This window comes from Oncorhynchus tshawytscha, linkage group LG16, assembly GCF_018296145.1.
Source record: "Oncorhynchus tshawytscha isolate Ot180627B linkage group LG16, Otsh_v2.0, whole genome shotgun sequence".
Taxonomy (NCBI): domain Eukaryota; kingdom Metazoa; phylum Chordata; class Actinopteri; order Salmoniformes; family Salmonidae; genus Oncorhynchus; species Oncorhynchus tshawytscha.
This window is the reverse complement of record NC_056444.1, coordinates 44,826,043-44,898,131: the sequence shown is the minus strand read 5'-3', so window position 1 is coordinate 44,898,131 and position 72,089 is coordinate 44,826,043. Positions and strand designations below refer to the sequence as shown.

General features: G+C 41.7%; 1 protein-coding gene across 1 annotated transcript; it reads right to left on the bottom strand.

Annotated features, from left to right (window-relative positions):
- Window positions 1–20,417: 20,417 nt before the first annotated feature.
- On the bottom strand, window positions 20,418–63,957 carry LOC112215728 (MAP kinase-activated protein kinase 2-like). The gene is made up of 10 exons (XM_042299205.1): window positions 63,296–63,957; window positions 40,523–40,662; window positions 40,380–40,444; window positions 27,657–27,736; window positions 27,427–27,553; window positions 27,193–27,268; window positions 26,956–27,080; window positions 25,147–25,232; window positions 22,090–22,170; window positions 20,418–21,880 (listed from the first exon to the last, which is right to left on the bottom strand). Exons 1-10 carry the CDS (start codon window positions 63,536–63,538, stop codon window positions 21,737–21,739), a joined length of 1,167 nt encoding a protein of 388 aa, XP_042155139.1. The 5' UTR covers window positions 63,539–63,957; the 3' UTR covers window positions 20,418–21,736.
- Window positions 63,958–72,089: the final 8,132 nt, after the last annotated feature.

Sequence of the window (72,089 nt, the reverse complement as noted above, 5' to 3'; positions counted from 1 at the left end):
TGACAAGTTTGTAACCGAACTGAGACTGAGTGCAGCTCTGAGTTCAGACACTGAGGATCTAATGCTAATGGGCAAAATTGTGTTTAGCGTCATAAATTTAGCCGGCAGCATACCACCCTGCAAACCACTGCTGGCTTGCTTCTGATGCTAACCAGGGTTGGGTCTGGATGGGAGACCAGATGCTGCTGGAAGTGGTGTTGGAGGGCCAGTAGGAGGCACTCTTTCCTCTGGTCTAAAAACTATCCCAATGCCCCAGAGCAGTGATTGGGGACACTGACCTGTGTAGGGTGCCATCTTTCAGATGGGACGTTAAACGGGTGTCCTGACTCTCTGAGGTCATTAAAGATCCCATGGCACTTATCGTAAGAGTAGGGGTGTTAACCCCGGTGTCCTGGCTGAATTCCCAACCTGGCCCTCAAACCATCACGGTCACCTAATAATCCCCAGTTTACAATTGGCTCATTCATCCCCCTCCTCTCCACTGTAACTATTCCCCAGGTCGTTGCTGTAAATGAGAACCTGTTCTCAGTCAACTTACCTGGTAAAATAACGGATAAATAAAGATAGTGGACTAAGAGAGAAACTACTATCCATTTCAGATTTAACCCTACCTAAGGCCATAGATCTTTGTTGTGCAAAATAAGTTACATCAGCTCAGGCTAAAGCCAAGTCAGCTATCAATAGCACAGAGCAGTTTCTGCATGCTATGGAAAAAAAGTTCAGCCATTTTTAGCAGTCACGGGCACAGTCAGAACAAAAGCAGGCCGGGCGGCAGACACAGACTCAACCAGCGAGCAGCAGACAAAGACTTGAGTCCTGCATTCAATGTTGAGTGTAAAAAATGTGTGAAGAGAAATCACTTTGCAGCTGTGTGTAGGTCAGGGACAGAGGTTGCTCCCGTTGAAAGATGTCAAGGAAGTGGACATGTTGTTCATAGGTGCAGTAAAACAAGCACACAAATGAGATGCTGGCTGGCACACAAACTTGTGTATAAGGGATACAGACGGTCAACTTTAAGTTAGACAGGAACTGAAGCTAATGTGTTCCCAACAAGCAATAGCAGACAATAGCACCCAAATTAAATCAAAGGGCATCATGACATTGCAAGTGAACACACGGCACAAACAAGCCCATCTTTAGTTCTGTTACAGATGCAACTGACACCACTACTAGGCAGAAAGGCCTGTGTGCAGCTTGACCTCATCAGAAAAGTTGCAACAGTTGCATGCCATGCTCCGCCATGCTTCAAGGAAGAGCTACTCAAGTGCTATGCAACTGTGTATAAAGGACTCAGTGAGTTTCCAGGTCAGTACCACATCTACAGTACCAGTCAAATTTTTGGACTCTTAACAAGAAATTTGTGGAGTGGTTGAAAAACGATTTTTAATGACTCCAATCTAAGTGTATGTAAACTTCCGACTTCAACTGTATATATAGTTTGGATACACCTACTCATTCAAGGGTTTTTCTTTATTTTGATGTTTTTCAACATTGTAGAATAGTAGTGAAGACATCAACACTATGAAATAACACATATGGAATAATCAAAAAGTGTCAAACAAATCAAAATATTTGTTATATTTGAGATTCTTCAAAGTAGCCACCCATTGCCTTGATTACAGCTTTGCACACTCTTGGCATTCTCTCAATCAGATTCATGAGGAATGCTTTTCCAGCATTCTTGAAGGAGTTCCCACATTTGCTGAGCACTTGTTGGCTGCTTTTTCCTTCACTATGCATTCCAACTCATCCCAAACCATCTCAATTGGGTTGAGGTCGGGTGATTATGGAGGCCAGATCATCTGATGCAGCACTCCATCACTCTCCTTCTTGTTCAAATAGCCCTTACACAGCCTGTGTGTTTTCGGTCATTGTCCTGTTGAAATTCAAATGATAGTCCCACTAAGTGCAAACCAGATGGGATTGCATGTAGCTGCAGAATGCTGTTGTAGCAGTGCTGGTTAAGTGTGTCTTGAATTCTAAATAAATAACCAGCAAAGCACCTACACACCTCCTCCTCCATGCTTCACGGTGGGAACCACACATTGAGAGATCATCTGTTCACCTACTCTGCGTTTCACAAAGACACGGTGGTTGGAACTAAAAATCTCAAATCTCAACAGACCCAAGGACAGATTTCCACCGGTCTAATGTCCATTGCTCATGTTTCTTGAGACTAACAAGTCTCTTCTTATTATTGGTGTCCTTTGGTAGTGGTTTCTTTGCAGCAATTCAACCATGAAGGCCTGATTCACTCAGTCTCCTCTGAACAGTTGATGTTGAGATGTGTCTGTTACTTGAACTCTGTAAACCATTTATTTGAGCTGCAATTTCTGATGCTGGGAACTCTAATGAACTTATCCTCTGCAGCAGAGGTAACTAAGGGTCTTCCTTTCTTGTGGTGGTCCTCATGAGAGCCAGTTTCATCATAGCACTTGAAGAAACTTTCAAAGTTCTTCAAATTTTCCACTTTGACTGACCTTAATGTCTTAAAGTAATGATGGACTGTCGTTTCTCTTTGCTTAAAAGCTGTTCTTGCCATAATATGGACTTGGTCTTTTAACAAATAGAGCTATCTTCTGTATAACACCCCTTACCCTTTCACAACATAACTAATTGGCTCAATTGCATTAAGAAGGAAAGAAATTCCACAAATTAACTTAACAAGGCACACCTGTAAATGTAAATGCATGAAGCTAGTTGAGAGAATGCCAAGAATGTACAAAGCTGTCACCAAGGCAACTTTGAAGTATCTCAAATATTAAATATATTTTGATTTGTTTAACACTGTTTTTTGGTTACTACATGATTTCCTATGTGGTATTTAATAGTTTTGATGTCTTCACTATTATTCTACAACCCTTGAATGAGTAGGTGTGTCCAAACCTTTGACTGGTACTGTACATTGATCCAGAAGTCCCTCCTGTTGTTCATGGATGGAGGAAAATCCCATAGGCTGTGCTTGACAGGCTGAAAGAGATATTGGACAATCAAGAGCAGAGGGGTGTGGTCAGCAAAGTAACAAAACCAGCAGCGTGGGTGAGCAGCCTAGCCATAAGAGGGAAATAAAGTATCTCGTAGGGTGTGTTTGGATATTTACGGCCCGATCAAGGTTATACAGCACCAGCACCTGTCCATTCCCACCACAGAGGATGTGCAATGCAATCTAGCAGGCAAGAACATCTTCACTCTCCTAGATGAGGAGGGGTATTGGCAAATCAAGCTGGATGAAGAATCAGCTGATCTCTGCACATTCAATACCCCAGAAGACAGAAAAGGTCTACAGAGGTTACTGGGTATGACACGTTTCCTATCCCAGTATATCCAAGATGAAGTCACACTCACTGCACCACTCAGAATGCTCCTCAGGAAGGACATGGCATGGAGGTGGCACCCAGAACAACAAGCAGCACTGGAGAAACTGGAAAAAGACTTCCCCACTTTCGCCGCTGCTGAAATTCTTCAAGCCACAGGAAGAGATTGAAATACAAGCTGATGCATCCAAAGATGGACTTTGAGCTAAACTGATGCAAGGTAAAACAGCTTATAACCTTTACATCCAGAGCTCTGTCTGGGGCAGAACAAAATTATGCCCAGATAGAAAAATATCTCCTGGCAATCATTTTCGCACTGAAGAGGTTTCACCAGTATGTCTATGGTATCTCATTCAAAGTTCAATCTGACCACAAACAACTTGAGGCTTTAATCACCAAGTCCATTGGAAAGGCACCTGCCCGTTTCCAAAGGATGCAGCTTCAAATACAGAGACGTGACATTCACATCATCTACACCCCTGGTATAGACATGAATAGCAGACATGCTATCAAGGGCTGTACCCCAGATTGCCACACATGAAGTGTGACCTCAGTGACGAGAAAGCCATTTATGCAGTGTCCACACATCAGCCACTGGAGGGTGGTGTTACGCAACAGATGAGAGCAGTCACTGACACAGACAGTGAGATTCAGCTGCTGAGGAACCTGCTCGAAGATGGATGGCCAGACAAGAAGAAAAGTGCACCACTGAAAACACAACTCTACTGGCACATCAGATACTCTTTACATTGAAGATTGACTACTCATGGTAAACAAACGTATTACCATTCCCAAAGACTAGAGCTGAGGTACTTAAGAGGCTCCACATTGCACATCAGGGCAATCAATGCTCTTTAGCGCATGGCAGAGCTCTCATGTATTGGCCTCACTGATGATGTACGAATGACGGTCGAATCTTCCTGTCAAGAAAAGCTGTCCAACAACAAAAAAGTAACCACGCCTACCACACAAAGTGCATGAAACTTTATGGCTTAAAAACATTGCCGCTGATATCTTTCAGGCCACTATCATTCCTTCTAATAGTGGACTACTACTCCAAATATCCAGAGGTGCTGAGTCTGTCAGACAAGACATCAGGTACTGTCATAGCAAAGTTTAAAGCTGTGTTTGCTAGGCATTGTACTGCAGTTGAACTGATTGCAGACATTGTACACTTTTCAAGTGCTGAGATGGCTCAGTTTGCAAGAGGGGTTTCAAAATCCTTACTTCTAGTCCAAGGCTGAGAGGACCATTCAGTCAGTGAAAAACATCCTCAAGTTGACAGCACAGACAGGTGTTGACCTTCACGCAGCTTTCCTGAACCTGAGAAACAGACCTGTCACGAGTCTGCAGTACTCCCCTGCTCAGCTACTCATGGGACGTGTCCTACGCTCCAACCTAGCTACAAGTAAAGCAGCCCTTCAGCCAGTGACTCCCAAAAATGTCTAGCCTGGCTTGAAACGCAGACAGCTGCCGCAGAAGACAAGCTATCAGAAAACGGCGTCACCGGAGGAAGAGAGAGTGTGCATGGGGACGACAAAAGGATGGCAGCCGGCAACAGTGGTGAGAATCAGAGATGAACTGAGATGGTACGACATCATCACACCCACAGGTGCATGCTACAGAAGAAACAGAAAGCATCTCAGACCTGGCAAAACAGCGAGGTACAGGGACGACGAAGAAGTCACAATCACTGACTGATTCAGGCCAGCAGGTTGAAGAGGCACAAATGAGACACAAATGAACACAGACAGATCCTGACAAATGACAGAGCACCAGAACCGTCTGTCATAGAGACTCGCACCCGTCAATGCACCAGAGTAGGTAGATGTACTAAACTACAAGAGAGGCTACAGGACTATGTGCTAGAGTGAGTCAGAGGTAAAGCCTGGTATATTAAGTGAAACTAGAGCACCAGCTACCTTTGACTCTACAGCAGTAGTAAAAATAATATATTCTTGTAAGCTCTAGTTAAGAAGGGGATGTAATATATGGAGTTTAACAGACAATCAGTATCACTCGAGGTTGAGGGTCAAGGGATATGTAAATGAGCGGTCTTGCAGTTTGAAGTGTGCCTGTGTGCACAGTGTTAATTCATGAAGTTGAGTCTGTGACAGTAGGAGTGAAGCTTTTGGAAAAAGTGGACCCACCCTTGCCTTTTGGCTGATCCATTTGTGGTTTCAGGGACAGTGAAACAGACTTAGGTGCTGTGGAATCTGTGAGTGTAACCAGAAGTGGTCTTGTGATAACTGTTTTTGTTTCTGCTGGTCAAGGCACTCCGCGTTAATCGAATGGGGGCAAGACATGTACATTGTTTTGCTCTCAAGAAAAGGGTGCCATTGAAAGGAGTGATTACTGGGGTAGCAGTAAATGTAAAAGTTGACCAACTGATGGGGAAGATTCCCAGTGTTTGTGATGCTCGTCATTTAGTGCGACGCAGTCAGGGTGGCTTAATTGGGCAAACAGAAGAGTCATTGCCTTTTCTTTTGAGTTTTGATGTTGAGTCTTTGCCCGACAAAGTGATGTTAGGTTATCCTGTATAAGTTATCCTGTATGAGCTTTTGTGCCGAATGCATTACATTGTTACAGGTGTCAAGATTATGGGAATGTGGCAGCAGTGTGTAGGAGGGAGATTACTAGGTGTGAAGGGCATGAGAAGGGCATGAGACAAGGGAGTGTGTAGCATTGAGGAAAGTAGTGGAATGTGTTAATTGAAGGGGTGCCCATGCGAGAGAGGCAGGTTGAGGTTTCCAGGGTTACAGTAGTGCAGACGTTGTCATATCCTGAGGCAGTGAAGAAAGTAGAGGAAGACGGGTCAAAGGGAGGGATCCTGAGAGGAGTGGAGTGAGAAGTAAACTCAGCAAAAAAAGAAACGTCTTCTCACTGTCAACTGCGTTCATTTTCAGCAAACTTAATTAACATGTGTAAATATTTGTATGAGCAAACCAAGAATCATCAAGTAAGACAAACTGAACATGTTCCACAGACATGTGACGAAAAGAAATGGAATAATGTGTCCCTGAACAAAGGGGGGGTGTCAAAATCAAAAGTAACAGTCAGTATCTGATGTGGACACCAGCTGCATTAAGTACTGCAGTGCATCTCCTCCTCATGGACTGCACCAGATTTGCCAGTCCTTGCTGTGAGATGTTACCCCACTCTTCCGCCAAGGCACCTGCAAGTTCCTAGACATTTCTGGGGGGAATGGCCCTAGCCCTCACCCTCCAATCCAACAGGTCCCAGGTGTGCTCAATGGGATTGAGATCCGGGCTCTTTGCTGGCCATGGTGGAACACTGACATTCCTGTCTTGCAAGAAATCACGCACAGAACGAGCAGTATGGCTGGTGGCACTGACATGCTGGAGGGTCATGTCAGGATGAGCCTGCAGGAATTGTACCACATGAGGGAGGAGGACGTCTTCTCTGTAAAGAACAGCGTTGAGATTGCCTTCAATGACAACAAGCTCAGTCCGATGATGCTGTGACACACCGCCCCAGACCATGACGGACGCTCTACCTCCAAATCGATCCCGCTCCAGAGTACAGGCCTCGGTGTAACGCTCATTCCTTCGACGGTAAACGAGAATAAGACCATCACCCCTGGTGAGACAAAACTGTGACTCGTCAGTGAAGAGCACTTTTTGCCGGTCCTGTCTGGTCCAGCGACAGTGGATTTGTGCCCGTAGGTGACGTCGTTGCCGGTGATGTCTGGTGAGGACCTGCCTTACTACAACAGGCCTACAATCTTTTTCCAGCACCAGTCTAGTAGGTAGCAGTAATGCAAAATGTATTGGACGCCAACTGCCATTAAACCTCAGAAGAAGAAGAAGAGTGTCAATTCTTACCATGTTTCAGTTATAAAGCTAAAAGTAATAGTACTTCAGTCTCCATTGTTAATTCCACCGTGCCATCTAGAACACGACAGCTCGATCCTCATCCAGTTCGTTTTCCGCACAACAAGAGACGCAGTTTAGAAAAAAGCAAAGGAAATGAGATTTGTTGAGGATCTGACTGCAGCAGACAATGCTGCAAAGGCAAAGTTGGGGCCTCTTGTCCAACGGGCCCAAAATCAAGTAAAGGGTGGATACTACAGGGGAATCAGAGCCTTTTTCGCCAACGGAAAATAATTTAGACCTGGATGATTTCCTTCGCTGGTAGGCTTACAAGGTAGCCCCTTCACCCACAACAAACTGAGCGCCATAGTTTTGAATTGTGGTGTTATGGTTTACAAGTTAAATCAAATCAAATGTATTTATATAGGCCTTCGTACATCAGCTGATATCTCAAAGTGCTGTACAGAAACCCAGCCTAAAACCCCAAACAGCAAGCAATGCAGGTGTAGAAGCACGGTGGCTAGGAAAAACTCCCTAGAAAGGCCAGAACCTAGGAAGAAACCTAGAGAGGAACCAGGCTATGTGGGGTGGACAGTGCTCTTCTGGCTGTGCCGGGTGGAGATTATAACAGAACATGGCCAAGATGTTCAAATGTTTATAGGTGACCAGCATGGTCCAATAATAATAAGGCAGAACAGTTGAAACTGGAGCAGAAGCACGGCCAGGTGGACTGGGGACAGCAAGGAGTCATCATGTCAGGTAGTCTTGAGGCATGGTCCTAGGGCTCAGGTCCTCCGAGAGAGAGAAAGAAAGAGAGAAAGAGAGAATTAGAGAGAGCACACTTAAATTCACACAGGACACCGAATAGGACAGGAGAAGTACTCCAGATATAACAAACTGACCCTAGCCCCCCGACACATAAACTACTGCAGCATAAATACTGGAGGCTGAGACAGGAGGGGTCAGGAGACACTGTGGCCCCATCCGAGGACACCCCCGGAGAGGGCCAAACAGGAAGGATATAACCCCACCCACTTTGCCAAAGCACAGCCCCCACACCACTAGAGGGATATCTTCAACCACCAACTTACCATCCTGAGACAAGTCTGAGTATAGCCCACAAAGACCTCTGCCACGGCACAACCCAAGGGGGGACGCCAACCCAGACAGGATGATCACATCAGTGACTCAACCCACTCAGGTGACGCACCCCTCCCAGGGATGGTATGAGAGAGCCCCAGTAAGCCAGTGACTCAGCCCCTGTAATAGGGTTAGAGGCAGAGAATCCCAGTGGAAAGAGCGGAACCGGCCAGGCAGAGACAGCAAGGGCGGTTCGTTGCTCCAGAGCCTTTCCGTTCACCTTCCCACTCCTGGGCCAGACTACACTCAATCATATGACCCACTGAAGAGATGAGTCTTCAGTAAAGACTTAAAGGTTGAGACCGAGTTTGCGTCTCTGACATGGGCAGACCGTTCCATAAAAATGGAGCTCTATAGGAGAAAGCTTCCAGCTGCTTGCTTCCAGCTGTTTGCTTAGAAATTCTAGGGACAATTAGGAGGTCTGCGTCTTGTGACCGTAGCGTACGTGTAGGTATGTACGGCAGGACCAAATCAGAGAGATAGGTAGTAACAAGCCCATGTAAATGCTTTGTAGGTTAGCAGTAAAACCTTGAAATCAGCCCTTGCCTTGACAGGAAGCCAGTGTAGGGAGGCTAGCACTGGAGTAATATGATCAAATGTTTTGGTTCTAGTCAGGATTCTAGGAGCCGTATTTAGCACTAACTGAAGTTTATGTAGTGCTTTATCCGGGTAGCCGGAAAGTAGAGCATTGCAGTAGTCTAAACTAGAAGTGACAAAAGCATGGATTAATTTTTCTGCATCATTTTTGGACAGTTTCTGCATATTTTTGCAATATTACGTAGATGGAAAAAAGCTGTCCTTGAAACAGTCTTGATATGTTCTTCAAAAGAGAGATCAGGGTCCAGAGTAACACCGAGGTCCTTCACAGTTTTATTTGAGACGACTGTACAACCATTAAGATTAATTTTCAGATTCAACAGAAGATCTCTTTGTTTCTTGGGACCTAGAACAAGCATCTCTGTTTTGTCCGAGTTTAAAAGTAGAACGTTTGCAGCCATCCACTTCCTTATGTCTGAAACACAAGCTTCTAGCGAGGGCAATTTTGGGGCTTCACCATGTTTCATTGAAATGTACAGCTGTGTGTCATCCGCATAGCAGTGAAAGTTAACATTATGTTTTCGAATGACATCCCCAAGAGGTAAAACATATAGTGAAAACAATAGTGGTCCTAAAACGGAACCTTGAGGAACACTGAGATTTACAGTTGATTTGTCAGAGGACAAACCATTCACAGAGACAAACAGACAGATAAGATCTAAACCAGGCCAGAACTTGTCCGTGTAGACCAATTTGGGTTTCCAATCTCTCCAAAAGAATGTGGTGATCGATGGTATCAAAAGCAGCACTAAGGTCTAGGAGCACGAGGACAGATGCAGAGCCTCGGTCTGATGCCATTAAAAGGTAATTTACCACCTTCACAAGTGCAGTCTCAGTGCTATGATGGGGTCTAAAACCAGACTGAAGCATTTTGTATACATTGTTTGTCTTCAGGAAGGCAGTGAGTTGCTGCGCAATAGCCTTTTCTACAATTTTTGAGAGGAATGGAAGATTCGATATAGGCCGATAGTTTTTTATATTTTCTGGGTCAAGGTTTGGCTTTTTCAAGAGAGGCATTATTACTGCCACTTTTAGTGAGTTTGGTACACATCCGGGGGATAGAGAGCCGTTTATTATGTTCAACATAGGAGGGCCAAGCACAGGAAGCAGCTCTTTCAGTAGTTTAGTTGGAATAGGATCCAGTATGCAGCTTGAAGGTTTAGAGGCCATGATTATTTTCATCATTGTGTCAAGAGATATAGTACTAAAACACTTGAGCGTCTCTCTTGATCCTAGGTCCTGGCAGAGTTGTGCAGACTCAGGACAACTGAGCTTTGAAGGAATACGCAGATTTAAAAAGGAGTCCGTAATTTGCTTTCTAATAATCATGATCTTTTCCTCAAAGAAGTTCATGAATTTATCACTGCTAAAGTGAAAGCCATCCTCCCTTGGGGAATGCTGCATTTTAGTTAGCTTTGCGACAGTATCAAAAAGGAATTTCGGATTGTTCTTATTTTCCTCAATTAAGTTAGAAAAATAGGATGATCGAGCAGCAGTAAGGGCTCTTCAGTACAGCACGGTACTGTCTTTCCAAGCTAGTCAGAAGACTTCCAGTTTGGTGTGGCGTCATTCCAAATTTCTGGAAGCTTGCTTCAGAGCTCGGGTATTTTCTGTGTACCAGGGAGCTAGTTTCTTTTGAGAAATGTTTTAGTTTTTAGGGGTGCAACTGTATCTAGGGTATTGCGCAAGGTTAAATTGAGTTCCTCAGTTAGGTGGTTAACTGATTTTTGTCCTCTGGCGTTCTTGGGTAGACAGAGGGAATCTGGAAGGACATCAAGGAATCTTTGTGTTGTCTGTGAATTTATAGCACGACTTTTGATGTTCCTTGGTTGGGGTCTGAGCAGATTACTTGTTGCAATTGCAAACGTAATACAATGATGGTCCGATAGTCCAGGATTATGAGGAAAAACATTCAGATCCACAACATTTATTCCATGGGACAAAACTAGGTCCAGAGTATGACTGTGACAGTGAGTGGGTCCAGAGACATGTTGGATAAAACCCACTGAGTCGATGATGGCTCCGAAAGCCTTTTGGAGTGGGTCTGTGGACTTTTCCATGTGAATATTAAAGTCACCAAAGATTAGAATATTATCTGCTATGACTACAAGGTCCGATAGGAATTCAGAGAACTCAATGAGGAACGCTGTATATGGCCCAGGAGGCCTGTAAACAGTAGCTATAAAAAGTGATTGAGTAGGCTGCATAGATTTCATGACTAGAAGCTCAAAAGATGAAAACGTCATTTTTCTTTTGTAAATTGAAATTTGCTATCGTAAATGTTAGCAACACCTCCGCCTTTGTGGGATGCACGGGGGATATGGTCACTAGTGTAGCCAGGAGGTGAGGCCTCATTTAACACAGTAAATTCATCAGGCTTTAGCCATGTTTCAGTCAGGCCAATCACATCAAGATTATGATCAGTGATTAGTTAATTGACTATAATTGCCTTTGAAGTAAGGGATCTAACATTAAGTAGCCCTATTTTGAGATGTGAGGTTAAGACTTCTGTTTATACATTTATGAAGCCCCTTTAGGATTTTCCTTTCTATTTTGTATATATGACTTGAAGTTTATATCAATCAATGCCAGGGGGATAAGAAACCTGTTGAAGAGGAAAGCTTTTTTGTTTTGTAAGCACTGCAATGCAGAGCTTGTATCCGTTCAAGAAACGCATCCATGCAAAGACAACTATAATTTTGGGAAAAATCAGTCGGCCAATGACATTTTCTTTGTCCACGGGACAAATCATTCAGCTGGAGGTTAACATTTTAGCACACAATTTCAAAGGGAAATGTTTGTTTACTCGAATGAACACCGATGAACATTGGCTAGTAGCAGTCATCAACCACGTGTAATGTATATGGAGACTGTTCTAGTCCTCCAAATGACTTACTTGGTCCTGGTCAGTCACTGGATAGGAGACCAGATGCTGCTGGAAGTGTTTTTGGAGGGCCAGTAGGAGGCACTCTTTCCTCTGGCCTAAAAAAATATCCCAATTCCCCAGGGCAGTGATTGGGGACATTGCCCTGTGTAGGGTGCCGTCTTTTGGATGGGATGTTAAATGGGTGTCCTGACTCTCTGTGGTCACTAAAGATTCCATGGCACTTATTGTAAGAGTAGGGGTGTTAACCCCGGTGTCCGGGCTAAATTCCCAATCTGGCCTTCATACCATCATGGCCACCTAATCATTCCCAGTTTACAATTGGCTCATTCATCCCCCCTCCTCTCCCCTGTAACTATTCACCAGGTCATTACTGTAAATGAGAATGTGTTCTCAGTCAACTTACCTGGTAAAATAAGGGTTAAATAAATAAATAAAAATCTTCTGGGCAAATATCCATCCACTCAGATTATAGTTGGTGGGGATTTTAATATGGCTTATTATAATAAGACTGATAGATTGCCTCATAGGCCTTACATTGGTGTGAACAAATTGGTGAATTTCTGCCAAAGCCAGGACATAATTGACATAAGGAGTTTTAAAACCCCTGGAGAGAAATAGAGTAATAGAGATCATTCATTACAATCACAAATTTACTTGTGGGTGATAACCTCTAGCCTTAAAATACTGCCTGCAGTCCTGACAGATCATAAAGTCGTATGGCTGACTGTAAGAATTTGAAGTAATGATGATAAGAAATACTCTGGTGGTTATTGGAAATTGAATAACTCATTTTTATTGCATGATGATTTAAAACATGATTAAGAATCTCATTTCTATTTAATGGAATTTAGCTACCTCTAATGCAGAATATGGAAATATTGGGAACTGCTGAAGTTTTTTATCCGCTCAGCCTGTATTACTTATGGGAAACAGCTTGCTTTAAGAAGGAGATGTGAGGTAGCAGAGCTCTCTAAGAAAATTGCTGATATCACAGAGAATGAACACCTTGATGTTAATGAGAAACCTAAATTGAACCATTTACAGAATCAACTAGATACATTTTATGAGGAAAAGGCTAAATGAGCCTTTATAAGGTCCAGAAAACAATGGTTTGAAAAAGGAGAAAAGAACAGTAGATAAAAAAAAATTGGAAAAGAGCATAGGGGAACTCAACACACTAATTAAAGATTATTGGGCTAACCGCTGAGGATAGAGAGTTGTTATCAGACTTTACCACTAACTTTTATGAGAATCTTTACTCCATAGATATCGATTTAGAGTGACTCTAAGGATCTCCTTGATTCTACAGAGAATGTAAACTCGATTAGTGAAGAATTCAATCGGTCTTGCTGTCAAGATTTAAACACTATTGACATCCAATATGGGATTACTGTCATGATTACTCAATTCAAAAATTTAAAATCTCCAGGCTGTGATGAATTAACCTCTGAATCTTACAACATTTTATGGAAATAGCACAATTTTTACTTGAAACCTTTGAGGCTATAAAGAAGAGAGCTGCCTCTCTGAAGCATGGGGCTATTAGTCTTATACCTAACCACACAAGGATGAATTATTGATCACTGGCGTCACACTCCTTAATAACGACTACAAAATGATTGCCTCAATATTCGCGAAAAGGTTAGAGTCAGGCTTGAATGATCTGATTGATGAATGTAAATCAGGGTTTATGAAAGATCTACATCTAGTGGAAGGCATAGGAACTGCAATTTGAGTCCTACGTCAATGGATACTGTAATGGCATTGAATAGAAAACTACAACAACAACAAAAAAATACTACTTTCTGAATGGATTTTTCTCAGGTTTTCACCTGCCAAATCAGTTCTGTTATACTCACAGACACTATTTTTAACAGTTTTGGAAACTTTGGAGTGTTTTCTATCCACATCTATCTTATATGCATATCATATCTTCTGGGCCCGAGTAGCAGGCCGTTTAATTTGGGCATGCTTTTCATCCAAAATTCAGAATGCTGCCCCCTACCCTAGAGAAGATAATGGTGGCAATAGCTGTATCAAACTCTGTCATGGAACATCCTCAAGGTTTAACATTTACAAAGGAATAAAACAAGGTTGTCCAATCTCACCTTTTTTGTCTATCAAATAAGGCTGTGGCAGTCATGAAATTTTGTCAGCCAGTGATTGTCAAGCAAATAATTGTCGAGCTCACAGTAATTGTCTGGTAATTAACATAAACACATTTAGTATCTCCTGGCTTCCACACATATCCTCCAAGCCATTGAGGCTATTTCATCACATTACAAGTGCAGCAATGCACACATGGCAGTACACTATAAGCGCAAATGTTCCATTAGGGGGAAAACACAATTATCAAAAGTGACTGCAAATGCCTTTATGCATGTAATGCTTTGATTATAAAAGTTGCATTTTTATGGTGAAAATGATCTTCCCCAAACTTGTTTATGTACGCCAGTTACACTCTAAACCTATAGTAAAGTGTATTAATGTGCTTAATTTTAAGAAGTTATTTGGCCACTATAGTTGTGATACAAACCTTATCAAAACATATAAGGCTAGGCATCATGAGGTGTGCGACTATGATTAAAAGTCACCCAAAAAAAGTCAGTGTCTTATGCTGGGCTTCATTCACAAGTGACAATATATAATTCACAAGTGATAGGCTAATATTTTCCCCCATCAGACTATTGAATTTATATTGTCTTTACATACACTAAATAATATGTCTAAAATTTGTTTTGAAATTAGAATGGACCATTATCATGCACCTGTCTCGAAACAGGGGCAGCATGAAAAAATACATATCATCTAAGCACTTAAATAGTGAATGGAGGACACTTTTCCCGTGTTTAATTTTCATGCCAACCAGGTAGGCTGTATTCCTGTTGTAAAGATTAGCAATGTGCTTCATATTAGGAAAGGTGAAAAATAAATATACAGTAGTAGGCCTAGCCTATAGAAAGCTGATGGGATCTTCCTCTTTTTAGTAGAGGCCATCACTGTTTTCTTGCACAATTGCATAGACTATAGAAATGTTGCCCAACATGAAATCATGGGCTCTCATGAAGTGTTTGATTAGATTTTCAAACATATTTACAGAGGGACAATAAAGCGCTGAGTACCAGGTAGTTAGCAAGTTTGGTAGGCTACTAATGACCGTCAGCAGCATCAGAGCTTGGACTAAACAGTCACGTGGAATTCGACTTTGATCTCAGGCCCTTCCTATGAACAATTATATTTTCTATGAAAAAGTCTTAAAAATTAATACATTCTTTCTACAGCTTATCAGCGTACACCCAATATGTTCTCCCTATTGATGATGCTTATTATGCATTACGGTTGAACCAAAAGATTACATGTAACGAAAATGTTATGAAATTGGAAACGATTAAATATGTGAAATTATTTAAACAATCATGTATGCTGATGCTAATCTTACGCTAATGCTAACAAGAGCCTATAATTATGAAACACCACTCACTATTTTCATTGGTTTGTCTACATAACCTGGTTCAAGCATTCATGACATTATTCTGAAGAAGGCACAGTGATGCCGAAACGTTGGTGTTTTACCAATAAATTAGAGGAAGTTCATATTTAACCTCAACAAAAAAAGAAACGTCCCATTTTCAGGACCCTGTCTTTCAAAGATAATTCGTAAAAATCCAGATAACTTCACAGATCTTCATTGTAAAAGGTTTAATCACGGTTTCCCATGCTTGTTCAATGAAGCATAAACAATTAATGAACATGCACCTGTGGAACGGTCGTTAAGACACTAACAGCTTACAGATGGTTGGCAATTAAGGTCCCAGTTATGAAAACTTAAGACACTAAAGAGGCCTTTCTACCGACTCTGAAAAAGGGTCCCTGATCATCTGCGTGAACGTGCCTTAGGCATGCTGCAAGGAGGTGTGAGGACTGCAGATGTGGCCAGGGCAATAAATTGCAATGTCCGTACTGTGAGACACCTAAGACAGCACTACAGGGAAACAGGACGGACAGCTGATCGTCCTCGCAGAGGCAGACCACGTGTAACAACACCTGTACAGGATCGGTACATCTGAACATCACACCTGCGGGACAGGCACAACTACTGCCCGAGTTACACCAGGAACGCACAATCCCTCCATCAGTGCTCAGACTGTCCGCAATAGGCTGAGAGAGGCTGGACTGAGGGCTTGTAGGCCTGTTGTAAGGCAGGTCCTTACCAGACATCACCTGCAACAATGTCACCCTTGGGCACAAACCCACCGTCGCTGGACCAGAAAGGACAGGCAAAAAGTGCTCTTCATTGATGAGTTGCGGTTTTGTCTCACCAGGGGTGATGGTCGGATTCGCGTTTATCTTCAAAGGAATGAGCGTTACACCGAGGCCTGTCCTCTGGAGCGGGATCAATTTGGAGGTTGAGGGTCCGTCATGGTCTGGGACGGTGTGTCACAGCATCATCAGGTCGCAATTGTAAATGAGAACTTGTTCTCAACTTGCCTACCTGGTTAAATGAAGGTGAAATTTTAAAAAATTAAATCATCGGACTGAGCTTGTTGTCATTGCAGGCAATCTCAACGCTGTGCGTTACAGGGAAGACATCCTCCTCCCTCATGTGGTCCCTTCCTGCAAGCTCATCCTGACCTGACCCTCCAGCATGACAATGCCACCAGCCATACTGCTCGTTCTGTGCGTGATTTCCTGCAAAACAGGAATGTCAGTTTTCTGCCATGGCCAGCAAAGAGCCCGGATCTCAATCCCATTGAGCACTTATGGGACCTGTTGGATGGAGGGTGAGGGCTAGGGCCATTCCCCCCAGAAATGTCCGGAAACGTGCAGGTGCCTTGGTGGAAGAGTGGGGTAACATCTCACAGCAAGAACTGGCAAATCTGGTGCCTCCATTAGGAGGAGATGCACTTGATTTTGACCCCCCCTTTGTTCAGGGACACATTATTACATTTTTGTTAGTCACATGTCAGTGGAACTTTTTCAGTGTATGTCTCAGTTGATTAATCTTGTTATGTTCATACAAATATTGACACATGTTAATTAAGTTTGATGAAAATAAATGCAGTTGACAGTGATAGGCCGTTCCTTCTTTTGCTGAGTTTATATGTATACAGAGTGTGTGACTCTTTGTTTTCATATCTTACAGTTTATTCGTCATTTGTCAGCAACTCTACATTAAATAAGTTTCTCTGGGTGTGTGCCAGCTCGTGCTCTTTATTAGACAATAATCCAGCTGATTGTAACATCTCTGAAACTTATACTGTAACCTACATCGGTGTAAAGATCACCAAAAATCTCAAAACTGAATTATCTTAATTTCAATCCTGTAACTGACTTGATAAAAAATAATATTTTCCTCATGGTTAGGGAAGGGGCTCGTGCATTCAATCTTTTTTCATCTATTGACATTCCCAAATCCACTTGCTGTACCTTAGACAGGCTATTGTACAACTTCATATGGAAAAACAAGCCACATAAGAAAAAGAGATGTTATCACCAACAGGGTTTGTGATAGCGGTCTAAATGTCTTAGACTTCACACTCTTTTATCAGAAATCAAAAGTCAACCGGGTTAAAAGGTACTTAAAAAAATCCTCTTTTACCCCAGTTTGTTTTTCAAAATTTCGGAGGGCTTCATTGTTTACGACAATGTTTTACATAAGACCAAATCCAGGTGGTGAGTCACATAAATCATACCATACACCCTTTGCCTGCACCCCTTTCCTGAAAGCCTTCAGGTAGAAACATCATGGCATTGCCCATTGCTGATCTAAAGCAAATAAGAAACAACAGAGAGGGGGAAACAAAGACAGATCGGACCCTTTTTTTGCCTTCAATTTTTGCCTAAAATGACATGCCCAAATCTAACTGCCTGTAGCTCAGGACCTAAAACAAGGATATGCATATTCTTGATACCATTTGATCGGAAACACTTTGGAAGTGTGTGTAAATGTGAAATTAATGTAGGAGAATACGACACATTAGATCTGGTAAAAGACAATACATTTTCTATATAAAAAAAAACTCTCTTTGAAATGCAAGAGAAAGGCCGTTATATCACTTAGGAGTCCAAGTACAATTTATATTTTGGCCACTAGGTGGCAGCATTACATGTGCAAAGTTTTAAGACTGATTCAATGAACCATTGCATTACTGTTCAAAATATTGTATGCCAAAATGTACCAAATTGGTCAATTGATACATTTTCAAGTACATAACTATAGACAACACACAAAAATGATAAGGTAATACAACATTTAAGTTTACACACTCCCAAGAATTTAATAAATTATGGATAATTAACTTCCCTACATAAAAGACGAATCTTCACACATCTAGATGGGGTGGGCTGGCCAGACATACCAGGGGTTCAAACTGTAGAACTCATTTTTGAAATATTTAAACAATATATATATTTCACCTCTATTTAACCAGGTAGGCTAGTTGAGAGCAATTCTCATTTACAACTGCGACCTGGCCAAGATAAAGCAAAGCAGTTCGACACATACCACAACACAGAGTTGCACATGGAATAGACAAAGATACAGTCAATTATACAGTATAAAAAGTCTATATAGTGTGTGCAAATGAGGTAAGATAAGGGAGGTAAGGCAATAAATAGGCCATGTTGGCGAAGTAATTACAATATACCAATTAAACACTGGAGTGATTGATGTGCAGAAGATGAATGTGCAAGAAGAGATACTGGGGTGCAAAGGAGCAAGATAAATTAATAAATACAGTAAGGGGATGAGGTAGTTGGATGGGCTATTTACAGATGGGCTACATACAGGTGCAGTGATCTGTAAAGTTCCTACATTTGAAAATAAAAATGGATTTAATCAAACAAAACTATGCTACATTTTATCTCTGGGACCCTCAGGATGACAAATCAGAGCAAGATTACTAAATGTAAGTACATTATTTACCTTCAGAGGGGAATGTATCAAACCAGTTGCCGTGATAAGTTTTTTGTTGCTGTGTACTCTCCTCAAACAATAACATGGTATTTTGTGACTGTAATAGCTACTGTAAATTGGACAGTGCAGTTAGCTTAAATTCTTGTTAGTATTTCTGCCCATATAAGATATGTCTATGTCCTGGGACATGCTCTTGTTACTTACAACGTCATGCTAATCACATTAGCACACGTTAGCTCAACCGTCACGCAGGGGACGGACGGACAGACAGACATACACACCGATCCCGTAGATGTTAAAGACTAGATGGCAGCGCCGCCAACACACAGATGGGATTTACAGTGCCTTGCGAAAGTATTCGGCACCCTTGAACTTTGCGACCTTTTGCCACATTTCAGGCTTCAAACATAAAGATATAAAACTGTATTTTTTTGTGAAGAATCGAGACACAATCATGAAGTGGAACGACATTTATTGGATATTTCAAACTTTTTTAACAAATCAAAAACTGAAAAATTGGGCGTGCAAAATTATTCAGCCCCTTTACTTTCAGTGCAGCAAACTCTCTCCAGAAGTTCAGTGAGGATCTCTGAATGATCCAATGTTGACCTAAAGGACTAATGATGATAAATACAATCCACCTGTGTGTAATCAAGTCTCCGTATAAATGCACCTGCACTGTGATAGTCTCAGAGGTCCGTTAAAAGCGCAGAGAGCATCATGAAGAACAAGGAACACACCAGGCAGGTCCGAGATACTGTTGTGAAGAAGTTTAAAGCCGGATTTGGATACAAAAAGATTTCCCAAGCTTTAAACATCCCAAGGAGCACTGTGCAAGCGATAATATTGAAATGGAAGGAGTATCAGACCACTGCAAATCTACCAAGACCTGGCCGTCCCTCTAAACTTTCAGCTCATACAAGGAGAAGACTGATCAGAGATGCAGCCAAGAGGCCCATGATCACTCTGGATGAACTGCAGAGATCTACAGCTGAGGTGGGAGACTCTGTCCATAGGACAACAATCAGTCGTATATTGCACAAATCTGGCCTTTATGGAAGAGTGGCAAGAAGAAAGCCATTTCTTAAAGACATCCATAAATGCTTGTAATCGTTAAGGACGGGGGAGTTTCAGGATAAAACAGAATGGAGCTAAGCACAGGTAAAATCCCAGAAGACATGGTTCAGTCCGCTTTGCACCAGACACTGGGAGATGACTTCACCTTTCAGCAGGAAAATAACCTAAAACAAGGCCAAAACTACATTGGAGTTGCTTACCAAGACAGTGATTGTCCCGAGTGGCCGAAAATGATCGTCAAGCACTGATCAACAACTAACTTGACAATGATTGAAGAATTGAAAAAATAAATGTGCAAATGTTGGAAACCTTTTAGAGACCCACCCAGAAAGACTCACGGCTCCAATTCCTGCCAAAAGAGATTATAAAATAGAAACAGGGGGTGAATACTTATCTAATCATTCATTCTAATCATTCTTGCACTGACATTTTTTGACATGATTATTTTGGTTTGGCAAAAAAAATCAAGGATTGTGAATGCTTTCTGAAGACACTGTATAAGAAGTTGTCTTTCCATCTCCATGACAGCAGATGGTGGTACAGGGCTGCACAAACAGGATAATGTCCTGCATTGCCACAGTTTGACATCAAGGCTACTTTAGGATTGTGGCACAACACCACCAGTCACACAACAATCAACACATTTGAACGGATAAGGGATTTTATACAAGTTTTAATCCAAAAGACAGCCAGTGCTACATGTCATATGTGTACTGCCATACCACTATGCATTACAATGGTGCCCTTACTCAGTGTTCCCCATCACCTAACACAGCAGAAACCCAAAACATTATTGCTGCTGCGTGGAAACTAATAGTGACACTTGTGTTGCATAGTTCATTAGTGGGAATTCACTGAAAATATATTTAAACAATTGCAATCAGGATAATTGTGAAGTAGGCTACAACATGTGGTGATTTTGTGATCTCATGGTTTGGATATTTGATAACACAATGTACATTTGCTACAGCCAAAGTGGCTTGAATATTCCCCCACTGTCATCACACTGGGAAAAATTTAAATTTGAGATTAGTGCACAGACCTTGAACTTGTGTCAATCATGCATAACCTCAATGGGAGATAGATGTGTGTGAAAAGTTAGGCTGTGAGCACAAATATCAAGTAAGGATTTTTCCCAATGTCCTCAAGGCACACAATCTTTCTAAACAGTCAGTCCACTCTAAAAAATATGGTGACTATAACTTTGGCTATGGGTGCGTTGGCTAAGAAATCAAACCCAACCAACAATGAAAACACAGTCAACTGCAGTCATACAACTTAGATGTCCAATCAAAACAAAATCAGAGAGTTCAGGGCAACAAAAACCCCACACAACAAATAGAAAATGTATATTGTTGGTGTGAGGTGTGAATAAGTATATAAAATTAATGACAACTAAAGGAAGAAGAAACTAAAGGACATCCAATTAAACAAAGAAAAGTGATGCTTCCTCCATTGTGTAGAGTTAACCAGTGCAAAGCAGAAAAATATTATGGATCCACAGTATAACTGGAGAAGCATTCAAATGTTTTCATGGCAGTATCATCTGAAGACCCACAGATAAAGTTAGAAAAACATGTGGCCAATACCGAGGGGAATCAACAATGATAAAACACAGAACAGAGCTGGGTCAAGATACTGGATTAGTTACAGTGCAGTCAGCTTGCAGTGATCAGCAACGACAGAAAAACCCAGTACATCCCCGAGACGTGACGATAAACATCTGATCTCTATGTGGACAAAAAAGCAAATGAACAAAATGGTTCTTTACCTTGAATGGCAAGGTGGGGGAAAAAAACAACATTAAAATGGGGTAAAACGATGAGAATAAAACAACTAAAAAGGAAGTTCAAAAAACTGGAAGAGTAATATTTCTGGAGATTCAGACTTTCACCCTTTAAATAATCCCTGTTTGCCCTATCAGCTCTCTTTCACCGCATGGAAGGGCATGTGCGGTGTAAGTTATTTTGTTTCATAGGCCCGGTGGTTTAGTGGCTGCATTGTTTGCTTTCTTCCTTCTCTTAATCAGCAGCGGATTGGTCGAATCCTCGATGGTCTTGATTTTGATTTGCTCATAGTCCACTCTCATGGTTGCCAGGGCACTTGTCATTTCCTCCTAGTAACAACAATCACACCATTAGCAAATCACATAGAAACAATTATACATAATGTGTAAAGGACCTAGAACATCCAAAGGAGCAAATGTGCAATTATGTAGATAGAAGCCAAAACACTGTATTTTGTACAGTCTATAGTAGGATATTGTTGTTTTCCAAGTTAGATGCAGAAAGACTGCATTCACATCACTGCAGTGCCAGTGCTCACCTTGACCTCCTCCCAAACGTCCTGCTCCTCCTGCAGCACACGACTGGTATGGAGAGGGGTCTGAGGGACCTCCATAGACTGCTGTAGGGAGACCAGCTTAAGTTAGCGCCTTGCTTTGGAAAAAGCATTGTGTCCAATCAAGGAACATGAATATAGGATCAAATTGGAAATGTGAAAAGTATTCAGCAACTCTAGGGAGGTCAATTATTACAAAAAAACATGTTGTAAAAGAATATCCCGGTCCCATACCGTATGTGGTTTTATGGTTGCCAAGTTACCATTACTGTGAGGCAAGTTTCTTTGGTATGTCAAAGAAGCGAAACAAAGAGGAGTTAGCTTAAGCACAAACAGACTGGACCACCAGGCAAGAAAAGGATGTGATTGCAGCAACATAATATGCTACAACAGCAAATGTGTCGTGTTGACATCACTTGGCCAGTTTAGTTTAGTTGACTGAGGAATGTGATTGTCATTAGGACTTCATGCGGTGGTACATATGATTAACTTCATCCATGACGCTTGTATGTTTCTTTTCATTTTATTTATTTATCCGTTATTTTACCAGGTAAGTTGACTGAGAACATGTTCTCATTTACAGCAACGACCTGGGGAATAGTTACAGTGGAGAGGGGGATGAATGAGCCAATTGTAAACTGGGGATTATTAGGTGGACCGTGATGGTTTGAGGGCCAGGTTTGGAATTTAGCCAGGACACTGGGGTTAACACACCTACTCTTACGATAAGTGCCATGGGATCTTTAATGACCTCAGAGAGTCAGGACACCCGTTTAATGTCCCATCTGAAATGAGTATTTTTTTTAGACCAGAGGAAAGAGTGCCTGGCCCTACAACACCACTTCCAGCAGCATCTGGTCTCCCATCCAGGAACTGACCAGGACCAACCCTGCTTAGCTTCAGAAGCAAGCCAGCAGTGGTATGCAGGGTGGTATGCTGCTGGAAATTGTAATGTACAGTGGTGTAAGAATATTTTAGGATAATACACACAACACAGAGGACTAGAGGTCAATAGGAAATTAACGATCAATGGAAATAGTTAATTTTCAATTCAACATCTGGTTAGAATCTGTGTAGGGGTTTCAGTTCTGGATTCATGTGGCAAGATCTCATTGGTCAGAATCGTCCATACATTGAGCCTATAACAGAATAACTTGTTTTTTGGCCATTGGCCCAATTTTACTGCAAGGAATTCTAATTGGTCAATCAAAGGCTCAGGTTAAGGGTTATAAATTACCTCCTGCGTCTTTGTTCTGTGGAGAATCATTGGGGACAGGGAAGAATGAACATCGACCATCTATTTCCCAGCATAACATCTATGATTTTCTCCCCCTGATTTGCTTTGGGGGCTGTGTTATTGAAGAATAACATCAACTGCTAACAGTGGGTATAGAAAGTCAACACCACCTTTCAAAATCTTCACCTTTTTTTGCCTTACAGCCTGAAATTTACAACACAAAATGTGACTTTTTCCAGCTTTATTTACACACAGTAACCCACAAAATCCAAGTGATTTATGTATTTTTTACTCTGAAAATTAATCACAAGTAAAACAGTCAAATACCCTTTTTTGGATAAGTGAACACCACCCCCTTAGAATTGCAATTGCAAACTTGAAGTATAACCAACCATCTTCCAGATCACAAATCAAGCTAATTGGCTTCTGTGGTCAATTGTAGTGACGTTGATTAGTTCAGAATAAAAGGAGTTGTTCATAGAGGACTCCACTGCTTAGTAGTACAATTCAAAGCAAAGAATCCACTATGGGCGGAAAGGTACTTTCAAATGATCTACGAGATAAAATTGTGGAAAGTCGGGATTGATATAAAAAAAGTCAAAGGCTATCCCTTTGTCTATCGCTCGGAGCACAGTTAAGACCATTAGTAAGAAGTGGAAGGCATATGGCACCACCCAGACCCTACATAGTTCAGGCTGTCCCTCCAAACTGAATGATCGGGCAAGGAGGAGACTGATCAGAGGCTACCAAGAAGCCAATGGCGACCTTGAAGTAGCTTCAGGTCTTTACGGCAAAGACTGGTCAACGTGTGCGTGCATATGACCACAATATCACAAGCGCTCCACAAATCTGGCCTCTATGGGAGGGTGGCAAGAATAAAACCCGCCTCAAAAAAAGCCACATCAAGTCTTGTTTGAGCTTTGCCAAAAAGCACATTGTAGATTCTGAGGCCAAGTGGCAAGAGGTGCTGAGGTCAAAACCCAACATCTTTCCACCCAAACAACCCCATGCCTAGAGTAAAGCTTGGCAGTGGCAACATCCTGTTGATGGGGTGTTTCTCTTCAGCAGGGACTGGAGCACTTGTCAGAATAGAAGAGAAAATGGACAGTACAAAATACAGACAGAGGAAGACCTGCAGCCCTCCGCCAAGAAATTGAAAGGAAGAATGGGCAAATATTGCACAGCCTATGTGTACAAAGTAAATAGAGGCATATTCCAAAAGAGACTCGTGGCTGTAATTCAAGCAAAAGGTGGTTCCAAGTATTTACTCAGGGGGGTGTTCACGTATCCAAACAGGGTATTTTACTGTATTCATGTCAATACATTTTCTAGATTTTTCCCCCCACCTCGATATTGTGGGTTACTGTGTAAAAGCCGGAAAAGGTCTTAATGCGTTTTCATTTCAGGCTGTATGGCAACAAAAAGGTGAAGATTTTGAAAGGGAATAATAAAAATCACCAACAATTTTAAATGTGGTGTAAACCAAATGGTAAGGAATAATTGTTTCCCTCTGCTGCTGTCTTGGTTGGACCAGGCCCCTCTGAAAAATATATGTTTAACTCAATGAGACTAACCTAGATAAATCAAGGTTAAATAAAAATGTAATATGATAACTTTTGAGAATTGTGAAATTCCATTCAGAAAAAAACAACCATTTATTGCACTATTCTGTTGTCTTCTTGTGGTCTAGTTGCATTGAAAGTTGCTAGTGAATAATCAGTATGCATCTTCATAACAATCGACAATGACTGCATCATGGTCCAACTGCCTGGACTATAGGGATAACAGAAGGGTGCTGTGATTACATTGATCCAGGGGTGGTTCATGAACTCTGTGATGCTCATCCTCTGGGTGGGCTCAGTCTTCAGTAAGTGACGGATCAACTGTTTGGCTGGGAGAGAGAAAACACAGGAAAACAGTTAGTTAAGCAATTCAGGTAATTACCATCAAAGTCAAGATATTCATTTTGAACCCAGCCCATATACAGTTGAAGTCAGATAATTACATACACTTAGGTTGGAGTCATTAAAACTAGTTTTTCAACCACTCCACAAATTTCTCGTTAAACAATAGTTTTGGCAAGTCGGTTAGGACATCTACTTTGTGCATGACACAAGTAATTTTTCCAACAATTGTTTACAGACAGATTATATCACTTATAATTCACTGTATCACAATTCCAGTGGGTCAAAAGTTCATACACACTAAGTTGACTGTGCCTTTAAACAGCTTGGAAAATTCCAGAAAATGATGTCATGGCTTCAGAAGCTACTGATAGGCTAACTGACATAATTTGAGTCAATTGGAGGTGTACCTGTGGATGTATTTCAAGGCCTACCTTCAAACTCTTTGCTTGACATCATGGGAAAATCAAAAGAAATGAGCCAAGACCTTAGAAAAAAAATTGGAGACCTCCACAAGTCTGGTTCATCCTTGGGAGCAATTTCCAAATGCCTGAAGTTACCACGTTCATCTGTACAAACAATAGTACGCAAGTATAAACACCATGGGACCACGCAGCCGTCATACCACTCAGGAAGGAGACACGTTCTGTCTCCTAGAGATGAACGTACTTTGGTGCGAAAAGTGCAAATCAATCCTAGAACATCAGCAAAGGACCTTGAGAAGATGTTGGAGGAAGCAGGTACAAAATTATCTTTATCCACAGTAAAATGAGTCCTACATCGACATAACCTGAAATGCCGCTCAGCAAGGAAGAAGCCACTGCTCCAAAACCGCCATGAAAAAGCCAGACTACGGTTTGCAACTGCACATGGGGACAAAGATCGTACTTTTTGGAGAAATGTCCTCTGGTCTGATGAAACAAAAATAGAACTGTTTGGCCATAATGACGATTGTTATGTTTGGAGGAAAAAGGGAGAGGCTTGCAAGCTGAAGAACACCATCCCAACCGTGAAGCACGGGGGTGGCAGCATCATGTTGAGGGGGTGCTCTGCTGCAGTAGGGACTGAAAATTATGTGGATATATTGAAGCAATATCTCAAGACATCCGTCAGGAAGTTAAAGCTTGGTCGCAAATGGGTCTTCCAAATGGACAATGACCCCAAGCATACTTCCAAAATTTTGGAAAAATGGCTTAAGAACAACAAAGTCAAGGTATTGGAGTGGCCATCACAAAGATCTGACCTCAATCCTATAGAAAATGTGTGGGTTGAACTGAAAAAGCATGTGCGAGCAAGGAGGCCTACAAACCTAACTCTGTCAGGAGGAATGGGCCAAAATTCACCCAACTTATTGTGGGAAGCCTGTGGAAGGCTAGCCAAAACATTTGACCCAAGTTAAAAAAATTAAAGGCAATGCTACCAAATACTAATTGAGTGTATGTAAACTTCTGACCCACTGGGAATGTGATGAAAGAAATAAAAGCTGAAATAAATCACTCTACTATTATTCTGACATTTCACATTCTTAAAATAAAGTGGTGATCTGACCTAAGACAGGGAATTTTTACTAGGAATAAATGTCAGGAATTTAAATATAGTTTAAATATAGTTTAAATGTCAGGAATTTAAATAGAGTTTAAATATATTTGGCTAAGGTGCATGTAAACTTCCGACTTCAACTGTAAATATCTGTCTTCTCTCTCTCTTTACCGTCCTCTGACACGTCAGACCACTCTGGGTTAGGGAACTCGTACTGTCCGTTCCTGATGCGCTTTTTCATCCCAGGGGAGATGGCCAGGCCGTGGTTAGAGTAGAAGGGAGGATATCCACACAGCCTAGGTGGTAGGAGGAGAGGAGAATATATAAGAACCACGTAAGGTCGTACATCTTGTACAGCGCAGTTATTAGGAATTGATTCATGCTGTCAAGCTATTTTGTATCACTTACAGGATATACATGATAACACCCAGAGACCACATATCACAGGATTTGTCGTACTTCTCTGGACCAAGAACCTCAGGGGCTGAGATCAAGGAGAGGAAATACAGACTCAAAATACATTGAAGCCTTATATTTTATGAACTTAATAATCAATGCCACTGAAATATTCACGAATAATTATACTAACAGGGTAGGCTGTACTATTAAACCAGTCAGTAAGACTGAGTTGCGTGCCCTTACCAACATAATAGGGGGTGTAGCATGGCGTTGCCAGGGAGTTGAGTGTGGTGATTTCTTTGGCAAACCCAAAATCAGTTAGTTTGAGGAGTGCATCTGGTTTTTTGGAAGTGTACAACAGATTTTCTGGCTGACGGACGAGAAAATAGCATAATTATTTATTGGACTGAACATGTACGCAAAATAAGAGATGTTTAGTATAATTCTGTTCATTGAATCACCAGAGCCATTACCTTAATGTCTCTGTGAGCGATTTCAATGGAATGCAGGTACTGGATAGCTTCTCCTATACTCTTCATGATGTCAGAGGCCTCTAGACGGGGTGGGAGAGAAGAGAAAGACCGAGTTAGAGGCATAACAGAGAGTGAACAGAGTTGAATACCAGTGGAGTGAAGGGATTAGAGGTCGGCCGACTGATTTTTAAACACTGATACAAATTGGAGGACCGAAATAAGCCAAAACCGATTAACCCAGACGATTTTACATACATTTGTGGGGAATTTATATTTGATGAGACCATTTTTGATGTTTAGGGAGGCTAGGTTGTATCCCATCTCAATATTAGACTGTTTTTTAATGAAGATTGTAACGAAAATCCTGAGAAGAAGAGTTATGATTCGGATGTAGGCCTGAGAAACAGTTATGGCGAATGCAAGTGTTGGGTTATGTTTAGGTGATGTTTTGATGACAAGAAATATCTCTAATAAAAATAGAAATGGGCTTTTCAATATTACAATATAACTACAATGTGTGTTTGAATGTATAATATTTAATCAAAGGGTGGATATGTTAAGGGAATTTTTATCAATGATGACTAATTATGTATACATTTCAATCAGGACTGACTAGTCCAAATGCTATTATGTACTGTACATATATGAATTTTCTCTCTTGCTCCCATTCCCAATTGTATATAATATAGTCAGGAGTTTAGTAACAATGACGGTCTGTTCCTTTGTACAAATGAATGAACTATCTCCAGATGGCAGGGACGGACTATCTCCAGACTGTCTAGAATGCTGATTTACAACGACTGACCTTGGCTTCAGGCGAGGAGGGAAGGCTCGAAAACTATAGGGCCTCTCTACTAGTGTCATGAAGAGATAGAACACTTGGAAAACGCTGACGTCATTTTCAGTTTATAACCTGTGGTAAAATGTGTATGTACCAGTACTCTCTTGAATTAAACGCTGTTACCTGACTTTTAAGACTGGTCTCGATCTATTTCATGCAAAAATGATAAACTTACAACTTATTATGAAATAGATAGAGTGTGAATTTGGTTTTGGCTACAAAACATATAGGAATTTAGAATTCCTCTAACAGTTCCTTGCTCAGAACATATGAAAACTGGTGGTTGCTTTTAACATGAGTCTTCAATATTCCCAGTTAAGTTTTAGGTTGTAGTGCAGAAAGCAGAGCTTGTCTGCATGCTCCACTGTCAGTCTGCTCCTCTGCTTATCATAAAATGATCCCCACCTCACTGAACACTCTCTCGCTTGGGACCGAAGAAGGTGGGGGACAGAGAAACTTCTTTACCAGTGGAGCGAGTGATTGAAGTCTGTCCTCATTCTGCTTCCGCCACTCCAAAGGCAAGCCACTCTTTCTGTCAATGACAGGCTCTGTGAGGTAACGCTCCAAATCCATTTCAAAACTTCACTGGACTGTCCTATTGACTTCCAACGATTCTAGTGTAGAGGCTGTCCACCAGACGGACTCTTAGCACCTGGATCTGGGTCCTCCTCTTCACTAGTCCCTTCTGCTGTGGCTCTGGGATTTGGTTTCTTAGATGGTCAGATTTGTTCTTCAGCCACTCTTTTGCTTTCTCTCGTGCTGTCCCTGAGGTGAAGGCGAAGCTCTAGTAATGTGGATCCAGGACAGTTGCCATCACCAGGCACTTGGTCTGCTCGGCCTTGGAGAACAACCTTGTCAGACTGTCCAACATGGTCTTCCGTAAAGTTGATGCCTTGCAGCTTCAGCACCAACACACCGGGGATGATCAAATCAAATGTATTTATATAGCCCTTCGTACATCAGCTGATATCTCAAAGTGCTGTACAGAAACCCAGCCTAAAACCCCAAACAGCAAGCAATGCAGGTGTAGAAGGTGGCTAGGAAAAACTCCCTAGAAAGGCCAAAACCTAGGAAGAAACCTAGAGAGGAACCAGGCTGTGGGGTGTCCAGTCCTCTTCTGGCTGTGCATGCGGCTGTAGAGTTGGAGTGGCACATCTCCAGTGTCACCTCCTCCATAGGTGCCATAGTCTTAATTAGGTTAGAGACAATGTCCCACTGTGCAGCAGACAAACTGCTGATGTGTCCGTATTCACCTGCATACACATTCAGTGCACGCCTCTGTTCAAACATCCTCTGCAACATGTGTAGTGTTGAGTTCCAGCGAGTTTGAACTTCTTGGATGATGCTGTGTTTGGGAAGGCCAAGCGCTCCCTGAATGACCCTCAGCCTCTGTTTGGCCAGTACAGAGTGGTCAAAGTGAGTTGCACAGCTCTTCAACATTCAGCAATAATGTCTAGCACAGCTCTGACTGGATAGGCCATCATTGATTACAAGCTGTAGGGTGTGTGCACTGCAGCTGAAGTCTGGAAGCTCTGCCAGTCTCATACCTTTCACCATGTTTGCCCCACTGTCCCTGAGGACCAGCACTACACGTTCTGTGTGGATTTCACAGTATTACAACATGGTCAAAAACATCTCTGATGTAGTTTCCTGTGTGTGGTCCAATCGTAGTCTTGACATTCAGCACAACCTGCTTTCTTGTCCAGACATTGTCAATAAAATGTCGAGTAAGGCTCATCAGGGATTCTGTAGTGCCTGACCAGCAGTCAGTTGTGAATGCCATGTGTGGAGCATTCACTGGTGCCACCAGATTCTTCGCAACTCTTTCATGCGTTTTATCTAGCATTTCTGTGGAGGTAGAATCTTTCATCTTTGATCCTGTGCCAGGGTTCAGCAAGAGTAATCAGCCACTGAAAACCAACATCATCTCAAAAATGGCTTCATCCATCTTCTTGGCCCTTGGGTCTTTTGTCTTGCCATTTTGTTTGTTTATTAAAAAGTTGTAATATTGTAGCCTGCGATGTGTCTATCACCTTTTCCTTGTGAAGAATTTGTATTTGCTTTTTTCATCACTGCTTCCTTATGAGCATTTGGATGAGTGTTCTTAAGGTGATTCCAGTTTGGTGGTATTCTTTGACCTACATCTTTCTCACAAATAAGACACCTTGCTTTCCCTGGTGCCAATTCAATGTAAAAGTCCCACACTGGTGCTCTGCTTTTCTCTGCCGCCTGTAAAATTCATATAATCGTACACACACGCACAGCTCTCTGCAGTGACAAGGATACTGAAGAGTCTGCTTAGGAGATACAAATACTCTCAACTGTTTGAATAATAAAACTATAGTTTAAGTTACCTGTGGATGAATGTTGAAAACAAAAACTAATTTCTATATGCATGAAATCCTATTTTAATAATAATAATAATAAGAAGAAGAAGAAGAAGAATTGACTACAAAATTGTGACTCATAATTCCCATGACACCTTCCAGCAAAATCTTCATTCATTTATTCCATAGGATATTTTTAGATTCACTTCAAATAAGGTCTGTGTTTCTTGTAGGCTTACACCACCTTGCCAATTTGATAACTGTGTAGATATCCATAGGACAAGGTAACTCTGATCAATATTGGCTAAATATAAGCAAAGATATTTTTTTTTTGTAGAGTGGAATTTATGAAAACATGACAAACGTTACCTTATATTTGCGAGATTTACACGATGTAACGGTTTTGACTTGAGGTTATTATTTATAGGGGTGCCAGGTAGGTTGTGCCTACCAGAGAAAACATTGGTTTCTCCTTTTAGTTTGGGTGGGAATGAGTCCCATCTGGTCCGTCAAGTCTACACCAATACAAAGGACTTATGTAAAAGTCAGGATGGAAATAAACTTTTCATAAACCCTTAAAACATTGGAAAGAACTTCAAAAACAACTATATTCTTTTGCGTGGGTTGTATTAGCAACAACAATGATTACACACACACACATATAATAATATCACAATGAGTTCTGGTTCCTCCAGAAATGTCCTGTACCTCGGGCCTAAAAAGAGTCCAGCCCGGTAAAGGAGTTCAGTGAACTCAAGTGACTTTTGTCACGCAATGTTTGTCCGTTCATTCAGTGTAGCGTAAACCCAGTATTTAAACATACCATCAATATAACAATTATTTTACCACAGAACTTTAAAGCGTATCAACTCTTACTAAGTCCTCAACTACAACTAACTACATAAATCATCACAGTATACCTCACATCAAAACAAATGAAATACTGTATACAAAAAGGTTGTAGTCAGTGGGTCAGTCAGACAATCCAATCCGCCAATAGATCTCCAGCGGAGAAAGGCCACGAAGAACGGAGAGGTGTAGTCCACGGATGCAAAGAGTGGATCCGATCCTGGGTAAACTCTCTTAGGCTACAAAACACACGTTTAACGGCAACAAAACAAACGGAATAGAGAAGCTTCGGAACTGAGGGTTGAACACATCCTCATTCACATCTCCATCACAACCCCCCTTTTGCGCAGCTGATGCTGGCTATTTAATTGGGAATTAAAGGGAAAGCGCCCTATTGGAAGGAGCTGCACTGAGACGGTTCAGAATAATTCAGGGCCGTCACACACCCCCTACCCTGGAAAAAGCCGACCATTGCCTTGGAAGGCACATCTTGGTCGGGGAAACCGAGAAAGGTCTCCTCATCGCTTTCCTCTACAAAAATATTCATGATTTTTGGAGCTCACGCTCCTCAGCTGAGGGGTCACAGGCCTTAAGGTGTGAGACTTCTGGGTCTGGGAATCCGAGAAAAGTCTCCTCACTTTCCTCGTCAAAGATATCCAGGACCTTGCGGCGCTCAATCGCCTCCAATTCCTCAGCCGAGGTGTAACAGGCCTTAAGGCGTGAGACATGGACAACGCGCATATCTTCACCTGTGTCCTCTTTCACCACTCGGTAGTTCAAAGGGCCCATCTGCTCCACAATCCTATATGGTCCTTGCCATTTAGGAGCGAGCTTGGCCAAGAAGAATTGTTCAGCTTTCGAGTAAGGATGAGAGCGAAGCCACACCCGATCACGAAGCTGGAACTGCATGTCTCGTCTGTTCTTATCATAATTTCTCTTCTGCTTGAGTCGAGCCTGGATCATGTTCTTTGAGACAAGAGCTCTCAAGTCATGGAGATGGACTACCTGGTCATAGCAAGCAGCGTCTGGAGTAAGCTGCTGGGGCTGTAGCACCATATCCAAGGGTCCTCGGAGAGGACGACTTAGGTTCAGCTCTGCAGGTGTGACTCCAGTGGACTCTTGCACAGCAGAATTCAGGGCAAATCGAAACTCGTGAAGGTGCTTGTCCCAGTGTTTGTGCTGGGTCCCTACATAGGAAGCAGTCATCGTCTTCAAGGTTCGATTTACTCTCTCAGTGAGATTGGTCTGTGGGTGATAGGCCGTGGTCAACTTCTGTCTCAGGTTCCATCTTTGGCAGGTCTCCTCAAAGAGATCAGAGACAAATTGGGAACCTCGATCAGACAGGATGTAATCAGGCACTCCCCAGCGAGTCAGGATCTCTTTCGTAAGGATGTTAGAGACGGTCCTTGCTATGGCCTGACGCAGGGAAAAGAGCTCCACCCACTTTGAATAATAATCAACAAAAACAAGCATGTACACATTCTGATTGGAGCTTCTAGGAAATGGACCCATCAAATCCACTCCTAACATTTCCCAAGGTCGTGTAACCACCGTTGGCTGCAACTTGCCAGCTGGCTTTCTACCTTCTGGTTTGTACATTTGACAAACCTGACAATTTCAGATGTGTGACTTCACATTCATGCTCAGATGTGGCCAGTACAGTAACGCTTGCAACCGCTTGTAGGTTTTGAACCTGCCCAAATGACCAGCTAATGGGTCTTCATGGAAATGTTGAAGCAGTTGAAGGCGTAGAGTTTCAGGTATGTACATTTGGTAGAGTGTTCTGGGAGGTAGTTGTACAACTCGGTAGACTTTGTCTTCAATGATGGTCAGCTTTGTGGTAGGTTTGACCATCTTTTCTCCATCTTCCAGGATAGTCTGGTACAAAGCTTGTACTCCTGGATCATCCTGTTGGGCTTTCCATATGGCCTCATCAGAGATGGGAAAGTCTGTTTTGAGCGAGTCTCGACTGCTTGACAGGACAGTAGCACATGTAAGATGAGGGCCACCGTTATCACAAGCAGGAGCTCTGGACAAGGCATCTGGAACAGCACCAAGTCCAACATCACTTGCATCAGTGTAAACAACAAAAAGGCAATCAAAGTTGGGATGACCTTAAATGGGAGGTGTGACGAGGTGTCGTTTCAGGGTTTCAAAGGAGGTCTGGCACTCTGCCGTCCATTGGAATTTCGCTCGTTTTCGCTTCAACGCGTTGAGGGGTTCTGCCACCTGGGAGAAGTTCGACACAAACCGATGGTACCATCCAGCCATCCCAAGGAACCGTTGAAGGGCCTTGAGTGTGGTTGGCACAGGGAAGTCTTGTACAGCCTTTGTCTTTTCAGGATCCACATGAATGCCGTCAAAAGACACAATATGGCCAAGGAACTTCAGGGAGGTTTGGCAGAAGTTGCTCTTCTTCATATTCAAGGTCAGACCAGCTTCTCTTAGCTTGTCCAACACTGCTTGAAGATCTTGAAAGTGTTGTTCTCTGTTCTGGGAGTAGATAATTATATCGTCCAGGTAGACGAAACAGATCTTCCCTTTGAGCTCACCTAACGCAATCTCCATGAGTCTTTGGAAAGTGGCAGGGACATTCTTTAATCCAAAGGGCATCACCTTAAAGGAAAACAAGCCCTCAGCACAGACAAAAGCAGTCTTGTCCTTGCTTTCCTGGTCCATCTCAACCTGCCAATAACCACTATTGAGGTCAAGGGTAGTGAACACAACAGCGCCAGACAATGACTCCAGGATCTCGTGGATGGTAGGAAGAGGATAGGCATCAGTCTGGGAAACATTGTTGGTCTTCCTATAGTCCACACAAAATCTAAGAACACCAGTCTTTTTTGGGATGAGGACAACAGGAGCAGCCCAGGGAGAGGAGGAACGTTCTATTATATCTTGTGTTAACATATCATTTATGAGTCCCTTTTGGATGATTAGCTTCGCTGGGGACAAACGATATGGCTTTTGCTTGATCGGCATTTCCTGTGTAAGGAATATTTTGTGCTTCAGGAGCCCGGTGCGTCCTAGCTTTGAAGTACATTCATCAGCATTATTCTGCAGCTGTTCCAACAGCCTTAACTCCTCTGGCTGTTCCAGCTGAGCTCTTCTCACAGCCTGTAAACGGAGATTGTCAGAAGGACTATCAAGGGTTAGTGGTACCGTAGCAACGGCAGAGAAGAGTGCCACATTTGAACCCCAATCATGTAACTTTGTAGCTTCTGATTGGTGCGGTATTAACTGAAAGGAAGGGGATGTTGATGGGGGGGCGTAGGCAGTGACTCTTGGGGTTTCAGCTCTGGTTAAAACAGCCAGAGTAGGATGGTCATTCCTGCTAAGAGAGTTAGGTGTGTTGGCCTGTTGTGATTTGTGGTTTCTGGAAGGGTTTACTTGATACGGTCTTGGACATGTAGCTGAAGAATGTCCCTTTTGGCTACATCTCCAACAGAACATGAGAGGGGTCTTGACTGGAGACTCTGGCTGTTGTTGATGGTCCGTCTTGGGTAACTGTTTGGGTGTCTGTTTCTTTCTCTGGTCATATTGCTGTTGGCATTCTCTGTCCTTCTCAAACTGCTGTCCCAAGCGAACTAGTTCATCGACAGTGGTGACTCTTCCTCCTCAATGCCAGGTTTCCACCTTCTGCACAGGGCGTGATAACCGTATGCAAAATCACGGATACTCTCTTTCTCTCTTTGTACTCGATTTCTGACTCTGTCTGCCAATTCATCTGTGTAGTCCTCAGACAGAAATGCAGAGGAAAACTTGGCCTCAAAGTCAGCCCAGGAGGTAGTGGTAGGAGACGTGCCACATCCCACCAGTCTCGAGCTGTCCCATGCAACACATTCCTCAATGTGGCAAGGAGTTCTTCGTCAGCCAGGGGATTGAGGGCAAGAAAGTCACGACATCTTTCTAGATACATTAGCGGATCAGGACTGTCATCTTTTTTCCCCAAAGGTGGGAAATTGCAATTTAATGGGCATCGCCCCCACATGACGTCTACTCAAATCGCCATGAACAAACAAGCTAGGAGGGATTGAGGAAGTAGAGGGGGAGGGCGTTATCGGACAATGAAAATGAACACCAGGATGCATGGTGGATTGCATCCTGCAAGGGGTGGCTGCAGCATGGCCTGGTCTTGGCTGTTCAGAGGTGCCAGCTTGGCCCTCAGTGGTCTGAACTGAAGTAGACACCAGGGAAACTCTGTGTAAGGAGTTGTGCCTAATGGAGGCCATGTCCACAGACACGTCATCCAACATTTTAACACAATTAGAGAGTTCTGTCTGCAAGTGGTCTACAGTGTTAACCATGGGAGAAAAAACAGAATTAACGTCCTTGAGGACCTCAGTGTGATGATGTTGCAGGCGCCATTGGAGAGTGGCAGTGAGTTGGTTTCGTTGGTAGTCAAACTGCCTGTCCATGGCACCAGTAATTTCCCGTCTTCCACGCTCACTGAGCTCTGTCAGCGTGTGGGTTAGAGTGCTCAGTGAGTTTCTGAATTCCATGGCACTCTGTTGTTGCTCTTCCCTCAGACATTTGAAATTATGGTGGATAAGAGTTTGGAGATGTTGTTGAGTCCGACGAATATCAAGGATGTCACCTTGAAGTTGTAAGACTACAACCTCTGGAGATAAACCAGACAATGGAGGAAGGTTGGGTGTCAGAGGGAGGGCTAGCTCAGTACTTCCACACAGATCCATGTCAATAAGTGAGTAACTGGTTAGACCTCCTGTGGTCCAGACCGAGCATTCAGATTCCTAGGACTCTGGCCCAAATCAACTCCATTATCTCCATTCACATTATGATTTATATTGTCAGCTTGATGGTCAGAATGGCCCTGTGTATTCCCATTGACAGGGATGACATGGATGAGCACATTATCTTGGGGTGAATCCATTGTTTTAATTCCACACAAAAGATTTGCTTTGGTTAGTTCTCAATGTTGAGCTGTCCCATCTGGGGTGCCATTTTTTATGTAACGGTTTTGACTTGAGGTTATTATTTATAGGGGTGCCAGGTAGGTTGTGCCTACCAGAGAAAACATTGGTTTCTCCTTTTAGTTTGGGTGGGAATGAGTCCCATCTGGTCCGTCAAGTCTACACCAATACAAAGGACTTATGTAAAAGTCAGGATGGAAATAAACTTTTCATAAACCCTTAAAACATTGGAAAGAACTTCAAAAACAACTATATTCTTTTGCGTGGGTTGTATTAGCAACAACAATGATTACACACACACATATAATAATATCACAATGAGTTCTGGTTCCTCCAGAAATGTCCTGTACCTCGGGCCTAAAAAGAGTCCAGCCCGGTAAAGGAGTTCAGTGAACTCAAGTGACTTTTGTCACGCAATGTTTGTCCGTTCATTCAGTGTAGCGTAAACCCAGTATTTAAACATACCATCAATATAACAATTATTTTACCACAGAACTTTAAAGCGTATCAACTCTTACTAAGTCCTCAACTACAACTAACTACATAAATCATCACAGTATACCTCACATCAAAACAAATGAAATACCGTATACAAAAAGGTTGTAGTCAGTGGGTCAGTCCTTTTGAGTCAGTAGACAATCCAATCCGCCAATAGATCTCCAGCGGAGAAAGGCCACGAAGAACGGAGAGGTGTAGTCCACGGATGCAAAGAGTGGATCCGATCCTGGGTAAACTCTCTTAGGCTACAAAACACACGTTTAACGGCAACAAAACAAACGGAATAGAGAAGCTTCGGAACTGAGGGTTGAACACATCCTCATTCAAGTCTCCATCACAACCCCCCTTTTGCGCAGCTGATGCTGGCTATTTAATTGGGAATTAAAGGGAAAGCGCCCTATTGGAAGGAGCTGCACAGACGGTTCAGAATAATTCAGGGCCGTCACAACGAGCATCAACATGCTGAGGTGGTTTAAGCCTACACGAAACACAGACTGTAATTGAAGTAAATCAAGACATTCCCCACAGAAGGGATGAATGGTAAAATAATGAAGGAACCCCTTTCAAGTTCAGCTGCAAGTTACTATAGGAATTATGACATGTCAACTATTTCTCTCTATACCATTTGTATTTTATATACCTTTGACTATTGGATCTTATAGGCACTTTAGTATTGCCAGCCTATTCTCGGGAGTTGATAGGCTTGAAGTCATAAACAGAGCTGTGCTTCAAGCATTGCTAAGAGCTGCTGGCAAATGCAGTAAAGTGCTGTTTGAATGAATGCTTACGAGCCTGCTGCTGCCTACCACCGCTCAATCAGACTGCTCTATCAAATCATAGACTTAATTATAATATCCTAAAACACACAGAAAAACTAGCCTTTGATGCCTCGAATTTCCCAGCTACATTGTAATGCCCCCTAAAAGAATCCATGCATTTTGCGGCCAGTGGCCCTTGGGCATTATAATTATTATATTCAGCACTTCTCCCGGCTGAGTGCCGAAGCACCGCTCACTCACATGGCTCTACGTCATGTGATCAAGTTTTTCTCACAGGCTACAAGTGAAGACAGACACATTGGGGACGCATCCTTATCCAATTCCGAGGTGCATATTAAAGATATTGGAAGAACTGTCCATATTTACTTTGCCAACAAGATTAGTCGGCCTAACAAACAGCAAAAGCAATAGCCTATGTCAATCTACTATCCCCCATAGTTCGAAGGTTGACCTACCCCATTCTTTGCGAGAAATAAATATTCCAAACATAGTCTGGGACAGCTGTGAGATGCAATAGATCCCAAATTAATACAACCACTAGCGTCAAAAACCTGTTTTAAGCAATGAACCTAACTGAACAGATGAGAATGTTTAGCTTAAAATGTTGATCAACTATTAGGCTATACGAGCGAATGTTCCATTAGCAGGAAAACACCATTCTCAAAAGTGCATGTAAATGCTTTTATTATAAAAAGGTGCATGTTTATGGTGAAAATGATCTTCCCCAAACTTGAAATTCACGCACTGTGTATGCATGTCAGTTAGGCTCTACACCTGATGTAAAGCAGATTAATGTGTTTCATTTAAAGAAGTTATTTGCCCACTTTAGTTGTTATACAAACCTTACCAGAACATATAGGCCTATGGGCTAGGCTACATTAGGTGTGCGACTATGATTTGGAAAAAGACACAAAAAAGCATGCATCATTCACAAGTGATAGGCTAATATTGTCACCCATCACACTATTCTTGATTTAAAATAGTCTTTCCATATCCTAAATAATACACGTGTGAAATGTGTTTTGATTTAGAATGGACCATTATCCTGCACCTGTCTCGAAAAAGGGCAGCGGTAAAAAAATATGTCATCCAGGATTGGGTAGGATTTGGTAATCAGTTACAGTTACGAGATACCTGTCCAAAATTGTAATCATTAATGTCACTTTTGGATTACCGAAACTCAGTAATCTGATTACATTCAGTTACTTTTAGATTACTTTCCCCTTAAGAGTCATTAGAAGACAAAAATGTATGTTACCAATTGAACGACATCTATTGCAGGATAAATAAATCAATGTTAAAGTTTACATAGCTGGCCATATATGGATGTTACATTTTACTTTATGGATTGGTTATGTAAGCTTCTTCTAACCCATCGCTTTCTGCTACATATAATAACATTAATATATATAATTTATGTAAATATAATTGAATTGAGTCCAAAAATGGATGTAGCAACTACAGATTGTCCCTTTCAAAAGTCTACAAATCAGGCCTATTGATAATTATTTTCCTTATTTGCATGAATTAGATTGAGCAATAAAAGCCCCACTTTTATTCCATAGGCTGGGATCTGCTGTTGCAAGAGCACATTTTCCACTGGTTTCAAAAACAATGATTGATAGGCAGCTTAAACTTCTTGAATTGAACTATTATTCACATCAATGCGCTACGTAGATATCAATAATAAGTGATATCCGTATCGCCGTAGACTTCACCACTGCTGTCATCCTTGCCTACAAGCTATTATTAAAGTTGGGTAATCTTTGGATGGCGACAGCAGTCGCACCATTGAAAGACATAGCTTGGACTGTAAGCCTACACATTTGGCATGTCATCATAGTAGAGGTGGAACAAACTTAACAACTTGCAAATTTTTTCAATGCTTATTAGTGAAGTGTCAAATATTTTCTTACGCAAACATCCTTTCTGAATTTAAAAGTAATCCTCGATGTAATTCTCTAGTTTTTCAAAAGTATCTGTAATCTGATGACAATATTTGAGCTGGTAAAGCGTTTTTTTTAAAGTTACCGCTTAAATAGCGAATGGAGGATGCTTTTCCCGTGGTGCCAGCCAGGTAGGCTATACTCCTGTTGTAAAGAGAAGCAATGTGCTTAATATTTGGAAGGTTATGAAATAAGTATAGTAGGTAGAGTCTATAGAAAGCTGATTGGATCCTCTTTTTAATAGAGGTCATCATTGCTTTCTACCGCAATTGCATAGCTATAGAAATGTTGCACAACATGAGCTCATGGGCTCTCATGAAGTGTTTGATTAGATTTGAGATCACATTTGCATTGATGTCAGAGTAATTATAGGGACGATAGAGTGCTGAGGACCAGGCAGTTAGCAAGTTTGGTAGGCTACTAATGACCATCAGCAGCATCAGAGCTTGGAGAAGACCGTGACTAAACGGTCACATGGAATTTGACTGTCATGACTCGTTACCGCCGGTGTGGCGGTAATACGGTCCCCGTAACAGCCTTACTCATTACCTCTTTCTGTGAATGCCTGGTTCCCCCGGTCTTGAATATGGCTGAATAGCTCACCTCCATCCATACTGAAATGGAGAGAGAAAACACTGAATAACATAGGCTAAATGTGCATGTGTGTGTGTCCGTGTGTGTCAGTCACCCACCACTCCATGACGATGAGCAGGCACTTCCTGCCTTGGTAGAGGTTTTCGTAGATGTCCATGATGCGTACGATGTGAGAGCAGGGCGACGCCCTCCAGTGGAGCTCTACCTCCCGACGAGCCTTCGCACAATCCTGCAGAATCTGGAGAGAGGAGGCAGAGTAGATGAGAAGAGTAAGGAGGGAATCAGAGGCTAAATCAGATCTTCATGGACATCAACCACCCGCCACTGCCTGTTCACCCCGCTGCCATCCAGAAGGCGAGGTCAGTACAGGTGCATCAAAGCTGGGACCGAGAGACTGAAAACAGCTCTATCTCATCAGACTTCCTTTCCTGCTCTCTTTACCACCATTAAAATCAAATCAAACTTTGTCACATACACAGAATACAACAAGTTAAGACTACCGTGAAATGCTTACTTACAAGCACTTAACCAAAAGTGCAGTTCAAGAAGACTACCACTGATATCAAAGATAACAGGTTTAAATAAGTGAAAGAAATATGATGGAAGAGTGAGAGACAATTACCAGCATGAGCAGGGGCGGTCAATGAGGCAAGTTATGGTAAACCACACAGAGCTGAGCTGCTGACTAACATGTCTTTCAAAATGTTACGTCTAGATGTCTCCCCAACGTGTCTAGTGCAGCCTACTTTCCCTGCTATTGATAGTACATCAGGCCAGGGGTCTCAAACAGGCAGTGTCTAACTTGTCATTGTTTCTGAATTAGAAAAACAATGTAGAAGATTTTCCATCCTCAGTTCACTTCAAGTTCAGAGGCCTCCAACCACGACGGAGCAAAAGCCATCCAGAGGTAGTCACTTCCCAGATTTTGACATTCAGATCTGATTACAGCAGTCTCAGACACATCATAATACAATTTCCCTTCTTCCCAGATGGAACAAGCCTAATGGAACCTAATGACATTACTCATCAATTTGGGAGTTCAAGAACAATACCACACAAAAGACCAAGCTGGTTGAAAAGGTAAAGGCTTAACCCTTGGCCTGCCTGACGTGTGGCTAGTAAGCAAACACACATTGACAATCAATCCACCAATGGTGGCCTTCCGCATCCGGAGTGGAAGGTGCCAAGCTACAGCGGTGTTTGTGAGACCATGAGGCATCCCGAAAATCTGTAGGGTTCGAACAGTTTGGCCCAAGATCTACTCTGGAAAGATGAGACTCATGAATGTGATGGTGTTCTCAGTGTCAAGGGAGTCGTCTGAAGTCGGTACAGCCAATCAATCTGCCCACTTCTGTCTGTAGCATCTGAACAGTTTAGGCTACACACTAATATGACCCCTCTATGGAAAGGTGAGACTCGGGAAAACATACAAATAATAAACTCTGCAAAAAAAGAAACGTCCTCTCACTGTCAACTGCGTTTTTTTTCAACAAACTAATCATGTGTAAATATTTACATGAAAATAACAAGATTCAACAGACAAACTGAACAAGTTCCACAGGCATGTAACTAACAGAAATGGAATAATGTGTCAAAATCAAAAAAGAAACAGCATCTGGTGTGGCCACCATCTGCATTAAGTACTAGAGTGCATTTCCTCCTCATGAACTGCACCAGATTTGCCAGTTCTTGCTGTGAGAAGTTACCCCACTCTTCCACCAAGGAACCTGCAAGTTCCTGAACATTTCTGGGGGGAATGGCCCAAGCCCTCACCCTCCATCCAACAGGTCCCATAAGTGCTCAAAGAGAACCGGGCTCTTCGCTGGTCATGGCAGAACAATGACATTCCTGTCTTGCAGGAAATCACGCAAAGAATGAGCAGTATGGCTGGTGGCATTGTCATGCTGGAGGGTCACGTCAGGATAAGCCTGCAGGAAGGGTACCACATGAGGGATGAGGATATCTTCTCTGTAACGCACAGCGTTGAGATTCCCTGCAATGACAACAAGCTCAGTCCGATGATGCTGTGACACACCGCCTCAGACCATGACGGACACTCCACCTCCAAATCGATCCTGCTCCAGAGTACATGCCTCGGTGTAATGCTCATTACTTTGACGATAAACACAAGTCCGACCATCATCCCTGGTGAGACAAAACCGCAACTCGTCAGACAAAAGCACTTTTTGCCAGTCATGTCTGGTCCAGCGACGGTGAGTTTGTGCCCATAGGTGACGTTGTTTCCGGTGATGTCTGGTGAGGACCTGCCTAACAACAGGCCTACAAGTCCTCAGTCCAGCCTCTCTCAGCCTATTGCAGAAAGTCTGAGCACTGAAGGAGGGATTGTGCGTTCCTGGTGTAACTCGGGCAGTTGATGTTGCCATCCAGTACCTGTACCTGAGATGTTCCGATACTGTGCAGGTGTTGTTACACGTGGTCTGCCATTGCGATCAGCTGTCCGTCCCGTCTCCCTGTAGCGCTGTCTTAGGCGTCTCACGTTCACAAAGATGAGCAGGGACCATGGGCATCTTTCTTTTGGTGTTTTTCAGAGTGAGTAGAAAGGCCTCTTTAGTGTTCTAAGTTTTTATAACTGTGACCTTAATTGTCTACCGTCTGTAAGCTGTTAGTGTCTTAACAACCGTTCCACAGGTGCATGTTCATTAATTGTTTATGGTTCATTGAGCAAGCATGAGAAAGTGTTTAAATCCTTTACAATGATCTGTGAATTTATTGGTTTTTAAGAATTATCTTTGGTCCCGAAAAATATATATTTTTAAGAATTTGGACATGGTCCCGAAAAAGGAATGTTTTTTGTTGTTGTTGCAGAGTTTATATTACATACACATACAGTACATTTCGAAAAAAACAAAGCCATTTTATTGTCCATTAAAATAACATAAAATTGATCAGATTTCCAGCAGACATTGCTATTGTTGTAAATGACTATTGTAGCTGAAAATGGCAGATTTTTTATGGAATATCTACATAGGCCCATTATCAGAAACCATCACTCGTGTTCTAATGGCGCATTGTGTTTGCAAATCCAAGTTTATAATTTTAAAAGGCTAATTAGAAAACCATTTTGCAATTATGTAAGCACAGCTGAAAACTGTTGTCCTGATTAAATAAGCAATAAAACTGGCCTTGTTGAGTATCTGGAGCATCAGCATTTGTGGGTTTGATTATAGGCTCAAAATGGCAAGAAACAAAGACCTTTCTTCTGAAACTCGTCAGTCGATTCTTCTCCTGAGAAATTAATGCTATTCCTTGTGAGAAATTGCCAAGAAACTGAAATTCTCATACAACGCTGTGTACTACTCCCTTCACAGAACAGCGCAGACTGGCTCTAACCAGAATAGAAAGAGGAGTGGGAGGCCCCGGTGCACAACTGAGCAAGAGGACAAGTACATTAGAGTGACTAGTTTGAGAAACAGACACCTCACAAGTCCTCAACTGGCAGCTTCCTTAAATAAATGTCACCAGTCTCAACATCAAAAGTGAAGAGGTGACTCTGGGATGCTGGCCTTCTAGGCAGAGTTCATCTGTCCAGTGTCTGTGTTCTTTTGCCCATCTACAGTGCCTTGCGAAAGTATTCGGCCCCCTTGAACTTTGCGACCTTTTGCCACATTTCAGGCTTCAAACATAAAGATATAAAACTGTATTTTTTTGTGAAGAATCAACAACAAGTGGGACACAATCATGAAGTGGAACGACATTTATTGGATATTTCAAACTTTTTTAACAAATCAAAAACTGAAAAATTGGCCGTGCAAAATTATTCAGCCCCCTTTAAGTTAATACTTTTTAGCGCCACCTTTTGCTGCGATTACAGCTGTAAGTCGCTTGGGGTATGTCTCTATCAGTTTTGCACATCGAGAGACTGAAATTTTTTCCCATTCCTCCTTGCAAAACAGCTCGAGCTCAGTGAGGTTGGATGGAGAGCATTTGTGAACAGCAGTTTTCAGTTCTTTCCACAGATTCTCGATTGGATTCAATTGCGGGATCTGGCTGGGCCACTCCAGAACATTCAGAGACTTGTCCCAAAGCCACTCCTGTGTTGTCTTGGCTGTGTGCTTAGGGTCGTTGTTCTGATGGAAGGTGAACCTTCACCCCAGTCCGAGGTCCTGAGCGTTCATGAGCAGGTTTTCTTCAAGGATCTCTGTACTTTAATCCGTTCCTCTTTCCCTCAATCCTGACTAGTCTCAGTCCCTGCCAATTAAAAACATCCCCACAGCATGATGCTGCCACCACCATCCTTCACCATAGGGATGGTGCCAGGTTTCCTCCAGATGTGACGCTCCGATTCAGGCCAAAAAATGCAATATTTCTTTCATCAGACCAGAGAATGTTGTTTCTCATGGTCTGAGAGTCCTTTACGTGCCTTTTGTCAAACTCCAAGCGGGCAGGCTGTCATGTGCCTTTTACTGAGGAGTGGCTTCCGTCTGGTCACTCTACCATAAATGCCGGATTGGTGGAGTGCTGCGGAGATGGTAGTCCTTCTGGACAGAGGAACTTTGGAGCTCTGTCAGAGTGACCATCGGGTTCTTGGTCACTTCAATGACCAATGCCCTTCTCCGATTGCTCAGTTTGGCCAGACCGCCAGCTCTAGGAAGAGTCCTTCCATTTAAGAATTATGGAGGCCATTGTGGTCTTGGAGAACTTCAATGCTGCAGAATATTTCTGGTACCCTTCCCAGATCTGTGCCTCAACACAATCCTGTCTCGGAGCTCTATGGACAATTCCTTCGACCTCATGGCTATGTTTTTGCTCTGATATGCACTGTCAACAGTGGGAACTGTATATAGACCAACTGTGTGTCTTTCCAAATCATGTCCAATCAATTGAATTTACCACAGCTCCAATCAAGTTATAGAAACATCAAGGGTTATCAATGGAAACAGTATGCACCGGAGCTCAATTTTGAGTCGCATAGCAAAGGGTCTGAATACTTAAGTAAATAAGGTATGGTTATTTTTTATGAATGTGAATTTTTGTTCCTAAAAACCTGTTTTCCTTTTTTTCATTTTGGGGTATTATGTGTAGATTGATGTGGGGAAAAAAGACTAATCAATTTTAGAATAAGGCTGTAACATAACAAAATGTGAAATAAGTCAAGGGGTCTGAAGGCACCGTATTGCTCTCACATAGAACACACAACAAGCCGACTAGGTAAATAGAGCAACTATTCTACTATGGCAGGGGTGTTAAACTCATTCCATGTAGGGCATATTGTCTGCTGTTTTTTCCCTTTCAATGAACCCCTAGACATCCAGGTGAGGAGAGTTCTTTACTAATTAGTGACCTTCAATCAAATACAAGGGAGGAGCGAAAACATGCAGATACTCGGCTCTCCGTGGAATGAGTTTGACACGTGTACTATGGGCTTGTCTGATTTTGTTTTATCACACTAGAAGGTCCTACTCACATTGGCTACAGAGATCGGGAGCCCGCAGTCCTCGTGAGCAGCGGAGGCCCATGTCAGTGGCGCTGTGTTGTTTTCCTCGAAGCTGGCACAAAAGGTGTTTAGCATGGTTGGTTTTCCCTTTGTAATCCATGATTGTCTGAAGTCCACATGGGTCTCGTGTCTGAGCCGTTGAATTGCGATTCCACTTGTAAGGTCTTTGTGTCTCTGATTGTCTTGCGGAGGTCATAGGTGGTCTGTTTGTACTCGGCAGTGTTTCCAGTCAGTGTTTCCAGTTTCCAGCGTTGAACAGACCTTACCACGGGTACTTCCAGTTTGAATTTCTGCCTATAGGCTGGGAGGAGATGGAGAATGAAGACGTTGTCTAGGGCTGGGCGGTATACCTCATTTTACTATATACAGTATTGATGCATGAACCAGTTTGGGTTTTTACTTTACATTCTATAACAGTATTTAAATGTTTGGTTTGTTAAATGTTACAGGCCGTGTGTAAAGTACATTTTTGTAGTTTACACCGCTACTTGAGTCATCCCTCTCCACTCTCACCATGCCACTTTCCACACAGACCTAGCCCCGACCCGTCAATCAAGGAGTGCATTTTTTGTTACTTGACCTCGCGACACTTGCGTTCAGTCTGCATGGTCAATCGGGGCACATGAAACAATGTTGATGACAATGATGTTGTTTCCACTTTGCTTCCACTTATAACTCCACATGTGTTCTAGAATTACACTACTAGTTTGTTTCTCTTACATCTGCAAAATTCTAGTTTGTTTTTTCTTAGCAAGGTTTAGCTAAATCTTGTTCGCTGCTAATGCAAATTGATAGTTAGCTGGCTAGCTAGCTAATAAATATACTGAGTTAGAGCAAACTTAGCTAGCTATACAGCCCAATACCAAATCAAATCAAATTTTATTTGTCACATACACATGGTTAGCAGATGTTAATGCGAGTGTAGCGAAATGCTTGTGCTTCTAGTTCCGACAATGCAGTAATAACCAACGAGTAATCTAACCTAACAATTTCACAACAGTTACCTTATACACACACAAGTGTAAAGGGATGAAGAATATGTAAATAAAGATATATGAATGAGTGATGGTACAGAACGGCATAGGCAAGATGCAGTAGATGGTATCGAGTACAGTATATACATATGAGATGAGTAACGTAGGGTATGTAAACATTATATTAAGTGGCATTGTTTAAAGTAGATAGTGAAACATTTTTTACATGCATGGCAGCAGCCACTCAATGTTAGTGGTGGCTGTTTAACAGTCTGATGGCCTTGAGATAGAAGCTGTTTTTCAGTCTCTCGGTCCTTGCCTTGATGCACCTGTACTGACCTCGCCTTCTGGATGATAGCCTTACGGTTGTGGGCGGAGCAGTTGCCTTACCAGGCGGTGATACAGCCCAACAGGATTCTCTCGATTGTGCATCTGTAAAAGTTTGTGTGCTTTTGGTGACAGGCCGAATTTCTTCAGGCTCCTGAGGTTGAAGAGGCGCCGCTGTGCCTTCTTCACCACGCTGTCTGTGTGGGTGAACCAATTCAGTTTGTCCGTGATGTGTACGCCGAGGAACTTAAAACTTACTACCCTCTCCACTACTGTTCCGTCGATGTGGATAGGGGGGTGCTCCCTCTGCTGTTTCCTGAAGTCCACGATCATCTCCTTTGTTTTGTTGACGTTGAGTGAGGTTATTTTACTGACACCACACTCCAAGGGCCCTTACCTCCTCCCTGTAGGCAGTCTCGTCGTTGCTGGTAATCAAGCCTACCACTGTAGTGTCGTCGGCAAACTTGATGATTGAGTTGGAGGCGTGCATGGCCACACAGTCGTGGGTGAAAAGGGAGTACAGGAGAGGGCTCAGAACGCACCCTTGTGGGGCCCCAGTGTTGAGGATCAGCGGGGTGGAGATGTTGTTACCTACCCTCACCACCTGGAGGCGGCCCGTCAGGAAGTACAGTACCCATTTCCACAGGTCGGGGGTCGAGACCCAGGGTCTCGAGCTTGATGACGAGTTTGGAGGGTACTATGGTGTTAAATGCTGAGCTGTAGTCGATGAGCAGCATTCTCACATAGGTATTCCTCTTGTCCAGATGGGTTAGGGCAGTGTGCAGTGTGGTTGCGATTGTGTCGTCTGTGGACTTATTGAGGCGGTAAGCAAATTGGAGTGGGTCTAGGGTGGAGGTGATATGGTCCTTGACTAGTCTCTCAAAGCACTTCATGATGACGGAAGGGAGTGCTACGCGGCGGTAGTCGTTTAGCTCAGTTACCATAGCATTCTTGGGTACAGGAATAATGGTGGCCCTCTTGAAGCATGTGGGAACAGCAGACTGGGATAAGGATTGATTGAATGTGTCCGTAAACACACCAGCCAGCTGGTCTGCGCATGCTCTGAGGACGCGGCTGGGGATGCAGCCTTGTGAGGGTTAACACGTTTAAATGTTTTTCTCACATCGGCTGCAGTGAAGGAGAGTCCGCAGGTTTTGGTAGGGGGCCATGTCAATGGTGCTGTAGTCCTCAAAGCGAGCAAAGAAGTTTCTTAGTCTGTATGGGAGCAAGACATCCTGGTCCGCGACGGGGCTGGTTTCCTTTTTGTAATCCGTGATTGACTGTAGACCCTGCCACATACCTCGTGTCTGAGCCGTTGAATTGCGACTCTACTTAGTCTCTATACTGACGCTTAGCTTGTTTGATTTCCTTGCGGAGGGAATAGCTACACCGTTTGTATTCGGTCATGTTTCCGGTCATCCTGCCCTGGTTAAAAGCAGTGGTTCGCGCTTTCAGTTTCGTGCGAATGCTGCCATCAATTCACGGTTTCTGGTTTGGGAATGTTTTAATAGATGCTGTGGGTACGATGGTGTAGCCCTAAATCTGCATGTTTATACAACAGTATCTTCTAAAAGAGGAATAGGCGAAGCATGAATATGTTGGCTAAATTAAGAAACATTTATTGTAGCCAAAGATTACAGGGTCCCCTAAGAAACACTGACCAACACTTTGGTTCCCACCCTGTCACAATAACTTCTCCCTGGCATTTTCAAGTATCAGCTATTATTTATACTCTAAATAAATATTATATTTCCATGATTCCAACAGTTCACCCAAGTGTTTTGATCTAAATCGCAAGTCAAACCACAATTGCAACATTTGGATAAAAATAAGGCCTTGATTATTTGCAGCCCTGCAGCCCTACATTATCATCAGCCCTACATGGCAGTGTGTCAATTATGTCAAATGACTTCAGGAAATGCAGAAAATTATTTTGGGTTGAATTTGAATTGAACAGTATGAAACAGAATGGAGAAAGACCCATTGAAATCACTTGTGTTGCCTCCGTAGGGTCACTCACTACTCATAAAGCAAAGGAGGGGTTTGTACCGGTCTCGGTAAGAAGAATAACAATGGTCCAGCGGGTGAAGCAAGAGATGTGTTGGTGGAATTTAGGGAGAATTTTCCTAAAACGTCCTTTGTTAAAGTACAACGAATACAGCCTTGGGATATGCTGTTTTCAATTTGTTCCAAGTCCCGTGTGTAATTCCTTGAGTGCCAGCGTGGTGTTGGATTGTGGGACAATGTACACAGACGTGACAAACAGCTGTGAATTGTCTTAGGACATAATGGTGTCAGCATTTGATTGTGAAGTATTCCAGGTCAAGGGAACAGAAATTCTTAAGGGTTTGTACATTCCTACAACCACACCATGAGTTGTTGATCATGAAACGACAGTAGCAGGTGACCCAAAAGTGGTTTGAGACTACTATGATTTCCCATTGGAGTCAATTAAATTGTAGCAATTCTGGTAACAGAATTACGAGATTTATTCACTTAATAATTCATAAACAAATGTAATATCAGTAAAAACACGACAACTAATTGGTACGTTTACTTTTACTTGTTACTTCTGTGAATTTCCATTATTGTCCCTCAATATCTTAAAGATACAGTGCATTCGGAAAGTATTCAGACCACTTACCCTTTTCCACATTAAAAGCCTTATTCTAAAATGGAATAAATAGAATAAAAAGCCCTCAATCTACACACAATACTCCATAATGACAAAGCAAACAGGTTTCTAGAAATGTTTGCTAATTTATAAAAAAATTATTTGAGCTGTCCTCTTGGTCAATCTGAGCAATCGGAGGAGAAGGGTCTTGGGCAGGGAGGTGACCAAGAACCCGATTGTCCTCTGTGGAAAAGGGAGGACCTTCCAGAAGGACAACCATCTCTGCAGCACTCCACCAATCAGGGCTTTATGGTAGTGTCAGACTGAAGCCACTCCTCAGTAAAAGACACATGACAGCCGCTTGGAGTTTGCCAAATGGCAACTAAAGGACTATCAGACCATCAGACCTGAATGCCAAGAGTCACGTCTGGAAGAACGAAGCAAAGTACAGAAAGATCCTTGATGAAAACCTACTCCAGAGTGCTCAGGACCTCAGACTGGGGCGATGGTTCACCAACCAACCGGTCTATAACCTGAAAATAGCTGTGCAGTGACACTCCCAATTCAACCTGACAGAGCTTGAGAGGATATGCAGAGAAAAATGGGAGAAACTCCCCAAATACAGGAGTGCCAAGCTTGTAGCGTCAAACCCAAGAAAACTCAAGGATATAATCGCTGCCAAAGGTGCTTCAACAAAGTACTGAGTCTGAATACTTATGTAAATGTGATATTTCTAAAAACCTGCTTTTGCCTTGTCATTATGGGGTATTGTGAAGATTTAATCAATTTGGAATAAGGCTGTAACGTAACAACATTTGAAAAAAGTCAAGGGGTTTGAATACTTTACGAACGTATGTGGGTTTTTGGTAACGGAATTACAAGGCACAAGGCAATGTTTCTTAAACTTAGAGAAGGCAAATCATTTCTACCAACCTAAATATAAAAGTGCTGATATTAGGGTCTTCACTTCAATATTGTGTTTTTACATATATAGCTTTTAAAAGACTATTTCTGGTAGATGTCCAAAATCCCTTTTCCATCTGTTTGACCAGAAATCAAACTCTTTACTTATTCCTAATTGTTAGGATGGCAAATGGTAATAAAATGTATATATACACTTTCATTTCAACAACAAAAAAATATATAGACTCTTCGCTTTCATTTTACATGCTCCCATGAACTTCACATTGGTGCTCATAGGTACTTTACATGGAAATGCCCAACACACACAGAGACAGATAAGATGTTCTCCTCATTAAAGTATTGTATACATTTGGAAATACCCAGTACAGTTGACTCCTGATATCATCTCAATGTAAATAAATGCACTAAACCAAACATGCAGAAATCCAGAGCAACTAAAGAGTAGGCCAACTGAATTTGAACAGGGGAACAAGCACTAATATGAATAAATAGCACTTAATCCATGTCGGAGGTTTAAGGCGCAAGGTGTCAGCGATGTTATGTCCTCCTGACCCTGCTTACTGGGTGTAGCCTACCCACTTCCACATCAGCATACATGAGTCACTCCCTGACGTCATTCAGTATTCACGGGAGGAAGGGGCGCCGTACAGCTGCCACTGCCATTGCCTCAGCATGACACACACCAACCACATATACACACGCGCACACACACACACACACACACACACGTCTATGGACCACCTAAGCATCGTCACGACAGCAGGACGTGATCGTCACAACTTTTATCAGGGAGAACGCTACTAGCCCAGTCAGTTTTAATGATAAAGTGATTCCAGTGGGACAGAACTACAATTTGATTAAGATTTTTCACTTTCAAAAAAATGTATGCCAAACAAAAAAAACACTGATTTCAAAAAGTTTAACAAACCACACAATCTCTATGCACAATGACTTCTTTGTACAATTTAGACAGACAAGTTCACAAAAACAAATTTACTGGATGAACTGTCCAAATGAAAAGTTTGGTAACAGAATTACAGTAAAATCTCAGTTCAGTTTTTATGCGACCACATTTTCCAAAAACTCTTAAGTATATCTGCGGCCGGCTGCAACACAGCCCGGGATCGAGCCCGGATCTGTAATGATACCTCAAGCACTGCAATGTAGAGCCTTGACCACTGCGCAACTTGGGAGGCTATTGGTCACATTTTTTAAGACCTTTGAAAACTGAAGAAGAAAATGTATATAAATGAATGTAATACTTTAAAGGACCCACAGACACTCTGACAGTAGTTGAGTAGAGTTCAGTACAGTACAATACATTATACAGTACTGTTCTGTACTCTACTTTCTTTAATGTATTGTGGGGTGGGAAAACAATTTCGGTATGGTAAAACATTTTCAGTGTAAACTTAAATGACTAAAACCAGATATAAAGTATGCAGAAAGTACTATAGAGTACAGTATATCGTACTGTATTGAACTCTACTACTGTCAGGGTGTCCACGGGTCCTTAGAAGTATTCAATTTATTTATATAAATGAAATGCCTTAAAAGTAATCTCAAGGGAGGGGTACTGTATGAAATACACTCCCTTCTAGATGTGCTGGGTGGTGCCACCTCAAGGCTTACTATAAAAGCAAGTGACAGCGTGCCTTATTTGGCAATGGTCCTGGTAAATGGAGTGTGCCAATATATTTTACATGGTGTTTCCTTGACTAGACATTACACAATTTTCAAAAGCCAGTAAGGCACATTTCCGTACTTCCGTGTTTTTTTATTTATTAGGTGGATAGCCACGGGCACAAATTAAGCGTGTGTGTTTAGTGAGTCCGCCAGATCAGAGGCAGTAGGGATGACCAGGGATGTTCTTTTGATAAGTGTGTGAAGTACATTTGTGTCAGGGAAAATGTATGAAGTAAAAATTACATTATTTTCTTTAGCAAAGTAAAAGTAAAAGTTGCCAAAAATCAAAATAGTAAAGTACAGATACCCCAAAAAACTACTTCAGTAGTACTTGAAAGTATTTTTACACCATTGGTCCACGTTTCAAAAAAATGTTTTGAGTGCAATTGGGGGTATTCAAACTTACACCACAAGTGGAAATAGATGTCAGGAACTTGGTGCCTTACCCCTGTGAGCCAACTGTCCTGGGCCCGGTTTCCCAAAAGCATTTTAAGGCTAAGTTCATTGTTAGGCAGTCATTGTAAATAAAACATGTGTTTTTAACTGACTTGCCTAGTTAAATAAAAAATAAAAATATCGTTAGAACCTTCATAGGAGCATCGGTAAAATATCCGAGGGGCTTACTAAAACCAATGTTATTAACGCTGCACTTAAACTCTCATATTCTAACAACAGCCTCAAACCACTCATAGAACAGCCACGTTGCTAGAAGCTTTTTGCCCTCCTGCATCACTTTATAAAGAGAAGATCTCTGCTAAACATAGAAGAATAACAGTGATATCTGTCTCTCCATGACCGCCGATAACTGACTACATTTTGTCAGCGGGGGCAAATTTCATGTTCATTCAGTTGAGTTGTATTTAGCTACTGTCACATTTTTGGCCTTAATATATTTCATGATGAACGAAGCTACTCAGTGCCACGTCAATTTTACAACAGGAATGTCTTCAATTGGGTCATACACCTAACATGTGCGCAATGATGTGCCAAATATTAATTTAGTGCATTATAGGGTAAGCATTAGATAAGCTGCTCAATATTTACAGCCATAGGTGATAATCTCTCTCCAGGAGCTGATCTGTCGTCAGTATTTCAGAATAATTCTAAATGTTAAGGTCATATTTGAAAGGAGAAAGCTGACAAGAGAGCACCGCTGCCATTCTTTTGAACCTATCAGTATCGACACATGCCTCAACGACACACTTAGCAAAAGTATCTTTGGCCGTGGTAAGAAAGATTAAAAAAACACTTGTAAGCCTAAGTTGCATCGCTATTGGGAAACCGGGCCCAGAGCCATATTTGCTTGCGGTGCACATAATTTAATTATCAGAGTGCCATTGGAATTCTGATAAAAATACTTTAGAGAAAGTGTTGTGATCACCCACCCCCAAAATGAATATTTATGAGCAATTCCCCAACTTCTCATCTAAACACTTTTTTAAAAACGTGTTACTTAAAAAAAAAAACTTGTTACAGTGAATTGAAAGAGGATCGGTTGTAGGTATCATGGTAGGAGTCAGTAAGAGCCGGGAGAGGTGACATTAACTGGAGAGAGAGAGGAGACAGAGCGAGAGCGGCAGAGAGGAGAGTAGGTTGTCCAGACTGTTTTCGCAGTCTTGCTTTGACCAACAGATGACAGAAAGAAAACAGTTATTAGCTGAACATAACAGTATGCCAGTGGAAGGGAGGACAGTAGAAGGTGCCCCAACTGTGGATTGTGACTACTATGATTTCCCCATTGTAGCCAATTCCGATTTGGTAACAGAATTATGAGTTTAAATCACTTAATAATTCATAAAAACAAAACAAATAGACTATTCCTTCTTTTAGGAAGTGTTAGCCGGCAGGCAAAGATCATTGAAAACCTCCCCTGATATTTCCTCCGTCTGGGATCTATTATCAGCCCTGATGCACGTGTACCCCTCCTCTTTTATATTGGCAGGTCTACCTTTACCTTGTCACATCTGATAACTTTCATTATCCTCCCTCCTCATGGAGAGAAAACTATTTTTGGTAGAGGAATTACAAGACACAAAGCAATGTTTCTTCAACTTATAGAAGGTAAATAATTTATCCAAAACAAAATATTTGTTAAAAAAAAGTTGATATTAGTTTGCAGGGGTCTTCACCTCAACATTGTGTTTTGTCATATTTTTTTTTATACCTCTGAAGAACTCCTGATTTAGTCCAAAGTAAAGACTGCTTATTCATAATTTTTTGGATGGGAAATGATTGAAAAATGTATTCAAGAAAGTACAGTATTCAGACCACATGACTTTTTCCACATCCTGCTACATTACATTTGCCTTATTATTAAATGGATTTTTTAAAAACCTCTTCAATACACAAACACCCCATAATGAAAGAGCAAAGAGGTTTTGACATTTTTGCAAATGTATTAAGAAATTAATTTAAAAAAATAAAAAACGACTGAAAATTCATATTTAAATACAGTTTAAATACAGTTGCATACACCTCAGACAAATACATCTAAACTCAGTTTTTCACTATTCCTGCCATTTTATCCCAGTAAAAATTCCCTGTCTTAGGTCAGTTAGGATCACCACTATTTTAAGAATGTGAAATGTCAGAATAGAGATATTTATTTATTTCAGCTTGTAATTCTTTCATCACATTCCCAGTGGGTCAGAAGTTTACATACACTCAATTAGTATTTGGTAGCATTGCCTTTAAATTGTTTAACTTGGGTTCAACATTTTGGGTAGCCTTCCACAATAAGTTGGGGGAATTTTAGCCCATTCCTCCTGACAGAGCTTTTTCAGTTCTGCCCACACATTTTCTATAGGATTGAGATCAGGGCTTTGTGAGGGCCACTCCAATACCTTGACTTTGTGGTCCTTAAGCCATTTTGCCACAACTTTGGAAGTATGCTTGGGGTCGTTCAATATATCCACGTAATTTTCCTCCCTTATGAAGCCATCTATTTTGTAACGTGCACCAGTGCCTCCTGCAGCAAAGCACCCTCACAACATGATGCCAACACTCCCGTGCTTCAAGGTTGGGATGGTGTTTTTCGGCTTGCAAGCCACCCCCTTTTTCCTCCAAACACAATGATGGTCATTATGGCCAAACAGTTCTATTTTTGTTTCATCAGACCAGAGGACATTTCTCCAAAAAGTATGATCTTTGTCCCCATGTGCAGTTGCGAACCGTAGTCTGGCTTTTTTTAATGGCGGTTTTGGAGCAGTCGCTTCGTCCTTGCGGAGCGGCCTTTCAGGTTATGTCGATATAGGACTCGTTTTACTGTGTATATAGATACTTTTGTACCCGTTTCCCCCAGCATCTTCACAAAGTCCTTTGCTTGGTTCTGGGACTGATTTGCACTTTTCACACCAAAGTTTGTTCATCTCTAGGAGACATAACGTATCGCCTTCCTGAGCGGTATGACGGCTGCATGGTCCCATGGTGTTTATACTTGTGTACTATTGTTTGTACAGATGAACGAGGTACCTTCAGGCATTTGGAAATTGCTCCCAAGGATGAACCAGAATTGTGCAGGTCTACAAAAAATTCTGAGGTATTGGCTGATTTCTTTTGATTTTCCCATGATGTCAACCAAAGAGGCACTGAGTTTGAAGGTAGGTCTTGAAATACATCCACAGGTACACCTCCAATTGACTCAAATTATATATATATTAGCCTATCAGAAGCTTCTAAAGCCATGACTTCATTTTCTGGAATTTTCCAAGCTGTTTAAAGGCAGTCAACTTAGTGTATGTAAACTTCTGACCCACTGGAATTGTGATACAGTGAGTTATGAGTGAAATAATACGTCTGTAAACAAATGTGGGAAAATTAAAAATTATAGTTTGTTAACAAGAAATTTGTGGAGTGGTTGAAAAACTAGTTTTAATGACTCCAACCTAAGTGTATGTAAACTTCCGACTTCAACTGTATGTATTCAAACCCTTTACTCAGTACTTTGTTGAAAACCCTTTGGCAAAAATTACAGCCTCAAATTTCTTCCCTTTCCCTACAAACTTGGCACACCTTTATTTTTGGAGTTTCTCTCATTCTTCTCTGCAGATCCTCTGTCAGGTTGGATGGGGAACATCCATGCACAGCTATTTTCAGGTCTTTGCAGAGATGTTTGATCGGGTTCAAGTCCGAGCTCTGGCTGGGCAGCTCAAGGACATTCAGAGACTTGTCCTGAAGCCACTCCTGCGTTGTCCTGGCTGTGTGTTTAGGGTCGTTGTCCTGATGGAAGATGAACCTTCACCCCAGTCCGAGGTCCTGAGCACTCTGGATCTCTTTGTACTTCTCCCTGTTCATCTTTCCCCTCTATCCTGACTAGTCTCCCAGTCCCTGCAGCATGATGCTGCCATCACCATGCTTCACCATAGGGATGGTGCCAGGTTTCCTCCAGACGTGACACTAGGAATTCAGTCCAAAGAGTTCAGTCTTGGTTTCTTCAAACCAGACAATTTTGTTTCTCATGGTCAGAGAGTCTTTAGGTGCCTTTTGACCAACTCCTAATGGGCTGTCATGTGCCCTTTACTGAAGAGTGGCTTCCGTCTGGCCACTCTACCATAAAGGCCTGATTGGTGGAGTAATGCAGAAATGGTTGTCCTTCTGGAAGGTTCACCCATCTCCACAGAGGAGCTCTGTCTCAGTGACCATCAGGATCTTGGTCATCTCCCTGACCAAGACCCTTCTCTCCCAGTTTCTCAATTTGGCCGGGTGGGCAGCCTGCTCTAGGAAGAGTCTTAGTGGTTCCAAACTTCTTCCATTTAAGAATGATGGAGGCCACTGTGTTCTTGGGGTTCTTCAATGCAGCAGAAATGTTTTTGTACCCTTCCTCAGATCTACGCACTGACACAATCCTGTCTCTGAGCTCTACTGACAAATCCTTCGACCTCATGGCTTGGTTTTTCTCTGATATGCACTGCGGGACCTTTATATAGACAGGTGTGTGGCTTTCCAAATAATGTCCAATCGATTGAATTTACCACAGGTGGACTCCAAACAAGTTGTAGAAACATCAAGGAGGATCAATGGAAACAGGATGCACCTGAGCAGGAGTCAACAGCATCACAATTTATTTATTTATTTTACCTTTATTTAACTAGGCAAGTCAGTTAAGAACAAATTCTTATTTTCAATGACGGCCTAGGAACCTGTTCAGGGGCAGAACGACAGATTTGTACTTTGTCAGCTCGGAGGTTTGAACTTGCAACCTTCCTGTTACTAGTCCAACGCTCTAACCACTAGGCTACCCTGCCACCCCAATAAGGTAGTATCTGGTATTCCAGAATGCTATTGGCAGAAGATTTCATTATGTATCATAAATTCCTGCTAATTCATTCAGGCAAAAACAGAAAGGAATATTTTCCTCACAGACAGGCTAGCCATTGGCAGATATGGAAAAAAAATGTATATTCTGTATACCGGCAAGAATTTGCAGCTAGGGAAGAATCTGCTCTACTCAGGCAAAAACTCCTGAAAGGACACCTTTGGGAAGGGCAATGTTGGTCTTATTTCCAGTACGACAGAATTTCAGACACACACACGGCCGACTAATCATACAGTACAACCCTGAAGAGCCGAGTCAGCCCAGCTTGTTGATAGAGGAGAGGCCAGGCTAGTAGACAAACCTCTATCCAGAGTGGGAAAGGCCATCTAAGATCATGGTTCTTCATTCCAGGGAGGTCTCTGCTGGTTTGTGCAGAATAAATGTACCCGTCTCTGGATACCTGCCCAATAAATGCTGATAATATCAGTGTGGAGCTGTAGGACTCCAGACCAAATAATCCCCAGTCCGCTCTGGCCTCTCGTGCTAGGCTACTTTTAGACAAAGGCATGTCCCTATCGTTCTCCTCCAGCTAAAAGTATTAGCATGGGTCAAGCAGTGGAGGAAAGGACCCCAGGGATGGGGTTATTAATGGCAAACCTGTCATCTTCAGATCGTAAATGATCTTGACTTAAGGTAGAGTACGCAAATGCTGTACGGTGAACAGCATTCTCTCCATCCCTGTTAGGCCAAATAGTATTTGCCTGGCCCAGGCAGAGGAGGAAAGGATAAGGATGGGGTGTAGACTACAAGCCTAAAAGAAAAGCTCTCCTTTTCAAAGAATTTGGACGCAGTAGAAAGGAAGGATTTGTGAGGTTACAAAAAAAATCAAAAATGTACTATTCGAAGATGACCTGAGAAAGAGATCTAAATATCTAGCCTTATATGACTGTGGGAAAGGAAGAATGACATCTTTTGTTGCATAATTCCTCCTAAAGACAATGTGTAAAAGACACTGGATCAACAAACCACTGATCAATGAAGCCCATCTACTGTATATAAGCTTAAGTGGCCTGACACAGAGCCAAAGCCACAGACACAATATAGCATTACAAGCTGCTAAAGGGTGATCGATGAGTACGGGATAAACGGTGACGTCCTGTATATTTCTTTGGAAAATATGGACGACACAGCACCTCGTCCCTTTGCGGAGTTCATATTTCCAAGGTAATGTACAGAACGGAGGCGTTTATCCTGCTTATAGCACAGTTGGCAAATAAAACAATAGTAAAGCACAGTAGGAAAGAAATGTAGGTTGATATTTTCATTCTATAAGCAAAATCATACTTCCGCATGTTTTGGTTGCTAGACACGCGACCCGGTTTGTTCGATTAGTTCTAGATTTATGGTTGCGACCCAGTTGTTCGTTCTATATGTTCCGTTGCCATGCTCGCTTGCAACATTCTTATCCTTTGCTTCATAGCTAGCCAACTAGCTACGTCTAAAACAGTAACGACCACCGCAGCCAGAATAACAGCAAAGTAGCTGCATTTTCTATTGACATTCATTTGGATACATCAATAAAAAATGAACTAATGATGCCCAATTTTGCATGGCATAACTAGAAAAATTTGCCTTATCATCAGGACACGCAACACTGTTCCTTACGAGGAGATCGCATTGCATATCAAACATTAGGCTAGAAGCTAGCTAAATACTTTGTTACTAACAAACCTGCCAATATGACAACCGAATGTTTTTAAATCTGTTGCTGAAATGTTTTGTTTTTATTAAAAATAAATCGCTGGTCAAAGAAACATGTGGGAGGATGACAGCTTAGTGCCACTTGTGTCATGACTGCAGCAGTAGGGACTGGAGAAATTCATGTTCATCATTAGATGCTCCCAAAACAAAATGTCTCTCCAAAAACAAATCAGCTAGCTAGCTAGCTTAGTTTTGCATTTTTGGTACTGCATTTACAATGTATTCAATTCTGTTTGTGTGGTTATTGGTTTAGCTTTCTGTAACTTTGTAGCAAGTACTGTCTGCATGTGTAGGTGCATATTGTTTCAAGATTGCAAGGTGTCCTTATTTATTTTCCAACTGCCCATTATCTGGTTTTAATGCCCATTCTAGAATGCCCTTCTAGCCCATCAGAAACGAGTAGTCAACAATGCTGTGGTATAGGGCTGGGCGTTATACCGGTATTGATGCAGGGACTGGTTTGGGTTTTTACTTTACATTCTATACCGGTATTTGAATGTTTGGTTTGTTAAATGTGATACACCATGTGTAATGTCAATTTTTATAGTTTACTTTGCTACTTGAGTAATCTCTCTCCGCACCACTTTCCACACAGACCTAGCCACACCCCCTGTCACTCAAGGAGCGCATTTGATATGCCTTAATATAAATCTACTGGCAATCTATAATGAAACTATTAGTTTGTGTTTCTTACATCAGCAACCAGGTAGTTTGTCTTTTCTTAGAAAGTTCAATCTTAAAAACCCTAAATCTTGTGAAATGCTAATTGTTAGCTGCTAATGCTAATAAATGTACTGAGTAAGAGCAAACGTAGCTAGCTAATACAGCCTGATAATACCAGTGATGGTGTAGCCCTAAATCAGCATGTTGTTTGTGCAACAGTATCTTCTAAATCAAAGAGGAATATGCAAAGAAAGAATATGTAAGCTACATGAAGTAGATAAGCTTTGGCAACATTGCATGTTCTCTTAAAGGGTCCCCTAGGAAACACTTATCAACACTTCAGTTCCTACCCTGTCACAATAACTCCCTGGCATTTTCATTTGTCATCATCTCAAACACTGTATTCAATGTGCCCACTATTATATTCTAACTGTAGAATTAGAAAAGTAATTATATTTCCATGATTCCAACAGTTTTGCTCTATTTCAAAAGTCAAAAATCGCAATTACAACATTTGGCTAAAAATAGGTCCTAGATTATTTGCCCATATCGTGCAGCCCTACATGGCAGTGTGGAAATGACCTCAATTGAGCAGTGGTGTAAAGTACTTAAGTAGAAATACTTTCAAGTACTACTTAAGTAATTTTGTTCTTCGTATCTGTACTTTACTTTTATTGACAACTTTTACTTCACTACATTCCTAAAGACAATACTGTACTTTTTACTCCATACATTTTCTCTGACACCTAAAAGTACTCGTTACATTTTGAATGCTTAGCAGGACAGGAAAATGGTCCAATTCACGCACTTGTCAAGAGAACATCCCTGGTCATCTACTGCCTCTGATCTGGGGGACTCACTAAACACAAATGGTTTGTTTGTAAATTATGTCAGAGTGTTGGTGTGCCCCTGGCTATCCATAAATATTTGTTTTTTTTAAACAAGAAAATGGTGTCATCTGGTTTGCTTAATATAAGAAATTTTAAATGGTTTCTACTTTTACTTTTGACACTTAAGTATATTTAAAGCTAAATATTTATATACTTTTACTCAAGTAGTATTTTACTGGGTGATTCACTTTTACTTGAGTCATTTTCAATTAACGTATCTTTTACTTTTACTCAAGTATGACAATTGGGTACTTTTTTCCACCACTGCAATTGAGTGCAGGAAACAGAAATGAGAGTGCTGATATTGTTTTGGTTGAAGTTGAATTGAATCAGTATAAACCAATCAGAATGGAGAAAGACTCATTGAAATCACTTAGAATGTATGTGTTGCCACCCTAGGATCACTCACTACTCATAAAGCAAATTAACTTTTATTATTCAAAAACTAAACTATACCGTCATACAGTCCATTTTTTTATTATAAATACAGTGATATAATATTTTGGCCATATCGCCCAGCCCTACTGTGGTATAAATGCATATACACATCATCCTCACACTCATCTCCACTTCAAAGTCAAGCTGTGCTCAGCATTCCAAAGCTGCAACCCTGGTCCCCCAAATAGAGCAGGTGTCCAGGAGGAGGACACATGCATTAGGGCTGACTAATAGATCCCAGAGGAGCAGACTGAGGCACTATCAGGAAGTGGTCCATTGTCAATGATCTCTGCCTGCCTACTAACACTGGGGCTTGCAGGCAGAAACACTGCCCTGAGGAGTAATGAAAGGAGGAAGAGTGTATCTGTAACATCAGAGGAAGAGTGTGTGAGGTGAAAGGAGACAGGAGGGGGTGGGATGCTGTTATTGGTTAAGGCTTATCTGAGAGATCTAGAAAACAGCATGGGACATTGTCTATTTCAAGTCTGTCAATTATCTAGAACAGAGGTATTCAACTCTTCCCTGACAAGGTCTGAAGCCTGCTGGTTTTCTGTTCTACCTGATAATTATTACACCCACCTGGTGTCCCAGGTCTAAATCAGCCCCTAATTAGAAGGCAATTATTTTATTTTTAAACGCAGTGGAACTGACTTCAAGGTCCACGGTTGAAAAAACGCAGTGGAACTGACTTCGAGGTCCACAGTTGAATTTGAGGGATCTAGAAGATCTTAGGGTTGACTAAGAACAAAGGAGTTATAGTGAACGCTTACAACAACGCAGTGAGTGAAGCAAACAAATGAGTGGCATATCAGTTACTTAATTTCTGATTTAAAAAAACAAACAATTTTGGTGTACAGCATTTAAAAAATATTGTCCCTTTTCTAAAAATGTTTCCTGGAAACCTCTTATAAAAATCTGTGGAGACAAACGGTTTAAGTTTAGCCTTGAATATAACTGTTACATAAATAGGCCTATAGATATGATAATGTGTTATTGCTTTCATTTTTCTGAGTATTTAAAAAACAATGTCAGAATAGATACAGAGGAGGCCTAAATGCAGACATATTCAAACAAGATCAGAAAGTTCACCCATTTTAAAATGAGAGGAGAGGCTGACCGTAATGCAATCAGAAAAGCAATGATTTGCTCTATCAGCAACCCTGATGGTTAGATATGAATCATAGGATTTCTAGTGTATAGTCAGGGCCTCAGAGAGAAAGTAGCACCCACAAGAGACTAACTGGGTATTGGTGGGACTCTCGTCTGCTCTCTTATGAGTAAACAGATTTTTCACCCCAATTTTAAAAAAGGAACCTATTGTGCTTCAAATCATCCATATCACACAGTACTAAATAGAGCCATGGCTATATGGAACTCGATTCCACATCAAGTAACTGATGCAAGCAGTAAAATCAGATTTTAAAAATATTTTAAAATACCTTATGGAACAGCAGGGACTGAAGCAAAACAGCAGCTAATGTGGATCCATAATAAATACAAGTACAAATCACATTGAAAACATTATATGGTAACAAAGTTGCAAGTGAGATTTATTAACTTATTCAACTTCCAGTCTGGAAATGGAATGTGCTTTGAAAAGTGTGGGTATGTCTTAAGGAATTAATTTGCGTTTTTGCTGTCAAAATAATATTTCTGCCATTGCACATGGAAGTGCACTACCATAATTGATCATTCATCAGTGGGATGGTAAATATACTCATACTCAATTGTTTACAAGTATGCAGGGCTATAGAAGCACCCTTCCTCAAAATGTAAAATGGTTCCACTTTCTTGACCACTTTAGACAGTTTCACTTGGTAGTCTCAAATAAAAAGAATAACATAACATTGTTTCAAGTCGAGTGATACACAAAACATGTATTTACCTTCAGAGCGTATTTATCTCCACTTCCTTTTTGGAATATTTCCAATACTTTCCCATTGATGCCCATACCAAGGACTTGATTTGTAACTTTGTAGTCGTCAGTTATGGCATTCTTTTTTATTTGAAGAGGGTTGTGTGGTTTGGCGAAAAACGGAGGAAAGGGAGCAGAGTTCAGATTTGGCACTTGCTGTTGTTGCTGGTTCGTTAACGCCGGTTGGTTCTGGTTCTGAGGATTCGACCACATTTTTCTGATTTGGTTTGAGAGCGCGGATTCACTGATAACAATTCTAATTTTTCCGCCGTGAAATCCTCAGTTAAGATGGAAACAGTGGCTTCCTTAATAGTTCGCTAATGCTAGCTACCTACCTGCTGATGTGTGGTTGCACTAGCATGCTAACGATCTAGCAATATCTCACAGTGCTACAGTACCCTTATAATTACTTTAGATAGATAGCAAATGAGCAAGCTAGCTATAATCTACTTGCTTATGAACCGTCGAGGGATATTCATAGCTTGCAAAGTTATATCAACTTATCTGGCGGCGAAGCTAGCTGGCTACGTTGACTCGTTCCGACTCACTCACTGCCACCTGCATTAATAAAGTCACCACCAGAGAAAGGAGGAAGGGTTATTCTTCGTGAAGCGGACACCACAGATAGAACAATGAGACAGACATTTCACTGGATGTATAAATATGAAGCATCCGCTTGGTGTTTCCTCTCACTACCACATATGGTAGTGAGAGGAAGCCCAGCGGCCGGCAGTGGGAGAAGTTGAAAGGAGATGGAGTTTGGCCTGGATTCTGCAAGTCTTCTCATCGATTAATTAAACAATTGATCTCAATCCAATATTATTTTCCCAAAACTAGAATATGTTATGAACAGAGTGGACTAAGTTTTGTAGACTTTACCCTTTGACAAAGTTTGACAAAATCACGATGTCTAGGAGTGCAAAAGCGAGTTGAGTTATTTTACACGAGTAGTGCATAGGCCAAAGGATCTCGCTAGCTCGTGTTTGGCTCTGCCCACTTCCTTGTTTGTTCTGCCCACTATGACTAATCTGTTCCGGTTGGAAACGACAGGCTGTGGTCTCTTGTTTTAGTTATAAAAAAAATCTTTGCAGGCGCTTTCCTGTCATTGACTAGATGTTATCATGTCTTCGTCGCTTCTCTGTCTTTACAGGGTAGCTCCCCCTGCTAAAAAAAAATCCCCTGACTTCAGTATCGAATGGGCCAGACGTCACGACTTCCCAGGTTGTCTGTTGATTTCCCCCCCGACTCTCGCTTCCTATGAGCTCACGCTTGTGAGGCTCGAATCGTGGAATGGCAGGCATCAGAGAGCGGTCTCTGGACATGGTGGGCAAATTAGCTAATTTCCCCAATAACAAAAGCACATGTTGGTAGAGATAAAAGTAATAATTCTTCCAATATTTTAAACATGGGAAGATTGATCATTGCTGATCAAAGGCTAGACAACAGATCTAATGGTAGTGATGAATGGTGCATGATCAATAAATGAGGTATTATCACCACAAACCCACACAGTTAAGTGTATCTTTATTGTTTTAAAATAATAATATAGGTTTAATCCTGTTCCTGTCTGCACAGTAAATTTCCCAGTGGAAGAATAAAGTTTGACATTACATTTTGACCTGACTTCATTGTACAGTGCAATCAATGTCCAGTATGTCCCTCAGAGGGCTTTTTTTATTGGTTCAACACTTCACCTCTTGAGCCAAAAAATGAAAACTTGAACTGTTCTTATTCTATTGTAGCAATCCTCACTGTATGAGCTACGTTACAATGCCCTCTTCTCTCTCTCTCGATTAAATTCAAGGGCTTTATTGCCACGGGAAACATATGTTAACATTGCCAAAGCAAGTGAGTAGATAATAAACAATACACATTTGCAGTAAACATTACACTCACAGAAGTTCCAAAAGAAAAAAGACATTTCAAATGTCATATTTATGTATATATACAGTGTTGTAATGATGTGCAAACAGTGAAAGTACAAAAGGGAAAATAAATAAACGTATTTAGTATTTACAATGGTGTTTGTTCTTCACTGGTTTCCCTTTTCTTGTGGCAACAGGTCACAGTAGATATGGGAGTTTATCAAACTTGTTTTTTTTTCTTTGTGGATCTGTGTAATCTGTGGGAAATATGTGTCTCTAATATTGTCATATATTTGGCAGGAGGTTAGGAAGTTCGGCTCAGTTTCCACCTCATTTTGTGGGCAGTGTGCACATAGCCTGTCTTTTCTTGAGAGCCAGGACTGCCTACGGTGGCTTTTCTCAATAGCAAGGCTATGCTCACTGAGTCTGTACATAGTCAAAGCTTTCCTTCAGTTTGGGTCAGTCACAGTGGTCAGGTATTCTGCCACTGTGTACTCTCTGTTTAGGGCCAAGTAACATTCTAATGTTGCTTTCCTGGGGCTCTGTGGGCGTCTGTTTGTATTTGTGAACAGAGCCCCAGGACCAGTTTGCGGACGACACAACAGTGGTAGGCTTGATTACCAACAACGACGAGACGGCCTACAGGGAGGAGGTGAGGGCCCTCGGAGTGTGGTGTCAGGAAAATAACCTCACACTCAACGTCAACAAAACTAAGGAGATGATTGTGGACTTCAGGAAACAGCAGAGGGAACACCCCCCCATCCACATCGATGGAACAGTAGTGGAGAGGGTAGCAAGTTTTAAGTTCCTCGGCATACACATCACAGACAAACTGAATTGGTCCACTCACACAGACAGCATCGTGAGGAAGGCGCAGCAGCGCCTCTTCAACCTCAGGAGGCTGAAGAAATTCGGCTTGTCACCAAAAGCACTCACAAACTTCTACAGATGCACAATCGAGAGCATCCTGGCGGGCTGTATCACCGCCTGGTATGGCAACTGCACCGCCCTCAACCGTAAGGCTCTCCAGAGGGTAGTGAGGTCTGCACAACGCATCACCGGGGGCAAACTACCTGCCCTCCAGGACACCTACACCACCCGATGCTACAGGAAGGCCATAAAGATCATCAAGGACATCAACCACCCGAGCCACTGCCTGTTCACCCCGCTGTCATCCAGAAGGCGAGGTCAGTACAGGTGCATCAAAGCTGGGACCGAGAGACTGAAAAACAGCTTCTATCTCAAGGCCATCAGACTGTTAAACAGCCACCACTAACATTGAGTGGCTACTGCCAACACACTGTCAATGACACTGACTCTACTCCAGCCACTTTAATCATGGGAATTGATGGGAAATGATGTAAATATATCACTAGCCACTTTAAACAATGCTACCTTATATAATGTTACTTACCCTACATTGTTCATCTCATATGCATACGTTGATACTGTACTCTATATCATCGACTGCATCCTTATGTAATACATGTATCACTAGCCACTTTAACTATGCCACTTGGTTTACATACTTATCTCATATGTATATACTGTACTCGATATCATCTACTGTATCTTGCCTATGCTGCTCTGTACCATCACTCATTCATATATCCTTATGTACATATTCTTTATCCCCTTACACTGTGTATAAGACAGTAGTTTTTTTTGGAATTGTTAGTTAGATTACTTGCTCGTTATTACTGCATTGTTGGAACTAGAAGCACAAGCATTTCGCTACACTCGCATTAACATCTGCTAACCATGTGTATGTGACAAATAAAATTTGATTTGATTTGAATTTGATTTGATTTTAGGGGACTCTTCTCCAGGTTCATGTTTCTGTAGGTGATGGCTTTGTTCTGAAAGGTTTGGGAATCGTTTCCTTTTAGGTGGTTGTAGAATTTAACCTCTCTTTTCTGGATTTTGATAATTAGCAGATATCGGTCTAATTCTTCTCTGCATGCATTATTTGGTGTTTTATATTGTACATGGGGGATATTTTTGCAGATTGGTGTTTGGGCTTGCTCGTCTGTGGGGTTGTTTAGTGAAGAGGTCTGGTCTGACACACTAGGGGTGGGAGTATCTTTCTCAAGAGAGAGCTTATCGTACTGAGCTATATCTGTGATAATGTGAAAGTCCAGCTGAAACTGTTTTTGGTTTCCCTGTACCATTACTGTTCCAGATTTGTACACATTCACTGACTCCTCCTCATTGCCTAATTTCCTATCTCTGCCCCCTCTCCCAGCTCGTACTGACACCTACCCATGAGCCCCACCCTCTCCATTTACTGTAACCAGCATCCCCACTCACTGAGCTCTGACACCGGAGGTCGAAAAGTAGTTGACATTTGGGAAGTCGCCCTGCCCTTGATTTCAACGTCGGTTTTGGGTCCGGTCTGGACCGGCCTTGATTTCAACATGGAAAAGGTTATACAGACACTCCTGACTGCAAAACACTATTTCATTTTAGAATTGGTTAAAAATTAGGTTATGGTTAGGGTCAGTTTGAGATATTGGTTAGTCTTTTTCAATGTCAATAGTGTCCTTTCAAGGTAGAGTTTTGGGCCTTTATTTTGGCCCAAACATAGACGTCCATGATTGGTTCAGATTTGGTCTGGTCCGGAAAGCACAGTTCACTACTGTACAGTAACGTAAATAATAGTTCAGTACAGACAGCACAGTTCACTACTGTACAGTAATGTAAAGTATAGTACAGTACACTAGAGCACAGTTTACCCACATATTATTTTTACCACTACATCACTGCTTGGCGTACCTATTCAGGATACATTACCATGAAGAGAAAGACATTCATATCCCTAATGATGCATTTCTGTTTAATTCAGATCAGGGACCCATGATGTAAACCCATTACCATAATTATGTTACCAGGTGTAAATCCACTTCACTTACTGTAGTTGAATAACCAAGAGATTTTTTCAAATGCAAGGTGTCATGTCATAGCTGACACCCAGTCTTTCTGCAGATATATTTTAAACTAAATTCGGAGCCGAGATTTGTCGCATAACAAATTGAGGGAGATTTTTCTGTAATTCTATGACCAAACTTTGTGTAACAGTACTCGTCTTGCGTTGTGTACAATCAGTCATCGACACGGAACTCCAACATGTAGCACCAGTCATGTAGCTCTATTCTGATAAGAACGACACAAAATTGCAAGTCATGCAATGCACGTCTCACCATCCAACTCTGCATTCACGCACGCTGGTTTGGCGCTTGTTCACTGGGACAGTTACCAAAATAATACAATTACAATATAATATCTTTAACAATGTACCTGATAAGAACGACACAAAATTGCACGTCATGCAATGCACGTCTCACCATCCAACTCTGCACTCACGCACTGTACAAAATATATGAAACCCCCCCCACCAGACACGGTAAGTTGCTAGCTAGTACTGGCGGGAATTCTCTACAACAAAATGCACAACAAATATTCTCCAAAAACCGCTGCATCTTATGTGTGATGTTCGAATAACATTTACAAACAATTTGATATAAATTGTACATTTAAATCATCACTTGAGAGTATAAAAATCACTTTTGATGTACAGTGCTTTGCAACCAACAACTTACCGCTGGTTTGGTGCTTGTTCACTGGGACGATTCTAACTGGAACATCCCCCCTCGTAAGCAAGCTACGCAAACCGGCCAATAAGATGCCATGTTGAGTAGGTGAAGGCAAGACAAACTCAAACCAAAAACCCATTGGCTTAACAATAAAGTGGCAAGGGGAATCACCAATATAACCCTGTTACATTTGCATCTGCACAGTTCTTCCAGTAAATGTGTTTTTGTTCAAATGTAACATTTTGAAATCAATACATTTTAAAGTGAAAAAAAACGGAGTCTCCGTGTAATTCCATTATTGTGGAATTGCCCTAATGCAAGTCAATAAAGTCCTTATCATCCACTTTGGTCAGCTAACACCCCAATGTAGACAGGTTTCCTGATTTAAATATCACAATACAATTCCCTAACCATGTCAAAGTTTTCCCTCAAACACACTTGGATACTTACGGTTGGTGCCAATTTTTATACAAGGGTGATATTGAGAGCTTCAAGTTCCTTGGTGTCCACATCACCAAACTACGGGCACTTTAAGCATACATACATACATACATATATGTGTATGTACACACACACACACACACACACACACACACACTTGAAGTCGGAAATTTACATACACTTAGGTTGGAGACATTAAAACTAATTTATCAACCACTCCACAAGTATCTTGTTAACAAACTATAGTTTTGGCAAGTCGGTGAGGACATCTACTTTGTGCATGACACAAGTCATTTTTCCAACAATTGTTTACAGACAAAATATTTCACTGTATTACAATTCCAGTGAGTCAGAAGATTACATACACTAATTTGACTGTGCCTTTAAACAGCTTTGAAAATTCCAGAAAATGATGTCATTGTTACGCACGCCTCTGTGAAGAGGGAACGCAACACCCTGCTACAACTCAACTCCCCATGAAGTGAAAGAGGTATGGGACTGTAGGTATGAGTAAGGATGACAAAGGCAGAGAGAGTGGTACAAGGAATTTATTCTGTCACACGGTAATATGGGGAAAAGGGGTTGGACGGAACCAAAGCAAAGAAAGTAAATCTCAAAGCCCCCTCTCCTACCTTACCTGCCTACCAACTACTCACCTAATTTAGCAACACCTGGTGCCCTAACCAAAATACAGAGGGTGGTCCGCCCAGGTCTTACCTAGTGTGCCAAGACAGTGAATATACTATGGGTATATGTATGCCCGCGGGCCTCTTGCCTAAGCACTCCCTAGGTGCCTTCCCCTTCCCCCCTGGGAACAAATGAAACACAATAATAAACTTCACAACAAAACCTGAGACAAAACTAACTCAGGACATTAAAGAAGCTCTGACAAAGCAACAAACACAGAACATACCAAAGCTGCTCCCAACAACAACTAACATAGTACATACTAACTCTGTTCGCAACAACCAACATGATATAACCCTCAGCCATCAACCTCCTGTCTCAGCAATCATCTTTCAGCAATCATCTTTCAGCAATGATGTCCCACTGAGAATACCAACACAGTATATAACCCATAGCCATCAGCCTCCTCTCTCAGCAATGAGCTTTCTCTCAGCAATGAGCTTTCTCTCAGCAATGATCTCTCAGCAATGACCTCCCAGCAATGACCTCCCAGCAATGATCTCTCTTCTGAATGGAACACACATACAGCTGTACATGCAAATACACAAACCACAACACAGAAACTGGGGAACGTAACAGTCATGGCTTTAGAAGCTTCTGATAGGCTAAACAATAATATGCAAGTATAAACACCATGGGACCACACAGCTATCGTACCGCTCAGAAAGGAGACACGTTCTGTCTCCTAGAGATGAACGTACTTTGGTGTGAAAAGTGCAAATCAATCCCAGAACAACAGCAAAGGACCTTGCGAAGATGCTGGAGGAAACAGGTTAAAAAAAGTATCTATATCCACAGCAAAACGAGTCCTATATTGAAATAACCTGAAAGGCCGCTCAGGAAGGAAGAAGCCACTGCTCCTAAATCGCCATAAAAAAATCAGACCACGGTTTGCAACTGCACATGGGGACAAAGATCGTACTTTTTGGAGAAATGTCCTCTGGTCTGATGAAACAAAACAGAACTGTTTGGCCATAATGACCATTGTTATATTTGGAGGAAAAAGGAGGAGACTTGCAAGCTGAAGAACACCATCCCAACTATGAAGCACGGGGGTGGCAGCATCATGGGGGTGCTTTGCTGCAGGAGGGACAGGTGCACTTCACAAAATAGATGACATCATGTGGGAGGAAAATTATGTGGATATATTGAAGCAAAATCTCAAGACATCAGTCAGGAAGTTAAAGCTTGGTCGCAAATGGGTCAACAATTTAAAGGCAATGCTACCAAATACTAATTGAGTGTATGTAACCTTCTGACCCATTGGGAATGTGATGAAAGAATCATTCTCTCTACTATTATTCTGACATTTTATATTCTTAAAATAAAGTGATGATCCTAACTGACCTAAGACAGGGAAATGTTTCCTAGGATTAAATGTCAGGAATTGTGAATATAATATATAATTTTCTTAGTTTTAATCAACATAAATACTTTTCTCATTTTGTCAGGAACCATAAACTGGTATTGGTTGTGACCAATTTCAATCGACAATACAGGGATTTTACTCTGTTTGCCCAGAACACCTTCTACAGATGTATTTACGTAAAACATTTAATTTTAGTTTAAAACTTTATGAGAAACACAATGGTTTTTTTGATTATTTGATTTATCTATCACATTAAGAAAATTATTTTAATTCCTTAATCCATAAATATGGGCCTGTGCTGGCTGTGCTTGTATTCCTGCACAGAGGCTACCATTAATAATTTAATTTTAATTTTAATTTTTTATATACAGTGCATTCGGAAAGTATTCAGACTCCTTCCCTTTAACCACATTTTGTTACGTTACAGCCTTATTCTAAAATGGATTAATTTAAATGATTTCCTCATCAATCTACACACAATACCCCACAATGACAAAGCAAAAACAGGTTTCTAATTTCTTTAGCAAATTTATAAAAAATAAAAAACAAACACCTTATTTACATAAGTATTCAGACTCTTTGCCATGAGACTCGAAATAGAGCTCAGGTGCATCCTGTTTCCATTCATCATTCTTGAGATGTTTCTACAACTTGATTGGAGTCCACCTGTGGTAAATTCAATAGATTGGATATGATTTGAAAAGGCACACACCTGTCTATATAAGGTTCTACAGTTGACAGTGCATGTCAGAGAAAAAACCAAGCCATGAGGTCGAAGGATTTGTCCATAGAGCTCCGAGACAGGATTG

Bases quoted from the DNA above. Each gene is read 5' to 3' on its own strand.
- LOC112215728 (XM_042299205.1), bottom strand. From the start codon at position 63,538: ATGTGGTCGAATCCTCAGAACCAGAACCAACCGGCGTTAACGAACCAG. The intron at 27,269-27,426 runs GTAAGGGCACGC...CCTTGATCTCAG, and splicing joins CTACACCCCCTATTATGTTG to CCCCTGAGGTTCTTGGTCCA. The intron at 27,081-27,192 runs GTAAGTGATACA...CCTACCACCTAG, and splicing joins GGTGTTATCATGTATATCCT to GCTGTGTGGATATCCTCCCT.